At 42.0% G+C, this 72,089-nt stretch overlaps 3 non-coding genes across 3 annotated transcripts; all 3 read left to right on the top strand.

Moving 5' to 3' along the window:
* Positions 1–40,724: 40,724 nt before the first annotated feature.
* LOC139287192 (U4 spliceosomal RNA) lies at positions 40,725–40,865 on the top strand. Its single transcript, XR_011597398.1, has one exon. It is a non-coding gene; the product is annotated as a U4 spliceosomal RNA (small nuclear RNA).
* Positions 40,866–42,113: 1,248 nt separating this feature from the next.
* On the top strand, positions 42,114–42,254 carry LOC139287206 (U4 spliceosomal RNA). The gene has a single exon (XR_011597411.1). It is a non-coding gene; the product is annotated as a U4 spliceosomal RNA (small nuclear RNA).
* An 800-nt stretch (positions 42,255–43,054) lies between these two features.
* LOC139287204 (U4 spliceosomal RNA) lies at positions 43,055–43,195 on the top strand. Its single transcript, XR_011597409.1, has one exon. It is a non-coding gene; the product is annotated as a U4 spliceosomal RNA (small nuclear RNA).
* Positions 43,196–72,089: the final 28,894 nt, after the last annotated feature.

The following is a 72,089-nucleotide window of genomic DNA, read 5'->3' on the forward strand; positions in this document are numbered from 1 at the left end:
TGTACGGGGGTGTGTGTGTGGGTGAGTAGTGTATAGTATAGTGTGTGTGTGTGTGTGTGTGTGCGAAAAGATTTGATTCCATGTAAGACTGTGTGTACGAAGTGAGACTCCAGATAGGCACAAACTGGCAGCAGAGCAACTCTTGGTCTTGCAGCAAGTTCTGGCGAGCGTGTGCCAACCCTACCTCACACAGCAGTACGCCATGGGGGGCTGAACACTTCTACGCTGTGATCCAATTAATTTCATCTCCGCACGCCACACATTTCGACATGCTAGGAGCGTAAGGAGAGGAAGTGCAGGTTTGAAGGGGGTGGAGGTGAGCAGTGAGGCAAGTGGGAATAACTGGGAAAGAGGAAGTGGAAGGATGGGCCAGAGTTGGAGAATCTTAGAATTTCCCGTATCTTGCATTTGAGTTTCTGCACAGGGAGAAGAAAATGCAATTACACGTGCCCTCTCAGCCTTTTCAGGCAAGTGTGGTGTGTAGAAGTGAGGGGGTAGTGGTGGGGTTCGTGCCCTGTGGCGGCCAGCACTTCCATACTCTATGCTAATAGATGCTTGTTCTGCATTCTAACCAGGCATTTGGTGGCAAGGCTCTGAGTGGGGAGTAGCGGAGGGTGAGTGCAGAGCATCAGCAATGTAAGAAGGGGGGCGGGTATGTCGCCTTGTGTCTCCAGAGATAGTAGGAATAATGAAAAACTCTGCTGGGACTTCAAAGCAAACGGCTGGTCATTTCCTGTGGTGATGGCTGATACGGGCCTACATGTTCAGGCAACAAGCACGCACACACTTAGTCACACATTCCTGCCAGCAAAACCCTGGTCAATGAACACCACTTCCTTTGATAGTACAGTGGAGCCAAGAAGAAGGAGAAACAAGTATTTCGACGTGGAATAGATTTGAAAAGCCTTTGTGTGTTGCTGGCGGAACCATCTAAAGTGCTTTAGCCACGGCCTCAGGGTCAACACTTACGCAATGTGGGTGTAATGCCAGAAACCAGCTGGTGATGTTAACTGTTTAACACTTCAAAGTTTTCACATTTTAAACTGGCAACATGTCACCAAAATCAGACATGTAAATACATTCCAAGCAACAGACCTCTACTTGGCAGATACATTGACACAGCTGGAAAAGCACAGGTATAATTGATAACATCAGTAATGGATACATTTCAGTAAGGTGCTCCAGTTCCAGAAGTATGGTTTTGTGCACGGTGGCTCACTGGCATATGGCTTACTGGGACACTTGAATGGAGCAGAGCTATCATTAATATTGTTAGTTACAACTGTGCTTTTTCTGCTATGACCAGTCAAAAACGTCCATCTTGAAGATTAGGTCACTCGTTTGATATCGCAATTCATGTAAATGGTTGGCTTTAACTGATTTCTGTCAAAAACATTCAAAATGTAGGCCAATTTTTCTCATTCAGGGAATTTAAAATATCAAGTCACTGCTCTGTCTTTGGAGAATCAACTCTGCATCAATGTCTAATTATAACTTCTTCTATGACTATAAATAATATTTTAGTCAGGTTTCCACCCCTCACTTGTATAATCTCTTCAGTATTCCCATGATACATGATATACAACAATTGTGGGAAATGGCATATCCAGTATTGTCTTTTACAATGTACACTGTCCCCTGTTCAATATGAACAAATATTATAAATATAGCCTCCAACACGGTTGTTGAGTGACTTTATAGTGTTGCTCTTATGTTCCTCCTGCAGAACTGTTTTTATACTCGTTATCAAGTTAGTGGTATTACTTGTATGTTGCACATATTTTGGAAATCCCTCCTCTGAGGTTTCAGTTAAGTGTTTTTTTGAATTTTGTGTTAATTTTGACAGATAATCATCTTCAGAGCCCAGGTGAAAAAATGCAAGTATGCAAGAAAAAATTAAAAAGCCCCACATGTACAAGCATGTACAAGCAACACAATCTGATTGGTGATCCACGCGAGGGAGGGAGGGCTGCTCGGCCACCACGCTAACATAAACAAGCCTGCAGTGGCCATTTCTGGCCAATCCCATTTTTTATCATATCATCTAGGTCTGTTATGAAAGCCAGACTGCCCTGCAGCCTTTTTGTGATTTGATGTATGTGTGAGAGTATGCACCCAGAAGCACATTCATGTATGTGTCTGTGTCTTCTGTGTAAGTAAAAATCACCAAGAGCACGCATGAGACAGAGCGAACAAAAAACACACATCTGGTTCTATTCAGGATGCCTGGAATTCTTTGCCTGCTTGGTTCAGATTACTTCCCGAGCCCCCATGCTGGCTGCGCAGGAGAGCAGATAAACTATGCCGCTCAACACAATGTCTCGCCTATTCAACACGCAACTGGAAGGGTGTACGTTGACAAGGACTAGAGGTGAAGCTGAGTTTACAGACGGCTTCTTGGTGTAGACAAGCCTCAAGTGGGAGACTCCTGAGTAGCCAGGTATGCCAATTTATTGCTTCTCAACCATTGCAGTCCCCTCCTTACAGTATGCCGAGCAGGAGTGGGTCCTAAAAGAAGGGCATGTAACAGTTTGCGCCAGATGGAGCAGTACCTTAATAAGATCCTAACCCCTCCCATTGATATCCAGTGGGGAAAGCCCCAGCAGTGGAGGGTCAGCTCTGTAGAGATCCAGACCAGTAAGAGATACAAGGTCAGGAGTCTAAGAACCTTCAGAGCATTGGTTAAGGCTGCATTGCAGCATAAGCAGGCCTAAACCATGAGAGAGGAGAACTGGAGAATATATTTTCCTCTGTTCAAAGTCAGAAATCAAACTGAAGTAAACCATGTTTATTGTTGTTTTGTTGCAAGAGACTCAATGTGCAGCAATAAAGAAAAGACGATTTCTATTCCAAAATGAAACACCTATACACCTGGGGATCAGTTCGTTCCGCATACCAATCTAGCTATAATTCCTAAATGTCCCCTTTCCTTTACATTTCAGAACGCCCCCCTTCCAATTCCCCCATCCTGTTCTCTTATCTTCCAGGTTTGACAGAGTGATGTCTTCAGCCAAAATCACCTCGTCTACTCCGGTTCCCCAGGAGATGGAGTGCGAGTGATGTAGACGATTCAATCAGTGAGAAGTGAAAGAGCAGATCACAGACAATACGCCGCGGCCCCATTACCCCCGGTCCTCGGTTACCGCTAGCGACGCTTAGCTTGGGCCCCCACCTAATGGGCCATAATATCATTTTACGCCATGTTCCAGCTCTTTATACTAGCTCTAAACATAACTCTGTCACCAAGGCACAATAAAAACAGATATATTTCTTTATTACTCCTCACAAAGCATATCACCAGATCTGAGCACCCCTACAAAGGAAACTAATATCTACAGGAACCTGCTCTTTTCCTTGGCTCATTTAGAGCAGACGCACAGTTGTTATTACATTGAGCTGCACTCTGCCGGCCTCACCCCCCCATGCTGTTCACTCAGAGTGTAATGGATGTTTTATTATAATCAAATGAATACAATATCTTCACCATAAATAACCTAGTAAAAAAGCCATTTTCTCTGCCTTGCAGTATGTTTAAATGTCCATCACGCCTCAAGCAACGAGGTGCCACATGTTTAATTCAGAGCCGATGCAATTTGCGTGTTGTGTGCTACTGTATAGGTGAAAACAGCAACTACCCTTTACTCACCCTCATGTCCCCAAGCTGCCCCCTTCCACTCAGCTAATAATCACACTCCACACTTTCTACCATAAAGTCACGCGAGTCTCCAGCAGATTCATTACTTTGCATGATAACAGGAAGAGGAAATGTCACCTGGGTACTCTGCTTTTGAGGCCATCCACTTTCTTTATCTCACGGGGAAAATGCTGTGCTTGTAATTCTTGGACCAGATGAGCAGAATTTCCCTTCAGTGAGGGCATTATATCTGCAACTAGGAATCATACCCTACACACAGGGTATACGCCATTGACCTCTACCCTATATATTATCAGGTCTGACTAGCCCATTTACACGATGAGGATCTGACAAGAGATGAGCGAACACTAGGGCATGAACATGTGTGCTTGTGCTAGTGTGTCTGTGTGGCAAGACGGAGCAGAAGGGGACTTGGGAAATCCAATCTCTCACACAGAGGAGCAGAGACAGGCGGGCAGATACGCTCCAGGCCCAGAATAACCCCGGCGGTATCCATGAATGAAATGACAGGATTACAGGGGTATTAGAAAACCTGCTGAGATGGTTGATAATGCTGTTTATGGTTGGGCGTCACACCGCTTGCAGGGAAAAAGTCAAACTGTTTGACTAATGAAAATATGGACAAGTACTTCACATAGTCACCAAGCAGAAAATTCAAGTCCAGGGGTCTCCCTCTCTGTTTACAGTAATGGTTTGGTGTTGGCTACTTTACGGACATTAACACAAATACTTAAGGATTTATGTCTACGGCATTATTGTGGCTGAACCTCTTAAAAACGGAGACAGTAAACATGAGCCCCCTATCCTGGTTAAGAATGGGATTATTGTTGTGTCAACAACCCCCATAGATAATAGTAATTACTGCCCTTGTTGCAGCGCCATCAGACTGCAACTTTGCGAGCTGACAGCTTGGTCCTAATTACCAAGAACCACCAATTACTGGCTCCATTTCATTATTTATATTGCTTAGCACACCCAAATAAAAAGAGACTTCAGTGACTCTGAGCAGTCACATCTCTGGCAGCTGCAGAGGAGCATCCAGAGGACCTGCTGAATCATTGTCTCGTAGTTTTTTCCTGACAATATACTAGTCAGCATGGAAACACAACATTGTTAGCGAAAAGAAAACTGAGTAAAAATAGGAAATTAAGCCAATAGGGGGCTGCCTTTACGTCCTCTTTGCCAGCCACAGGAAGTAATTTAGCATTATCATCTCCTCTTTCCCCCACTTCCTGCTCGCTTATCTGCCAACAGGGCTGCAGAGTAATTTCTAAAACATCAGCCCTGGAGCTTTTAACTACTAAAAAACAGTTTGCATGTTGTATCTACATCCATATTTCATTCATTCCACTGTGAGATCTATGTTAGAATAATTGACTCGTCTGCTGCCATGTAAAAGATGCCGCTGAAAATAATAAAAAAAACATAAAAACACAATTCTTTATCTGGTGAGGGTATTCAACCATCCGCACACACACACACTGACTTTCGCAGATGTTTCCCATCACCCTCTGCTGCCAAGCGTCGTCCAGTGATGGCTGAGAGGAGGCGAGTGGGGGCTCGGGCGGGGGTGTGAAATTCTGCTATTCCTGCTCCAGTGAATTCTGCAGAAACTTGGCAGATCATTGTGGAGATTTGTATGTCTGTGGATTTGATATGAAACTATTTGAGAGGCTCGTCTGGAGTTTGTCTCTCAACGTGCCTCCCCTTAAAGTGGGCCTGGCTGTTTAGCTTATGTTCCCATAAAGCCTGACGGCCACATTTCTCAGCCCTCAAGGGTGCAGACGGGCGATTAACTCTGCAGACAGGTCTTATACCATCATCTGAAAGATAACCATTGCAACCCTTTGTTGCTTCAAAAAAAACCCATGCCTGAGTAAAAGCCCATAATCCTCAAATAGAGGAGTCAAACAAAAATCATCTGCATCATCTATACAGATTTGTGCAATCGTACACCTTGTTGATTAACAAAGACGACTATTTTCATGATTCAGAGCAAATTCAATGAATCACAAAACCTGCTCAAACTCATGCTCAGCAAGCTATAAAGCATGTAAAGCTATCATGTTCCAAAAGGACAAGCAGTCTCAAAAAAACGTATGTACAAAAGAAATCTACCGTCGCGATCCAAAGTGCTTAGCATTTAGATGACAGTTGCGCAGGGCAGGCCTTTTTTGCAGGGGCTGGAGTGGAGCAGTATATGTGGCCCGGAGGCCGGATCTGTTCCAACTGTGCCCTGGCAAGAAAACGTTCAGCCCAGTCAGCCTCGACAGCTTGGATATTCACAGGGGGCGATGAAAAACTGGAGGGTTGCAGTACCATGATGGAGTTGGGGGAGCTCGGAGGAGGAAGGGAAGGGGTGATGAGTCAGGAACAAGGTGTTTTATATTATTTTGGTACCGCAAGGACATGGCATTTGCCGTGTTCGATGAGCAAAGCCAAAGGTAGGCTGGTGATGAGGGCCTCATGTCTGTGTTGGCCTGCGGTGATTAAATTTATCATCTGGCAGGTATGTCTAGAGGGGGCTAGCAGCAATTCTAACCACTTTTACACATTCTGAAGGTGTTAGTTTATGCCAGCACTGCAATACCTTGCTTTGGTAAGGATGAATTTTTAAAGCCTGGAATTGAATTATGACACAGCGAAATCTAAACAAAAATGACTGTCAATGGTTCATGAGGAAAAAAATGCAAAAAAAAAAACCATGGAGGTTTTTTAACATTCATTTTTTCAACTATGACCATACCACAGCAATGGGTTTAAGATTACCTGACGCATCGTCATTTGACAAACCACTGTGACAATTTCAGAGCTTCCATAGATCACAGGAATTAAAGTTACGGTCATCACTTTGATTTAGTGTAACAAATGAATTATTCACTCTCATCTCTGGGGATGCATAGTTAAATTCTGACTCATTTTCAATATCATAGATAAGACTTTTGATGTTGGGACACCTCACTTGATTAACCTGAGCCAACTTCAGAAGTGCCACAGTTAGGGTATCGCCATCAGCAACATTCTAAACAAATGTGAAGCCTATTTCAAAAACAACATTTTGTATGGGCTTCCTCTTTATAATATTATGTGTCAAAAGGTATTGCTATCCATTAAATGGTCTTGTTTACCTACTTTTGCCATATCCTTCAAAGAAAACATTTAAAAAAGATAAACTAAACGAGTATCTCGCAGAAGAATAAGAGTGTGGAGCTGTATAGTTGACTGCATTGATTAACGTTCAAAGTATCTACAAGTAACGCAGCAGATAAAAAGGTCAGTGTTGCACAAGGGAAAAGAAAACTATAGGCTCCACTCTCACCGCCGCAAAAAAGGACAGCAAAAAACAAGAGATTTGTTTGCTCTTGTGCATCCTAATTCATTCATCCCAAAGTACCTCTTTGCTCCGGGGTTGTGCCAAGGCAAAGCCTCATGGGAGAAATGATTGACACCTACTAATCCTCATGGATACCAAAAAGCATGTCATTACCATGACATTTACACCATCTTCTGGGATATGAGATGAAACTTGGGAACAACAAAGGAATAAAAACAGTGAACAAAACTCCAAAAATAAGTAGTGTGAATTCTTAATGTGCTGTGTTTTGGGTCACAAGTGTAGCTTAAGTACTTTGAGGAAAAAGCATCTCTCCACCCAAGTTTTATTAATTCAGCACAGCCAGAACAACCACCTGGGATAGCCTACGTTTCAAATGAGCCATATTTTGTTTGTCTTTAACACCAGCGGGCAGCCTGGCAGGCATGCCGTACTGGCGGAAATGTGATGGAAAGTGGAGTACAAGAGTTATGACCTGAGCAAACAGCTGATTATGGAGAAGATGAGTGAGAAAAGGAGTTGTCTGTCAAGCTAAGCCCTCCACAGATGGACGAATGTAGCACACTAAGAAACCAGCAAGTCCTGAGGCTTTGTGGCAGCTTTGGGGTTTAAAGTACACCACAGAAACAGTTTAGGAGGAAGTGATGAACAGTGGGTAAACCCAAATACACTATATCATGTGCAATTACATGTTAATATTCCTCACCTTTTCATTCATCGGAACAGAAGAAGCTTTTACAGCGGTCTATATAAAACTATTATAGCAGCAGTTAATTGCCGGGGATCTTCATTTAATGAGCATCAGAGCAATTTTAATTACTTGCAGCCCTTAATAAACAAGTGAAGAAACCTGCTGGTGTGCGAATAAAGTTTTGACAGAATACAACTTATCCTAACTTGTAGGCCAAGACTTGACTTATAATTGGACCATTGTTTCCTGACACACAAAAACCCAGTGTTGACCATTTACTAGCCAGCAATGTTCCACTTCTATGAGCACAATAACAAAAAGTGTTTTCATTGGTGTACTGTTGCACTTGGGGGCTGACCCTTGCCAGGGTCTCTCCCAGGTGAGATGGTCAACTATCTGCTGGCTAGTAAAGCCATTGCCTCCCTCGCTCCCCCCTCCTCCGTACACCCTATCTGATTACTCCTTTCCCTAGAACTCACTATCGCCTTGCTACCTCTACTCTTTTACTGACAGCCAAACAATGGGAGCCAGGACTGCCTTAACGAGTAGAAAGTAGAGGCTTGACTAATTAGAGGCACCCTCACTCCCTCGCCTCCAACCCCTCCTGTTAACTCAGAACAGTGTGATGCAGCTTGGCGAGGGCTGGGACTGTTGGGCCCATCGTGAGAGAAATAGGGGCTGGAAGTTGATTTTTTTCCCTGGCTGCTGGCCAATGGGGGACCGTAGTAATTGCCTGAATCCCACTGTGGCAAGTGAGGAGAAAGAGTGTGAGGGTGGCACAAGCCAAGGAAAGTGAGAAAAATGCCGGGACCAAGTGTGGGAATGAAAGTCTAGCAATAAAAAAAAATAGAGACAGAGAAAGAGACTGATAGAAGACTAGGGGGAAAAAAGGCACAAAAGACAAATGTTTAGAAGAAGAAACATGGAATGACATGTGGGACAAGTGATTCAGAAAAAATTCAGAGCCTGCAGACTCTGAAAATAATACAGAAAACTGGATAAAGTATTGGGAGTGTAAGCGAAAACAGAATGACCTCGGGTACTACTCACTAGGGAGAGGCAGACAGGGGTGCAGTGAGCGTCTTGGCTGTTGGAGTGGAACAGAGCAGGGTGCAGTGGTGGCTGCACAGTTGGCCCTCACTGGACACTTCAATCACAGGCAGCCGGAGCCCCGGGCAAACTTGGCCAATTAGCCGCACACTGCCGCTGACCCCCGGCTTCATTAAGGGCCCGGGCTCTGGATAAGGGGAGAGAGGGGAGGCGCAGAGGAGAGGATTAGGGAGAGAGAGAGAGAGAGAGAGAGAGAGAGAGAGAGAGAGAGAGAGAGTGTAAACCATCTGCACTGGCCAGGTTTGAGAAGACACACATATTTGCACGAACACACATGCCAGAGGTGAAGCTCAAGGTTACAAATAAACACAATCAACTGTGAGAGCACCCTACACCACACATGTGCACACTGGCCGAATCACACGCCCACCTCCCTGTGGGTTTGCACCTGCAGCAAAGGTGGCGGTGGTGAGGGGGTTAGAGCCACCGAGGCCAGAGAGGATTACTCCCCCCTCTCTCCCACACCGCTGCACTGACGGCAACAGGTGTGGTGGTCAGTAGACATGCAATTACCAGGCTGAGAATCTGCTCTTTGTGACAGAGACAATGGCAGATCAGAGGGAAGATCAGAGCTAGAGGGGGAGAGGAGCGATGTGGGAGGAGAGGTGAGAGACGAGGAGGAAGAGAGAAAGATACAGACTACTGAAAGTCCCTGGAGAGGTGAAAGAGAGAGAGAGGAAGAGAGATTTCCAGTCTGCTCTTTTCATCGCAAATCCCTCGTCGGCAGAGCGCAGGCGTGCAGAGCAAAAAAAAAAACACATCAGAAACCAACACATACAGTAGCTATGACACACCTGTTGCTCTGCAGTGGAAATACAAATTTACACGCTTTGGTGGTCAGGAGAGACCTCACATACATGCACAACAATGAGAAGAAGTGAGTAAACTGACAACATCCCATTTCAATTCAGATTGGGTGGGGCTGTTTGAGGTGCTTTGGGACAGGTTGCGCTCAATGAGCCCTGACAGCAAGACTGTTTGGTGTATGCGTGTGTGTTTGTCTGCATTACAAGTGTGTATATCCACATGGGACCTCTGCTTGCATCAGCCTTGTGATGGAAACCTCAGCGGTGCTCCAGGGTGGGGGTAGCAGCTTCATACTCGCTCACTCTCATTTTCTCTCCTCTCCCTCTCAGATTACAGGCCTTCGATCAGGCTAAAGTAATGCTTGTGTGCTTTGCCGCCAGTGTAGCAATAACTGCTGTCAGAAGCCGTGCATGCTTGGGTGGAGAGGAGATACTGGCCCTTTATTTAAAACAAGCCAAGGATAAAAGATCAATGGCCCAATTCAGGCCATGAATTGGAGGGAAAAGTTCACAAACATAGTGGGAGATTATGAGAGGGAGATATATGTGTGGATGGGGGGAGCAGAGAGCGAGGGGGCATCTAGCTCATCTGGGTGCTAGTGGCTTATTGATCGGTGGAGACATACAGCTCCCAGCCATTCATCACAGGCCACTCAGGCCCTTAGATAACTCCTATGATAGTGCCCTGCTGCTGAGCAGCTGCAACTGGCCACATCCATTATCCTTCAAAGTAAGCCCCCTAGCCTGGGAACAGGCATGGTGGGGCTGCTGGGTGACTGGCTGGAGGGAGGGCTGGAATGGAAATGGAAAAGACCAGGCCTGTGGTTAGGATCTGGCTGAGACTGGTGCATACAAAGACAGAAACTGGGGTTGAAGAGCCTGGGTTTTATGAAAAATGGTGTTCTGACAGCCAGAACAGAGATGAGAAACTGTCTGTTTGCACCACTTTGAGGAGGGGAGGAATGTGACTACACTATTGTTTCCATTTCTCGGCCAAATACTATTAGCAAAGCTGTTTTATAGCAGATAGCACACAAACCATCCGAGCGACAGGCAGCTCTGAAAACTGCTGAGTGGCTCTGTATGGATGTGTGTGTCTGTGTAAAGAGAAACCCCAGATTGGGCAGGTGGGGATCAGCCATAATGAGCCATGCAGGGAGAGAAGGGAGGGAGGGGGGTCAAAGCGAGGGCAAAAAAAGAAGGGAGGAGGCAAGAAAGACAGAGTGAGAGTGATGGAGACGGGCTCGGAGCCAGAGACGAGGCCCCAACTGAGCAATTACAGGAGCTCCAGAGAAGGTGCGGGCCCAGCCCCCAGGCATAGTTTCACACAGCACAAAGCCCTGTCAGACATGTACTCACAAGCACACACGCGCGCACACACACACACACACACACACACAGACACAACTCTTAATCTAACGAAAACTTATGATGAGCACAAGACAGAGATGGACAAAATAGGAGAAGACCATGAGTGAAAGTCAAAACGGGAAGGAAGCAAGCATGAGGTGGGAGTATTTTTAAACTGGAGTCGTCTCAATCCAAAACATCACCGTGTTATACTCCCCCAAGTGTTTTCACTGTAACATTCTGTTCTGGTCGAAACTGTTCCCTTAACAGCGTGGCCCGAAACAAAAGCTAAGACTCCAGGGCTGAGGTCAGTGTGAGCAAAACTTTCAAGTCAATTGTCCTCCGTGTGGTGAGTGCTAAACAACACTGAAAAGTCTCGACAGCCTCGCACCATGGTGCCTGTCACGAATACGAGGCCGAAATGGTTTCTGAAGGCAACTGTTTCTGCCCCCCTCCAACACCCCACCTCACCCATCACCACCACCACCTCCACCACTTAAAGGAGAACGACAGGTTGGAAAGAACAAGGATGATAGGAGAAAAAGAAAAAGAGAGATGTGCAAACAGATAAGGGGGAGGGGAAATTAAATTAAGAGAAAAGTTCTTGCGCACCGGTATGCACCATTGATTTCCTATTCTCTTGGAAACATTTAATGAGCTTAAATAGGAGCCTCGTTTGACACTGCCACAGTGACTCGGAGGAGCCTCCCAGTGAGAGGAAATCGTTCAGCCGCTGTGACGGCTACCAGAGGGGGGTGGAAGATGGAGATAAGGTGGAGGTGGAGAAAGAAGAGGAGGGATGGGGGGGGGGGGTTTAATGCCAAAGCAAGAGACGTGTGCAAGACAGATGTTGGATTATGCTTAGGAAATGGTCCATAGGTAGCATTACTTGCCTAAATCTCACTGAGGAGGAAAAAAAGAATGAAGGATGAAGGAGATTACTTGAAGAGAGGCAGGCGGTGGAGGAGGCAAAAGGTGGTCTACATTCAGCCAAGCTGCCTAGTTATGTAGGTGCTTACCACTCACAACAGGTACTCATTATAACCCAACAATGTCCAAACTGATTGACAGCTACTGCTCTACTGCAGCGTTTCACCTCATTACTTCCTGGATGACCTCTCTATGAGGCATTCAACAGATGCCTATTGCTTGGCGGCCATCTTGTTCTTCTATGCTCCCTGCTCTCTTTTCTCCCTCTATCGGCGGGGAAACTATTGTCACTTCAGAGAGCAAAGTCCAGAGGCGCTTCACTACTCTCTGTCACTGATGAAGGCCCCACTGGGAACCATCGGCAGCCACTTTATGAAGCCGTCTGGCAGAGTGAATGGACTCAGCGTCCCGCCACCTTTTTGCAGGCAATCATGATAATAAAGAGTGTGGAGTCAGGCATGGCTATACACCGGCACTGCAGGGGGGGGCTTCTTCACCAACTGCTGGGTGTGGTGGTGGTGTGTGTGTGCAAGAGTGTGAGTCTGTTTAGGGCTGGAAAATAAACTGATTTCATTGAATTTACTCATATTGCAATTTTTTAACAATTCTTTAAATCTACACTACTTAAACTGAGAACAACTACAACAACTAATGACACCAAGACATAACTTAAACCAACCAAGAACCTGAGAGTCCAGTCCAGAAGTCCAGAGCCATACTGTAAATAATCATGACAAACATATCAGAAGTAAGGTGACACAGAAAAGGAAATATGAACTGATATATTAAAAAACACATATCAATAGCAAGATGGCAATTTATCATGATATAGATTAGAGATTTACAGCATTTCCCAGTTTCTTTAAAAAAACAAAAAAAAAACAATAGATAATTGTTTGTTGCAGTCCAAATATAGATTTTAGGAGATATAGTCCAGCCCTAGAGTTTACATCTGCGTAAATACAAAAAAGATACACTGTGCTTTACATATGTTTAGGAGGACTGTATATTAGTGCACTGCTGCTGAGTACAAAACATACTAAGCCATGATAGCTGGTAATGGCTGAGTGTAGACGTGTACGTAAACACGCTGATACATGCGTGCATGTGTAATTGCCGCTGGTAAGTGGTTAAGCATAAATATTTCAGGACCGTGTGTATGCTTTTAACTCAGTCGAACATGTTTTCTGGTTTTCTTTTAAAGCAGCTTTGACATTCCACCAGTGTCTGTTTCTTATATTAAGCAGGTCAGAAAGGCATTCTTTAGTTCCTGACCCTAGTCCCTCCCACCCCCCAACCTTGGCTCAGCTGCTGGGAGAACGGCTGGCTTGTGAGTATCTATCCAGACAGATGCATAGTAAGCAGTGCTGCAGCCAGTGTGGGTGTTTGGCACAACTGGCAGCAGTGCTGAGGCCGTGTTTCGCTGGGCTTTCATGTGTGACTTGCAATGAAAGTTGTGCTGAAGGAGATTTTTTTTTTTTTTTGAAAATGAATCTTGGACTGGAACCATCATGTGATCCTCTGGTGATTAATTACGGTAAAAGAAAAAACAGCCCACATGAGAGTGCCCTTTTTCCTTCTGTAGAGTTCCAGCCGATACACATAGGTGTGCACTCCCACACACACGTACCAAGTATAGAAACTGGAAATGACTAACAGCAGCATAAGGACAACAACTTTGGAAAGGCGTAGTGTTGAAGTGCCCTACACTGCTTTCTCCAGTGTCCCCACCTGTCATTTCTACCATTCTTCCTCAACATATTGCCAGTGAGAAACATTTTTTCACCGCAAACTGTCTTTGCTCTCCGTAGGAATCCATAGGCCATCATCTATACGACACTATAGACCATTCTCTAAATCATTTACACTGGCCTATATATAGCTTGTGGAGAAAAGGTCATTATTGAAACAGAAAGCTATATTTCATAATTGCACTACCACGCTTCTATCCCCTCAGTGAAATTGGCTCTCCAGAATATATTCTCTCTCACTCTTTTCCATCTCTCTTTATCTCCCTCTCTTGTCTGTTGGAGAGGGCGATTTTGACAGGCTGACTGTCTCTCCTGGTGCAATAACCACCCTCCATTTGTATCTGAGTAGGGTGCATTAACTAGACAGCGTAATCAGCCTGCACAGTAAAGGCAGCTAGCCTCACCAACCGGCTGCTTTTTACCACTCTTTGCTATAACAGCTCACCATTAGGCCACAATTAGCACAGCTCACTCAGGGAAAAATAACCCCTCTAAAGACCTTTAGCCAGCAGAGCAGATGTGAGGAACAAGGAGACTTTCACCAAAGTGCATTGTTGCACTTAACACTCAGCAGAAGTAATCTTATTTAAAGTTATTTGAAGTACAAGATAAAAAAAAAACACCTTACAGTGTCATGGGACAATGCCAGAATCCAACTCGATACCACCGACATGTCACAGTAGAAGGTTTCTGAGTAAGGACTCTGACGGAAAAGGCTTATCGCCCGACACTTCAGACAGAGCATAATTCATCTAAAAAGGCAGCCGGCAAAAAGGGGGGAAAAAAACATCTGAAAACGCAGCCTTATCATAAGTGTATGCACTTTCCAAAACCGGGAGGTGAGATTTGTTGAAGTACCCCTGTGGTGAAGGTGCACTTCAGGTGACTGTGTTCATCCAGCGGAGTATGCAGTCACACGAGCCTTCAAAAAGTTCAGCACCCACAAACACATTCCCACCCTCGGGGGTTTGGAACAATAAAGAGAAATGCGTGTCCCTGTGGTCATTTGTGGCATGCTGGCAGTGGGTAAACGCAAGAGTTTGGATCGGTGAAGGCTGACACGCTGTGATTATCTCCCGCTGCTGGAATTGACCGCCCATCAATCCAGGCGGCCAAGAGGGCCAGCAGACTCAATTGTTGCCTGAGACAAGATTTTTATGATTCAATGACCTCGAAAAAAAAATGAGAAAAATGTGTCAAGTGTTTCAAATGTGTTGTCGTATTAGCGCACTCGTGCATTGTGATTCAGATTCACAAATACTCATGAAGAGACGGAAAGTGCTGCAGTCTCAGAGGTACAATCACTAGCACATATGTTCTCACACACACACACACACACACACACACACACTCAGACTACCACCTGACTTTCCAGGGCTCCCTTTCAAGTCCCAGTCTGCCTTCCTGGCTCTCTCACCACCTCCCCCTCACCTCATGCTGCGTGTTCTGGACCTGAAACCCGGTCCATACACAGAGTGAACCACAGGAGAGATGGAGGAAAGAGACGGTGGAAGGGAAGGAGTGTGGAAAGAGAGTGTGTGTCAAGAAGCACATTCTTGCTGCTGAGCGCCATCTGGAAGTGGAAAGGTAGATAAACAATGACGTGAGCCGCATCCCATCTCCTTCCTAAAGCCTGAACAGACACACGCTCGCCACAATGCATGAGCGCCATCGCCACCGATCCTGTGCAGCGTGCCAAGCATTGTCAGGGATTGGGTCTTATCAATCGTTGGCCAGATACTGAGCAGAAGCGTGAGGCAAACAAAGGGAAGGGGAGAGAACAAAAATGGAGGGGAGCTGCATGCGACAATGAGAAACACAAATGAGATGATGGCTGGGAGCCACCCGTCCACGCAGCCCCGACCGACTCCATTTAATCTGGTCAAGTCTGCCCCAAAATCAAAGAAATCTCCTCTAGTGAGCTGACAGAGGAAGGAATTAGACAGCCAATCCCACCCAAAAAGGAAGTTGCTGTGGAATTGAATGAGGGGATATGGGGCTATGCAGCATTGTACTAGGCATGCAGACTATTACGGCTGGAGAACTCTGCTTTATTTAAAGTCCATTTGCATTCACTCAGCTTGCAAGAAGAGCTCGGGGGCAACGTTAGCTGCTGCTCCTGCTGCTTTTGAATTCCTCACCATCTTTTTTAGGCCCTTCTGGCGTGCAATATATCACAATAGTAGTAGAAATCTTTATTATCCCTTATGGGCAAGTTGTCCTTGTAGTAAGTCAGCGATAATAACAAAAACAATATCCATACGATACAAAAGCACAGAAGTTGAAGACTGATGAAGAGCAACAGCTGGAGCAACAGCCGGAGGGAAGCTCCCTGTGGGTACTATGCCTCTTGGGGCCACCCTGTCCTGAAAGAGTGCTTAGCTAAACCTGAGTAAGACTAGAGTGAGACATGCAAAGGCCACAGTGGGGATGACACCTAGGAAGACGGCCAAAATGAAGAGATTTTGACAGCTATCCCTCGGGCGGCAAGAGGAGCTGCACCTGTATGCACCGTGGCTCTGCTCAGTTTAGTTTCTGGCTCTTCAGTCTCCCCGCCCACTCAAACACACACACACACACACACACACACACACACACACACAGCAGACTCTTCAGCTCTGTTGGCACTGGCGGAACAACAGGAGGGAGGGATCAGGTGGCTGGGGCAAGCAGACGGAAAGAGAAGGGTTGGGGAGGGGGTTGACAAATGAGTCTCGTCAGGTAACATTCACAGATGTGAAGGGATGGAGGGGAAGAAGAGGGAGAAGATGGGTTAAGGGAGGGGAGGGTGTCTTGTCAGCTCATATTGGTCCATCAGCGAAAATCTCTTGCCCTGATTAGAAACCACTGCAGTCAGGAGAGGGGAGACACATACAGTTTGAAGGAGGAGGCATTTAGAGTGGGTCTGTTTCCCGAGGACCGCTTACTGATTCCGATTGAGGAGACAACGAAACATAGCCTTCGTCTCTCTGCTTGGGATACTTCTCACTACGATGGCTCTGATCAAACAGAGCAGGAGGGACAAGGCAGAGGAAGAACCCTGGAAGCATTCAAGGGCCTGGAAATTTGGGTCAGACACATGACATATTAATACAATGACTGACGAAAAAATAAAAAGTGAGAAGAGAGGAAAGGGAGGGAGGAAATGAAAGGAGAGGACTGAAAGGGAGCCAAAATATGCGCAACATAGAGGATTTGTGTTTCAACATGCCCCAGCATGCAGGGGAAACAGGAACTTCTTTGCAAGCAGGTTCAGAACATAAAAAGAACAATCACTTTAGTAATTTAAGTAATTTCTGGCCAAGTGAATGCACGATCCTTCAGCTGTATTCAGACCTTGATAAATGCCCACTGTCTAGGCTGTTATTAAACACCAGAGAGACTGGTTGGTCCCTGTGCCAGGCAAAACTAATTAAAGCCAGGCAGATGTGTCTGGACAGTGGTGTACCACACACACACACACACACACATACACAATGTTACACACTTGTTCACTTGTATGCACGCTTACACACATGCAAACACACATACACACACACACAGGACCTCTAAATGGGCTGTTAACCATGTCCAAAGTGCAATCAGTACCAGCTGATGAGCCGTCACTGTGTTAACTAGACCAGGTGAACACAAAACAACAGCATCTCAGCTTCAATTTCTAACTTTGGTGTGCTTGACTTCGGAAACTTTTTGTCAGCCAGCGGCCAGAAAGAGAAAAACGCCTTTCCCCCTGGTGCCTTATTATCCTCACCAACACCAGGCAACACGTTTCTTTTCTGTATTCCCTACCTTCTCTACTGCAGGTGATGATGAGAGTTAGAGCTAACAGCAACCAATTAATCTTTCATGGTGCACGTGTTCTTGCTTTTGTTAGGTCTGCTTCGTGAAATTGTATGAGACTGCAGCTGTACAACAGAGGGCTGGTGATACTTTCATCCTCCTCTTCTTCCTCCTCTTCCTCCTCCTCCTCTCCACTTTTCATTCTTATACTTTGTGAGCAAACAGCTGGCCTTTTTTTTGCAAAAGCTATCATTACAGCAGCCTACAGGCATGAGAGCTGCACTCCAAATCGCTGATGGAAGCCCAGCTAGCAGAGTCAGAGCTGAAGATGAGATTGCATTTGGGGTGTGAGTACAGGGGATTGGGGGGGTGATGGCTATTAGATGATAAACACACAGAACCACACATCCATGCACACATACAGAAGTGTATGACATGAAACAACACAAGCACCTGTGTTTTATCATTTAGATTGTCGGCCTCATCTTCTTGTAATCACACCGATCTTAGGTCACATACACACACCAGCAGCTCTCTCACAGTCTCTCAAAGACCCATGCACACAGTAGTGACTAATCACCCATCTGGAGCAACCATTCCCAGGTCTGGATGACAAAGTGCCCATGCCCACAAATATAGGCTAATGCCCTTCTCAACAAAAGGCTTAGGCTGCATTACAGTCAAACAGGCAGGTCTAAAGTGGGGGGGGTGGTGGCTTGTGACCTGGCGCAGACAAGCATGGACAGGGGAGGAAGCAAGTGACATCACAGATAAGGGTGATGTACTTAGGCTAGCTGCTAGTGGCTACGTGGAGCTGACAAGTCTGTACGTGCACTTGATTTCAATAGCAGCTCCCAGAGTCAAGGGCAGGGAGAGGGCAGAGCCAAAACTGTAGGAATTGCCATTTCAATGTGACTAGGCTAGTTTGTGAAGTGAAAAATCCGGTGTGGCTTACCCACAGGGCTTTGCTGAAACCCTCTCGTCACTAAATATTAGCGTGTTAGCAGTGGCAGGTGCTAGCCATCCCCTCTCGGAGCAGTCCATGGGGTAGGGCTTATCGTCCAAATGCCTCAACCACTGTGGAAACCTGTTTCCATAGCAGAAGCTGGCTGCTGGCTGGCATGATCCAGGTAAGTCTCCTAGTTGTGAGAGGGCCCTGATGCAACCAAAGCCAGCTTCAGAATGTGGGATAAGGTTGGATCAGAGCCAGGAGCCATTAGCGAGCAGTGTGTCTGACACAACGGGCAGAACACGACATTTTCAAAAGGCGTAGAAGGACTTGAACGGAGCCTTGGTGAAGAGTGCTAGGCAGCTGTTTCATTCAGGCCCTCTGATAACAACCCCTTGTCCAGATTGGCTACTGCAAACAGGGCAGGGGACCACAAGGCAGCACGAATACAAATCACTTCTTCGATAGTCTACACTGAGCTAAGCACAAACTAATGTACTGGCATTCTCTCATTCATTTCTTAGCTGATCAGACCTCTTGCGGTTCGATGTGAGCTGCTGTAAAGAATTTTAATGTACTGGTGTGCATTTAGATTAATGTGCATCCTTACAAAAGAGCATATGACAGTATGGTTAATAAGCAGAAAACACTTTAGCTATCAGGAAGAGCCAGCAGTTTGAACAGACAAAGATCTAGCTAATGGCCATAGCCATATCATTTACCGTACAGCCCCTAGCCAGACATAGGATCACACACTGGCTCCAAAGACAGGGAAGAAGGGACACTTTATTACTCAAGAGATAACATCCTAAGAATACTTTCTAGGGGATGAGTCTATGCTTTCAACCCCCACTGTGAATCAGCAAACAACTAGCGCATCAATTATGAGTGTGGGAAATGAAAACTCAGGGTTATTTAATTCTCTTTTTCCACTTAGTGTTTGGATTTAACTACCAAACAAAGCTTATGAGCAATGTGACTAACAAATGGAAGCACAGGCACTTAACCCCAACAGCACAGACCTTTTATTGTGTTTTGGGTTTTTGCAAAAAATCTTAGCAATGTGACTCTCATTTCAATTATAAATCCATGGAACAAAACAGCGATTTAAAATACTGGTGGGAAACCATCTGGTGTGAATGGTGCTTGATCTTAACAATCAGTCACAGATTCAAGTGGACTGTGCTCAGCTGGCCCACCTATCACATACTGACCATTGCAATCACACAAAAAACGACAAGCCTTTACATCTTTGACTGTGTCTCAGTCCCATTAAAAACCCATCACACCCACTACCGCCATGCTACGCTTACTGCACACAAAACTCATTGCTATAATTGGCTCCACTGCACCCTTTTCCCACTCTGGACGGGCCAACCGGCAAATGCAAACAACTTTGCAGTAACTGGAAGGGAACCAAACTCCTGTTCATGTCTCGGTGACAATCAAGCATGACAAATTATTTCCAAACATGGGGGAGAAGTGAAAACAAGAGGATTGTTTCAATCAGACACGAAAGAAATAAGGGATGAAATAGAAAAGAGAAGGTGGTGAGGTGAAACAAAACATTGTTCATTGGCGAGGCTAAGGGTGATGACAGTGTGACTGTGGGCTGATGGCACACCTCCAGATGACAACACACACTCCATCACCCCACACAAACAGACAGGAAGGTGCGGCTGTGAAGCGGGTTATGTTGCTTCACAGCGACCACGGCGAGGGCCATAACCATGTCATTACTCCAGCCAGCGAAGAGGAGGAACCCCAGAGCCTGGTATTTCTGAGACTTGTGGGAGAGTCGAGGGACTGTTTGTGTGACGGTGTTTGACAATGAAAGAAAGATAAACAGAAAGCAGGGAAAAGAGTTCGACTGTGAATGTGTATGAAAGTGTGACTGAATGAAGTGTGTGTGCGTGGAGGTGATTGTGTGCTATTAAGGCTCAGCTCTAGTTTGAGCGAGCTCTGCGGAGATGTTTGTCATACCAGAGCAAGAAGCGTGTCTGGACTAGGATGAGACTGAGAGAAAATGCTAGCGAGCCCCTAAGGCTCCCTCAATGAAAACACACTGCCCTCTCTCTTCAACAGAACACACTCAACAACTGACTCACAAACTCATGATTTAAGGGAATGGGGGGGGGGGGGGGGGGGGGGGGGGGGAGTTATTTATAGAGAAAAAGTGTGATTTATAAGCAAAACGTAAGTAATTATCACCAGCAAGAGACAATAGAAACTCACAATCACTCATAATTGTTTCTTGGTGTGACATGACTGCAGATAAAGGAAAACGATAATTGATATTCTGAACTGACTTTTGTTAATTAAAGCACTGATTATTCTGCTAAACAGACTCTGACAACCAGAGGCGCAGCACTGCCCTTTATAGAAAAGGCACTTGCACAGCGTTAAACTGAATTCCTTTGAGGCCTATGTTTTTGGCAGCGCACTGTTGTCCGGGGATCAGGACGTTCGATGATATGTAAACAAACACAAAAATGGAAGAGTGGTTTGCATACAAGACAATCCCCAAACCAAGCACTTTTATTTGTTTTCTCCAATAAATGTCAAGCTTTATTAATTGATTGAGCCTGAGAGGGACAGAGACTGGAAACAGAGGCAGTGGAAGCCATGAAGCAGTGTGTGGACTATTGTGATTTCATTCCTCTCTGCTCTCGGGGGAAATTGACGCCAAAACCTTACACCAACAGATATATAAAAAAAAAAAACCTCAACTCGGACAAACTCTGTATAGCAACAAAAATAAGCCTCAAAAATGATCAAAATCCTCATGTAGGAAAAGTTTACAGAAGAAAGTGCCCTGTAATTACTACAGCATATCTGTAGACTGAAGGGTTTGTGGATTAGAAAGGCTGGACACTGAACAAAAGGGGACCTTGGCTTACAGAGAGCCTGGTCTGGGCATATAGGGGAGGCGGTTGAGGACAGCACACTTAATGGAAGTGACAGTCAGCAGATACGCGCCAGTCCCCTCCACCAGCAATCGGTCCTGCCGCCTCCTCCTCTGGCTGGCCAGGAAAAGAAAAGAAAAAAACACACACCCTTACCCCCCCATCTACAGATTACATACAATGCACCCTAACATACCGGGAGAGAGGAGTGGGAGGTGAGGGGTAGAGTGGGGGGAGTGAATAGACAGGGAGTGCTGCCAGGGCATACTTTTAGATAATGTGGTTATCAGCGAGAAAAGGAGAGAGAGAAACAAAGAGGAAGTTTACTGGCGTTGTTTTATCTGGAAGGGCATTAAACTGAGAGGCACACAGGGGACGAGACAACGAGAGTAAAGAGAAAGACCATTCAGAGGAAAGGGAGAAACTGTCCAAAGTCAGGCAACCTTCAGAAGCGTACTGTCTCTCTAACTCATACACACACACACACAAACACACATTTTGCCCTTGGCTGAAAGTCATCCCTGGTTCATGGTCGCTGGCTTTGATAGGAGTCCGGGCCCTGGAACGAGTTACTAACGACCCAGAAAGCTGCTCGTCGGGCTATTGGTGCAGCTTGATATGCAGCGAGAGGGGCTGTCACTGGGATGGAAACTGAACGTGGCCTTTGATAAAACACTCAAAGAGGGATAAAAACAGAACTGGAAGTAGGCAGCCCATTAGGCCGTGATAGAAAGTAAGGGAAATAGAGAGGGCCTGAAACTGAGGGTAAATCCGTGCCCCTGTGTGTTGTCCTTGACCCTGTCAGATGGGGCTGAGGCCTGCGGTGAGAAAGAGTGTTGGGCACACTGCCCCCCAGGTGTGGGCTGAAGAGGGATGAGAGGCATGTCGATGAGAGGACCCCCCCCACCGCTGCTGCTGCCAAACACAGCTACCCAGGCAGCCTGCAGGAGCCCACTAATCAGAGAACTTAGCCGCTGACCTCTCCACAGGCTCTATACCTTTTAATGAGATCCATGCCTTTGATTCGTCTAGCTGCCTGGACGTAGAGACAGATCATGCATAAGCCCGGACACACACACACATCAAATTTGCCAACTGTGGATGGCACTTTCACATCCACACTCTGGTGTGGAAACAAAGACACGAGAGATGTACATAGCTGAAATAATGAAGGCTCTGTAATCCACAATAGCCAACGGCTCTCATGCGTGTACACTCGTGCGCAGGGGAAGTGGTTACACAATGATGGACTACAACAAGCACTGCCCGAGAACTAACTAAAGCAAACTAATCAGCACACACAGGGACACACAGAACCACACCGACATAAGCCGAGCCCAGCTCAAGGACACAACGCCCACCTTGTTAAGAAAAGGCCGAGGGAGGTGCAGGTGATATTGGATCCAGACATGCTTGCTCACAGATAGAATTGAATTATTGATTAGCCAACAGATTGTGTTATGAGGAATTCATGGATCCATGCCTGGGCTGTCCAGCTCCCTTAGGCTGAGAGACAGACTGTGTGGACTCACTGTACATGTATACATTTGTGTATCTGTGTGCATGCGCATGTGTGCTGAGGAAGCAGGTTGCACTGGTCAAAGTCCGAATTATTTTCTGTGGGCGGACTGGGCAGTGTGAGCTCGCACTTAGACAAGACAGAGCAAACAGTGAATCGATCAAGCTGGCTGGGGTGATGCATACTGAGGGAAGGCCTCACCCTCGCTGCGCTGAGAGAGCTTTAACTGCTCACACACTGAGTGGCTTTTTCATTGGCACTCAGGCAACAGCACAATCCACCAATGGAAATAGAGGAAATGGGATTTTTATTTGTCTGAGCTATACGGGTGGTCTGCTGCTGCCAATAATGCGCTGAAATACCGGAGCTAACGTCAACATCAGCCAACACGAAGTGCATGCCATTAGACACAGGTAGGACTATATTCTGTCACGAGGCTGTGGCACCTAAAAGCGCACTTTAACCCAGAAACCTTTCAAAACTTCCTTAATGGTGATCCACAAAATGAGGAACTGGACAGTGTGACCGAACGATTTTTATAATCCCTTTTTCCCCAGGATAAACTAGTTCTTCTTTTTCTTCAAAAAAAATAAAACAGTCTGTAGCCAGGTCACACGGCTCTATGCCTGAGCTTTATAGAGTACGGACATATCATCAACACTAGCTTCTCAAACACTACCTTACTCATATGATAAAAGCAGCCACAGCTTTATGGTCACCTGCTGTGGCGCCACAATACAAATATCAGTATTTCCTGGACACTGTGACCAAGACTAAAGGTGTGGTCAGGACTCACAAAGATCCCATGGATCACAACACTGCATACGTAGATGAAATACCAAGTCACACGGTCTAATCATATTTCCTATCCCGAAAAAAACTGAAAATTAATCACATGGACTTACACCATATTTAATAATCTTGCTGTTTTTTGGTAATTAGGACTTTTAGTTTAGTTTATGTTCAGAACAGATGTGTGGTTTTAGCACGCTGCTCAAGGGGGATAATGTTTTGTTTTCAAGTCGGAAGGTGGAGAGACAGACACCATAAGAGCCCAATTGGAACAACATGTGAGTTCATTTTTTCCATTACCCAAAGAGGAGACCAACTCCATATGACTAATTAAACGACAGACACAGAGGAATGCGTGATGACATCCTGACAGCAGACAAAAACAGGGACTGGAAGTGAAACAGAACAGAACCCGGTTAAAAATAAAAACACTAGCAAAGGGAGGAGGAGGAGGAGGAGGAGAGACATGTCAGTGGAAGTGTGCTGTTGATCTCAACAGGAAGGACTACAGAGAGATGTTCATGGAGGTCTGGAGTGGTGGATAAATGGCTACTCTCGCCTGGTCACGCCACCAGTCGGCACCGGTCCATCAGCAAACAAGCAACACCACACTGACATGGCCTCTACACCCCACTTTGCCTCAATCTGTTATTGGAATGCTGCACACTTTTCTTCCATATCCAATTGAAAGAGGATGAAAGTAGAAGGGGAAAATGTCTCCTGGTGAGACTTGTGTGATTTGGGGATCCAATTTGGCAGCGTGTTTTCTGTAAACATTGTAACTGCAGCTTATTTTCAGAGAACGCACTAGCGAGCAGCATTAGGCTGTTCGCTGTGTGGGGAGGAAAAAGACAAGGTCTTGGTAATAAGGTTCTCTAACCCCAGCAGCAGATCTACTCCGGCTAATGACTGTAATTAAAGAGCCCAGCTTCACGGAGGGATCAATGACGTGGGATCGGTCCAGACAGGACGTAGAATAGACGTAGCTACAGCAGAAGGAAGCGACCACAGAGCTGAGTTTAAAAACTTACAGGCTGAACAAATGGGAGTCTGAGTGGTAGGCTAGCATGTGTTATGAGGGCCTGTAAATATTTAGGCATTCTTACAGGGGCATGTGGCTGCGACTCTGATGTCATTTCTCCTAGGCCTATCATTTGGTTTAGTTAGAGGCTGAAACACCAGTGTGGAGCAACTGTAAACACAGATCTGTGAAAAGGGGAATACTGGGAAACAAGAGTGTCACAGGACAAAAATAAACTGTGCAAGCAGCACAAGTTATCTGCATGACCATCACATGTCTGACCAACTGTATACAAATTAGGGAAGCGAAGGGAAAGGCCAGAAAAATGCAGATACTATGTCTACGTGATTTGCAGACACCAGCATAAAATATCTAAAAACGTCCTTTTTTGCTGAAAAAGTTAAGCAGGGAAACCAAAACTGGGCAGCTTTGAGGCTGCCCAGATGAGTCAGTGAGGAATAATGCATGTCATCACGGCTGCGTGAATAGGAGAGTGAGGCTGGGGGGCAAGCGCAGACACCCAAGACATACAGCTATGATGACACCTCCACAGATCTGCCTTTCAGAAGACAGCTCAGAGCCCCAGGCAGGTTTGAAGCACCAGGATTAATATCCACGTAGACTACAGACAGACTGAGCGAGAAAGACAAAGAAAAAGTTGAAAAAAAAAAATATTCAACAGAAAAAAAAGGTATGGAGCACAAGAGAATGGATAAATAGAGACTCTGTTCTGCTGATAAAGGGAACTAGAAAGTATGTTCAGAGATGGACACATTAACATAAACAGGAAATTATAAAACACAAGGGCAATGGGTACTTTACACACTGCTCTAGCACAAGGGTTATGGTTGGGTGATCAGGCAGAGCTAACATTCCTGTAGATCGTGACCAAGCCAGAGAGGTCTACACTTCTACAGGTCTGCCTTCAGTCCACCACAATGCCCCAACTCAACAAGGTCAATGCCAAAGTAAAGACCTGACTCATACTAATGCCCTAACATGAGCCTGCTCTCCAAACAAATATGCAATGCAACAAAATGTGACAATGCTCACCACCGCACTGCATTATTTTCACTGTTTTATTACATATTTGCCGTTTATTTTTGCTCTTTTTATTGCAGATTTTATTTGTTTTTGTGCTTATATTCTTATCATCTTTTTCCCTGCTGAATCCTTCTGTTGCTGTACTGGGCGACTTATTTCCCCACAGGGATCAATAAAAAAAAAAAAACCTCAACCTACTGTATTTTAAAAAACATGACCTCAGACATTAGCAACCACAAATTTTAGTGACCAGTGGTCACTACAAAATGTCAGTCCCTAAGGTTAAGGCAGTATCTTCGGCAGTATGATTACTGCCACAGTAAAATGGTCTGTCAGTTCACAGATGAGAAGCAACAGAGCCAATGGCATTTAACTAGATTCCCAGTAACTTTAACAATTGCTGTATGAAGAGATTTTAATAGGTCCCTCTTGGATCATAGGCTACTGAAAGGCCACGATACCCACCTCATTTAACAGAGACAAGGACATGATACTGACAAAGAAATGATTTCATTTTCATAATACCATTTCATTATGAACTGTAATAAAGGCAGACAGTCTTGCCTACATACTGTATTATCCCATGTTGATAATAAAGACTATGAATTCAGATCTGGATACTATAGAGGAGATGTAGACGCATATAAACAGCCTGTGTTTGTGTAATGTACAACTGAATGAGAAACATTTTACATACAGTTGCGTGTGAACTCTCTGCTTCACCTTTAATTCGCTCAGCATTATATTTCATTTTAAAAGACATAACGACCAACAGCAGTTGAATTATACAAGAGGCCTGCAAGCTTCACACTGACAAGCACAGGTATACATGAAGGACATCTCATCTGTGCACCGCAAAAACTTGCCTGACTTCTAATTTTGATTGAAACAGACAACCAAGAGACAGACACCCAACCTCCAGCAGTGCTGCCATCCCCATGTCCACTTCCAGCTGCCAGCAGATTTCAGCAGATGTCAGAGATAATAAGGACAGCATATGTTTCCTCAAGATCTAATGTTGCTATTGCTATTTTAGAACACACTAAATAGTTACTGTTTTTAAAGGTTATTAAATGTAATTATGAGGGTTTTTTTATATTTACAAGAAAATTTCAAAGGTCAAATTCAAATGTAAACACAATGTAAACAAATTGACATTTTCCAGAAATCAAACTAAATGAGGTGTAAATGCAACACAGCTGTTTTGTTTTCATGGGATTCAAGATTTCGTAACCCTTAAAATTGTATCAGTATCAGGGACTCAACACACAAATTACCACCATACAACTGAACAGGTAGACAATGTGAAACCACACCCATGTGGTTATGGATGATATTGGAAATTGAAAAGAATTGACCGAAAAAACTAAAAAAAGGAGGTGATAGAGAATGGGCAAAAACATGAGTCAGCCTTGGTCAGTCATTCCTCTTCCTCCTAGGTAGGTATGTATATATATGTCTGTTTTATTTATGAAATACATTACGAGATGTGGTTTTACATCAATGTATGAATTGTGCCAGACGCTTTGGCTAACGTTAGTTGAATGTAGCTAATATTAGCTGTATTTGTCAACTGCAAAGCTTTCTGTGATTATAGACGGTGAAGCACTACGCTTTTCAACACAAAATGAAAGTTTGTTGTATTTGCTTTAAATGAGTAAAAATTTATAAATACTAATACACTAATAGATAGCAGTTGCTTGCAATATGGTTAATTCCAGTGGAAAATATTTAGATTTCAATATTTTTCCAATTAGTTAGATAGGGGGCATATCTGGTTGAGACACAGTGAAGCATAGGTGTATTTTTTTTTAAAGCACCATCTATTCATAATAAGGTTGTTTACAGGTTGAGTCATACTCTGCAAGTGAGTTACTTCCTAGGTCCATGAGGATCATTCATCTCTTCTATGAAGTTATACTTGCACAGACTATCCCTCTATGTCTTCCTCAGTTTGCTACATTATCTTCACGCTTTGCTCTCTCAGGTTGGTATGACCTTCATCTCCAGCTGCCGCCAGTGCACTGACCCTTCATGCATCTGTCACCCACCAGTCCTGGCTGAGGCTCACATTCAGTACTTCATAATTAATCGCCCAGTGTGCATGCAAAATATAAAAAAGAAGAGCCAATACTTGACAGCAACTACCATATTAACATAAACCAGCTGGATGTCATATTAGCTGTAAAGAAGAGGTGATAATTAAAAATGATCTTGGCAGGAGTAAATTGGTCAGTTTGAGGATTAACTGTGAAATGACTCGCGTGGATAAAAATGAATTGCACCCTCTGGTGCCTTATTTAGGATTAAATGGCACTCAACATGGAGCAACTCTCAGTCATGAACAAAAAGTGCAGTGAAAATGCATTACAGGTAGAATAAGTGGCTCTACACAGTTTCCATTATTCCTCAGCTACTGTAAGCGCAAGTCCATTTCAAACCCAAATCTCTCCGAGAAAGATATATCAGCAAGCTGCCAAATCCTGCACAGGCACCCTCAATTTGCACAGAAATGAAGTGTCGACTCATCTTCGATATGTTTAAGTCTGAGAGATCTGTGAGTAGTCTTTTCATCATAAAGCAAGGGAGCTGGACTAAACATCACCCATCTTATTACACTGATTGAAGCAGGCACGACAAAACTTCCCTCTGAAGTGTTTAAATGGATAGCATTTTGATAGCAATATGTGCCAGACTCAATTACCAAAGCAAAAAATAAATTAGCTTCCTGCTCTCTTTTCTCCTGCCAATACAAGCCTTGAGAAGAAAGCATTTGATTAAGATTTCCCAGGATAGGAATCAAGGTGACCCCTCACTCTCATCATTGCTGGTAAGTTCTCAGATACCTTCTTCTCTGGTGTCAGGCTGAGATGTCTGGCTGGGTGTGAACTTTTGCCAGTGGCCTGAGTAGGTGAGCTGGTTGACATGCCTCCAGTGAGCAGGTAGCATCAAAAACCTCTGCTATGTGTGTCTGTGTCAGCCTGTCAGCTCAGCTGCCATGGGGAAGTGGATGAGAGGAGGAAGAGTGAGGCAGATGTCTGTATTGTGTATCTATCACTGTTCAGTCCTCAGATATGCAACCTCAAGGCTGCTGACAGCCAACACCACCCAAAAATGCCTTTTGAACAGCAATGAAGATCATGTTTTCCTCTGGGCTATCTTTTTTCAAGTAGCCTCCTACCTCTCTAAACCTCATATCACATCAACTGGCTCCATCTCTTCTGTTTTTTAAATATTAGGATGTCTCAGTTCTCTTGCAGAGCATCCTGCCCACAACCTCTCAACCGAGCAATTAAGGCAGCTCCCTCCCCGACGTGAATCATTTATCCCTTTCAGGAGTGTGAGCATGTCTACAATATTCATCATGTTCCTCTTACTCATGCTCCAAGCACTGAGAGTCTAAGGAAGAGTCACAATGGTTAAAGGTAGAGGTGAGGGCAGAAGAAAAGCAGTGTGGGCAGCAGCGGGAAAAACCAGCATGAGTTGGCAGCGACGTGGAGAAGAAAGCAAACCACGATGGAACGAGTGCATAGCGGTCAGTCATGGACATGTGATGAAAGACAGTGTGGGTTGAGAAAGTGTGAAGGTTGTTTTAGAGGTAAAAGAACACCCTGCTGATCTGAACTTGACCATAATATCTGAGGCTGAAGTGCTTGGCTTAGAAGCCTGCAGACAGGCCAGGTTAAACTCTGGATTGCGGTGAACTTAAAGCTGCATGAGGTGGCAGGCTGCTATCTCTTGCCACAGAGCCCATCCTCGTATCCTGCTGCTGGGGGAGTAGGCATGAGAATTAGCATGATCACACCTCGTAGGTCTGTCATACATCAGCTTTGTTATCTCTGATCTCAAACACATAGAAAGGGGAGAAGTGTTGAGTGGTGAGGGTGGCGAGGATTTGGTGTGTGAAGCACAAACAATGCCACATCGGAGTAACGGGTAAAGAAAGGAAAGCTGTTGAGGAGATAGTTTAGGACAAGGCCATGAAGTCCAAGGGCAAAGGGGGGCAGCTGTAAAACCCTGCGGAGATAAGATCAGAAATCCATCTCAGCACGACGTCCCTTCATCATAGGATAATCCTCAGACATGAAAAGACAAGCCTATCTTCAATCTGAAGGAAATCTGTATTCCCCAGATTTTTCAGCCGTCTAACACCAAGCTGACACGCCCTTCACACATCTGCCCACACTCCCCTGAAGTCTATGTGTACTTTAGATAAGCTAGAGGAGCAAGGTAATGCATATGGGTCTTTCTCATGTGCACCACACCTATTTTATGACAAACAAGTTTACAAAGTCCTTTCTACAGAGTGGAAATGTTGGTCAAACAGTATCTAACAGTCTACGAAAGTAGGTCTAACAGATGTCGCAATATTGTATAATTTCCCCCCGGGGATCAATAAAGTATCTCTGATTCTGATTCTGAATATGATAATGATTTAGATTACATCCTATTTTTAGAAGGGACAAGAAAAAAGAAGATTAACTAGTCATTTAAAATGAGCCACTTGCGATGAACCAATGGCATATATACAGTATTCATGTATCAGGTTTTTTTGGTGCCATTTTTCTGTTTGTAAGCTGCAGACAGGAGACATGGGATTGCTTGTTGCTGACGAGGATTATGGTTTTATTTTCAAAATGAAAATGACAGAAGTCAGTAATCCAATGCAAAGGAAACAAAAGAGACTGGGGATGAGTTCAAATTCATTTGACCTCAAAAATATTGCAGCGCTCTCTGAAATGTGGCGTGTGGTTCCAGGAGACGACAGCGTTTAAACTATCTGAGAAAACTGTGTAACACTAAAAAAAAAGGGACAGGATGAACTTAAGCTCACCCAAAACATTGTAGGAGCTTAACAGCTGAGTGCTCACTACCTCCGTTTCTCAGTTGGTCAGAGGCTATTTTACTGGATCCAAAAATACTCAGAGTGGATCTCACCACTAAGTTTCATTTCCAGAGCCAGCAGCCTATTACCAAAAAAAAAGAGGGAGTCATGGAAATGCCTGCTTTGTTTGTTATTTTCTCTGTTTCCCTTGTATTACAGGCCATAAGCTTGTATCCGGCTTTTTGGATTGTTTTGCAGAATCCTTAAACACTAACATGCCCTGAATGAGAAATGTCTCCTATTCACTTGCCCTGAAAAGAGCATCTATGATGAAGAAACGTGGTATGCTTGTCTTTTTCACCCTTGCGGGGAGCAGGAGAAAACATTTATCACCACTCTCCTCTGCGCAGATAAGGTGTCTCTATTTATTCAGAATGGAAGAGATAAACCCTGAATGAAGCATTGTGGGACAGAGAGAGAGAGAAAGAGTGAGAGATGGTGGAAGAAGGGAAAAAGACAAGGAAGCTGCTTGGTTTTCAATTGCTTGTGTGTGTCCATGTGGGCAGATGGCATCTATTGGAAAACCACCCCTACTCAGTCAGGAGACTGCAGGCTGACCCCCTGCTCTAACCCCCTTCCAGCCACCACCACTACCACCAGCAGCCCCATTTCCTGCCTCCACGTGCCCCCTGCTCGCACTAATCCATCCCCTCTATGAGACTGCTTGTATAAATGTTATTAAATAGGTATAATCCCCAGGAGATGGAGCATCCTATGTACAGTAGGTTTGTGCACATGGGGCAGAAGACGGCAGGGGCTGCAAATAAAAGGACGATTTAGAAAGACAACAAGGAAGTACAGTGGCCTGTTGAGGGCCGCGCCAGGGACTGAGAGATACAGACTGACAGAACTGCACAGGAGATTCAACAGGGACATGAATAGTGCTTCTGTCTCCTTGTTCTCCACAGGAGAGAAAAAAGGAAAAAGAAATAAACAAGAGGCAAAGCTCACTACTACTTCTGTCCTCTCAGCTGTTGATGTACAGCCTACTGTCCAGAGGTGAGGAACACAGTTCACATGCTCATTCTTCACTGAAATTGCTTGTGTATGGGGACAGACGGCTCCTTGTGAGGTGACTGAGCAGATGCTGTGACCCTGAGATGAAATGCATGGTTTACAGAACAGCATGTCTACAAGGGCTTTTATTTTCTCTCTCTCTCTCTCTCTCTCTCTCCTCCAAGCGAACAGCTGTTGAGTTTAACAGTAAGACAACTTTGCACCCACACATGACTACAACTAATAAGCGTTTCAATGACACATTTCATCATTCCTGCACAATAACACTACTGTAGACATAATTTCACATTTTGTAAGAAAGCTGCAGTCTTTCTAAATAATGGCATAGTTATTATGATGCTTTGGCTGTCAATAAAACATGTTTGTTTGCAATATATGTTTTGCACATATCTAAAAAAAATACAATAGCACCATAAAAGATGAGGTTTTACGCTCCCATGCCATATCGATAGGGCGTATGATAGGCTATCAAAACTTGGTGCTCATATGTACCAGGGTTTGAAATTGGTACTACGGTTAAACGCTGACACAAATAGTCCCAACCCCACTTTGACGGGATACACCAGCTTCCCCGGAACTCACCTTGAAAGAAAAAGGATCGAAGAGAGTAGTTGCACAAACGCGAACAGTCCAGATATTGAAGAACACCCCCTCTCGGTGAAATAATAATAAAAAAAGAAAGAAGTCCGTAACCAAGTTCACATTTTTCTCTCCTCACACGTTCTGTGGAGGGTTTCAGGAAGGCACTATTCCGTAGAAAACACGGGCTACTTGGTTGACCGATTTGTCAATTCCTGCTGGAAGGCGACCCGGGCAACTCCTCAACAAAAGAGTCTCTGGTTACAATATCGGGGACTTTCTCCACGCCCAGGTGCCGAGTCACATGGTAATTTCCCAGGTGTGTGTGAGTGTGTGTGTGTGTGAGTCTCCAGGAGCCGCGGCTCAGTTGGTAGCAACACACCTGTGGGATCCGCTCACGCGTTCGCCTTGACTGTCATCGCGTTTGAAAACCGGGATGTTGTGCTGAGGGGAGGAGAGCAAAGGAGAGGGAGGGAGGGGGAGAGAGAAGCGCGCGCTGAAGGAGAACCGACGCGAGCGGGTACGGAAAGGAATGACTCCCCTCACACTCCACACTCCCCCCGGCAGAGACACTGTGTGTGTGTGTGTGTGTGTGTGGAGGCAGTAAGCAGCAAGTAGTAGAGGAGGGGGGAAAACGAAACAAGTTGTGTCGTTTGTTCGCCGACGCGCCGAAATATTTCCGCGGGCGGTGGGAGCGGTGAGGCAGCAGCCCCGCGCTGTGGTCCGGAACCAACAGGGCTCTGTCAGTGGGGGGGGCAGGCCAGGTCATTCCTGCCATAAAAAGGAAGATTCACAAGGAAATGTTCAAAAGTTATGGTTTTCTAACATCCCCGCCCCCATCAGACTAAACATAGTTACATAATTCTGTCAAGTCATGCCATAACAAAAAGTTGTTGTTTTTTATTTTGATTTTTATAAACATTCCTACGAAATATGGGAATACAGTTCCATGAAATAACATATCTGGTAACATGTTGATCCGTGATAAGTTAAACTTTGGGTCAGTTCACCCAATTCATGAAAACATCAATAATATGCTGCTGACGCCTTATGCCACCAAAATAACACAGTAACAACAGACATTTTGAGTTGACATCATATCAGGACCCTGAAACTGTAGCAGCTAAATGGAATTAAGCCATCATTCATTTTATTATTTTCCTTCTCCGTTTTGTGACGCCATAATACCTTTATGTAATTTTCATTTTTGCTTGAAAATAGGCACATTTAAAGACATAAATTCTAGAGAATATCAGAATTTGTGTTTAAAAAACCCCGCCATGTGCAATTGTGTGTGAACTCCTCCCCAGGTCTGTACTGCACCTTCCCACGAACAACACTGAAGACATGACCTCACTGGCCAATGGTAGCTACAGCTGTGGCATTTGTAAATACCCTACAGCATGTGTCTTTTCAGAAACAATCCCATGTTTACTCAGGATAATCGGTCACTATGGACAGCTTTACCAAGCTTTGCTTTTGGGAGGAAACAGTTCCCAGTGACTGCTGGCAGGGGGGTCTGTCGGTTCTAGCAGATCTTTCAACCAAATCCCTTTAAGGTTGATTAACTGTGATGTAAACTAATAGCAGTATCACTATGATCATTGCTACTTTACATTTATGTTCCATTGTTTGTGCCGTTATGATGATGTACAATATAATGTGAATTATGTTGCACTTTTCTTTTCCTGTGCTTTTAAAATCAGTTTTCATTTCAAATTGTGTAATTGATCTAAAAGCACACCTAGGGACAATGGTTGTAAATTAGCTGTCACTATAAATCCGACATATTTTAAGTGACTGAATGTAGTGATGTTAATTGCCCTTTCAAACAAAATAAAATATAAATAAACCATTGGTATTTCATGCAAATGAGCACAGATTAGTGTGGAAAGGGAATCTGGGGACATTGCTTGGTTTAAAAATATTTTCAAGAGCAACCACTCCTCATTTATTTATATTTCACTGAGCCCCATTTGACGATGTCCTTACAAGAGCCGTATCAGTAGTCATTATAACAGAAATTAGTGGTGTGCTCGCTGTACCTTGGCTGCTGAATCGTTAATCACAAGAAGTATAATTTTGAAGCTCTTTAGTGAAACTAAGTTTTGGAAAGTGCAATCTTTCATTGCCCTGTGAATACGTAACAACCTTTGAATCAGCCATATGTTTAGGTCTTTTTCTCATGAGAAACTCCCTGATTTTTTGACACATTCATGCAGCAAGAGGCTAAAAGTCGCTTTGATTTCAAATGTGGGCCATATGTGTGTAAGTACTACTCAAGCTTGATTGGCTCTATCACCACCAAGGAGGTTATATGAATAGCTTATTTTTGCCTTAGAGCCTAATATCACATAACACTGCAATTTGGCACACTGAGTTTTGGGGCTCCGTGTCATGCCTTGTTGTGTGTGGCTGGGTGTCAGTTTTGTGAGTGATTTATGGGCATGCAAATGAGGCTGTCTGTTTGGGGAGATGTGCTGCCTTTGCCCAGTGGGCCCTGGAGCGAAGACCGGAGACTGCGTGGGTGTGAGTCAGTCCCTAACTGCTGACACAGGCACAGAGCTGGCAGAGATTCACAGAGCAAGATGGGGAGATGGCCTTCACAGGTCCTCACATTGACTGATGAGATCAAGGAGAAACTAGGCCAAGCCAGACAAGTGTCAGGCAAACAGACACCCAGAGATAGAGTGAGAGAGACAAACACTCCCCAGTCACAAATAGAGCTGGGAGAGTGGAAGGTGGCGGGGTAGAGCCAGGTTGTTTTGGGTCTGAGTTCAATATGTCCAAACCTGTTTGTCTAAAGAGTAATGAGCTTGTGGAGTCCTGGAACATGCTAGCCCAGGGGATGTCGGTAGCCAGGAAAGGCCAAGTGAAAGCTCTCTAAATTCACTAAAGTGGAATAGAAGTTCACTTTGTTCTACTAGATAGCCTGACTGTGATGACATTTTGATCAATGCGCCTACCTTCCTGCAGCTTGCCTTTATGTTGCTTGAATAGTGATGGTCTGTTATCATTGCTGGCGTACCATTTGTCACACAGTGTCCCTTCGCTGGTCCGGACTGTAAAATGTTTGACTATCAACACATTATGAAAAAAAGGTAACGCCTGCATACTGACCCAGTGCCACATAAGTTTAGTAACGACAGGTAGGATCGAAATGTTGTCATTATTAAACTTGTGTGCCGTGGAGTTGATCATACTTGGATCTTTGTCAGGTTAGTTACCTTGTTTTTCATTGATGCTGTTTTCTGATAGCCTTGCACCTACATGATGTGTGTCTAATTGCTCTCCTATATCAACACATTATACAACCTAATTTATGACACAGCATTTCAGCTGTCCGTAATGATTGGTGATCATATCAGATTCAAGGTTCATAGTTCAGAGTGTGTTTGCCATGTGGATAGACTGCCCCCTGTTGGTGGCAACTTGTATGTTTCATCAACTAACAACCTCATTAACAAAGATGAGTTGTCTCTATTTAGCATTTATAAGCAGTATATAAACATTTAATAAATGATGTATAGTGTGCTATAATGCAGGCATTTTGAAGCGTTTATTAATGTACAGTATTTGTAACTTCTCCAAGATATATATTAACAATCAAACGCATTAATTAACACTTATATTTGCTTATAACTCCATTATAGTGTGTTATAAACCATTTATTCAATATTGATGTTATGCATTTCATATCCACCTTTACTGTGTGTAGAGCGTGTGTACAACAAATGTACAGATATACTTTAAAGTTAATACAATCCAATACAACAACACTACAATTAACAAACAAATTTACAGATATTAAGACTAGTATTTATTGCAGTGATACTGTGTTGTATTGCATTATGTTGTACTAATGCTTTGTCCACCCTGTGTAGCATTTACTTGATATCTTTTTTCATAGTGACAGATACTGTACAATACATACATTATATGTGTTGTACAGGAGGCATTGAGGCATGACTTGTTTCTGAATTGTTTTTGTGATTAAGATAAATAGTTTGCATTTCCACAGATGCGGTTTTGAATTAGTCCAATATAATAAGGAATTGTGTGTAAGATAAGTCAATAGTTATCAAGTGCACGCACCATTAGCAAGTTCATTAGGACACTGGAGCATATCTGAGCATCATCAACAAGCCATCCCCAATGCTATTACCAAAGATCATATATATGGATATTACATTTAAGAGTTAAAGAATAGGGTTATAGTTTGGGAAATATTTTGGTAATTTTTCCCTGATACAGCTGGCTTATGCAGTCCTTATGCATTAATTCCTCAAGAAGAAACATAAGACTCTCACAGATGAAGTTGTGTTAATCGTATGCCATTTGGTAAATAACATACACCAGTTGGTACAATACCATCACTGCATTCATTTTCAGTACAGGTGGTTAAAGTCAACACTGGGAATGTTAATGCCATGCTAGTCTCATGCTCTGTGCACCTGTTCAGAAAAAATAAACAGGAAATTGTTATCATTATTGTCATTATTCTGCATATTCTCACAATTGTACCCTTGGTTGTGCCCTTGCTATGCAACTGTATTATTAATTTTCACATCACCAGGTGAAGGTTGCCAGATATACTGTAGTGGCAAATGTATAGATGCGGAGATAACAGATGGAGCAGTTCACAGACACAGGAAACTGTCATGGTGGTGAATGATAAAGGTGTGAAGAAAGACTTAACAGGGAGGCAGAGGAAGGTTATTTAAAGCGTAAGGAACACTTTGATTTAAATGGCTTTCTGACCTAGCTAAGTGCGCTTCCAGCTGTCAATAATTACAGAGGGAGGGATATGTGAGTGACCGAGCTATGGCTACTGTATGCAGGACTTAGATCCTCTGCAAAGGCATGTGCGACAAGGAGACATCAGGTTTGGCATAAAACGGACAGACAGGCTTATGGTGGCATTCTGACTCAGTCTGGGAATAACCACAAGCTGGGAATAGCAGGGTGGCAGCAGTGTGTGGGTTGGTGTGAACAGTCTGCAAGCATGTGTGCGTGTCTGCATGTGTGTGCCAGAGAGAAAGAAAGACACAATATTTGAATTAGAAGATTGATGTTTAAAGATGCGTAAAATGTACTACAGATCTCTACAATATACATGTGGATATTTATTGTATATATACGTATTGCTGTGTGGCATTGAGGAGTGAAACTAAAATACTAATGCAACACTGTGACCTTGAAGTTTGGGAAAAAACTAAAAGGCACCATGAGCGACATTTGTCTTCTCTTATCAGATGTCCCCTTGCTCTGGCTCAGCTGTCACTTTACCCAAGAAAAATGTCATTGTTTTCCTCTCTCTGCTCATAACACAATCTAATCACAGTTTGCCCAGCTCATCCTGTATTGTCCAGGTGGCCCCACTCTAAGAGGGAACAGAGGGACTCTCAGCATCAATAAATGTCCTTAACCAGGCTGATGTGATGTAGCCCAGATTAAAATGGCCTATGTACGTCCATCTACACTCATGTGTGGGTAAACAAATACACACATATACCTGCTTGCATGCTTGCACTTTTACAGTAACATCAGTAATTCAAAGAGGTTGTGTGTCCTTGTCTGTAGAAGTGTGATTATGGGGAGAAAGCTGCACTGTGTGGTCTAAGCTGGATCAGCCGTTGGCACATACACTGTCTCCAGACTTTACTGACAAGCTTACTGCTTTCCCCAAACCAAAACAGTCTTACTTAACCTACCATGAGATGTTCCACATGGTGTAAGATAGGTTAGATCATAACCTGAGGATGATATTGATTTTTTTTTTTTTCTCGAGTACTGTGATTGATGATTCAGGGGGAAAATAGCTCTCAGCATGCTGAAGACTATGGGCTACCTACTGAGCCCCTTTTGGATGGCATGGTATTATGTGGGCTGCCCAGCAGCCTGTGCTGAATGGTGGAAACAGCTAAGCCATCTGTTACACTCTATTTTCATCTCTCTGTCTACCAGCGGGGAGAGCCACGGCCCAGAGGGACTTCAACTGCACTCACAGAGTCCTATTTGTTCAACAGGTCAAGTCTAAGCCTTGCAGTGAGGGACCACCAAGCCAGATCTCATTTATGGCATGGCCCAGGTGATTACAAACCACACACATTGCTTGACTGGGCAGGGCTGGTGATAAAGGAGACAATAGTAATACAAAAAAGTAATCAAGTGCCTCAGAGAATTAGAGGAGATTATTGCTGTCACAGTTGTTAAATGACCATAACGCAATGTGTCCTCAAATGCTTCTTAAGCCAGGTTAAAAGGATCATCTTGTGAATTGAACTCTGTTCATGTAATGTGTTTCTTGGGTTGAAAAAAGAGAAATTTGTGCTTTCCAGGTGAGGATGAAACAGAGGCTGGCAGGATTCATTTGAGATTACTTGGCGCAAACATGGTGTAATCCCCTTATCTGCGTACTTACCTGTCCCTGACAGTGATCCAAGCCTACCTCTATGAACCTCATTGGTCTGACATTCTGGCAGGAGCAAATCCCTGTCTAATGTGTCAGCCCAGGCAGCTTTAACACCTGGCACGCCAATGCTTATCTGCTTAGCACCCAAAAGCACCTGCATTATCCCACTGAAGCTTCACAACAAGTGAAAGGGCTTCTAATATCCGTACAGTGAAATTACAGTTTGTGTCATACCACAAACACATAGTGTGCAAAGTGCATACCATGACGTCCCCAGTTTTGGCATCCTTTCTCATAGTGTGTGGCTCTGAGAGGATTTCAGAAATCTGGCTCATTATTTTTAAATTAATGAATGGTCTAGCCCCTTGCTATTACTGAGTTATATCCCTCTTCAACCCATAATCTTAAAACCTCCATTAAATTAATCCCTACATCCAAACTGATGATCAAATATGACCAATTTATTGTCTTTGTCCCCAAAACGGCGCTCTTCAGGGTGAAACTCCTTTGCATTTCTACTGAAATCTGTGCTTGCTCATCTGGGAAGGATTCTAGGTGTTTATTTTGTCATATTTATTTGACTGATATTCTCTGAAATATATTGCTCTGTAGTAACCTTTGTAAAAGTGTTATATATTGAAATGAGAAGATGAAGGGGAAAAAGGAAGATATATAAACAATTCTAACAGCTGAAAGGTTAAATAAATTGCAAAAACCATGAGTCACTGCAACTAACAACAGTGCAGCTTACCTCTTTAAAGCTTTCTCAGGGATATTAAATATTCAAAGTCATATACTTCCACAGTTGACAGTCTAAAATCGTCTGTGGCCCAGTGCTGAAAATGAATGGGCTTCTGCAGACATGGAATTTGTTAAAGGCAATATTATGAAAGGTAATCCATAACATACAGTACAAGTAAAACTAAGAAGAAAAAAAAGCAGGTTAATCAATTTCCGGTCCGGCCATTTTTCATTCCTGTTACACAACTTCAGGCCAGCGTCTCCTCACAGCATCTTTGCAACAGGTAGTGACCAAGTTACTCATCACCCTAACCGCCCTGTGTGGATTGATTTCTCTATGCTTTGAACGTAACACTCTTCTTCTTCTCAAAAATTTCCTCCTTAAAGGTTATACTTTTTCAACCGACTTGTTAAGGAGGCTGCAGCAGCCAGCAGGTGAGAAAAGATCGTACTTGCAAAGGTCTGTTGGAGGGGGCAGCTTGCATGGCACGGTGTACTAGACGACTTTCAAATAAAACATCAGTTTTGCTGTATTAATATCTCTTAAGATAATTTTAAACTGGTCGGTGGTTAATCGTTTCCGTTAACGTTAATTATCCCAACTGCTGAAATTACGTAAGCATTCCACTGAACGTACCAAATACATAACTCTTAGATAACGTCAAAGTTGATAACCTACTTCATTAACACACCATGTTCATTTGTATAACGTTATACATTTTTGCCTGGTTTCGATTTTTAATACACATTTGGCTACTTAAAATCATCAGACCCTCACTAAAAAGTAGAGCAGGTTTATCCTTGTCTACACTGACATCTGGTGGTGTTTCAGTGGCATAGCCTTGTCGAGTTACGGTTAGGGCCATGATGAGCATGAATTCGTTTTCCAGGTCGTTTGAAATGCTGTTCCTTGAAAGAAATATCAAAATATATTTCAAATTTAACGTATATCTACAGATCAGTCGCTGTCTTCTGTTGAAACACTGAAACTCTTTTTACCCGAGTGTGTGTATGCCTGCCCTCCCAAACAGAAATTCGCGATTAGAAATTCGGTCGAGGGGGCCACCGTAGGATGACGCCGCTTTGCAGTCCGAATTTATAACATTATAAAATATACAAAATTTTGACTTATATGCCATATCTCTGTACAACTTGAAATATCTCTATGCATTTTAAATGAAAGGAAATTATACGCTTGTTCGGACTGACATTACAATCAGTATGGAGTATGTGATTTCCTATCCCATGGTGCATTGCGTCATGGTGACAGTTTGAAATATATTTCAACAATCAGCAATTGGCATACTACAACATTTAGCGGATTGGTACAGTATGTGGTTTTTATTGTGCTCGGAAGATGCTAAGCTTGTCTTGAATTTAATGCTTCAGTACCGTAACTGAACAACGTGTGCAGCGGAGTGACTACTCTGCCTGTACGGTCAGCACGTCAGCTTTGCGCAGTGGCAGTATCGTAGCCTATGAGGTTTATCCGAGGCGCGATTATTGCTAGTTGAAAACTTTACCCAATACCCCGCCTTGACGACTTGAAATATAGTCGGCAATGGCAATTTTTGACGGTCTCTAAGGAGACTGATCATTTGTTTAAAATAATGAAAATATTATCAGTGTTTATTGGCACATTTAGTTGCTGTAATGGTACTATAATAACGTTAGTCTTTGTATGCTGAACTCCATAATGTGTCTGTAGTTGTACCATTAGACACTGAAATGGATTGCTAGTCTTTGTTTAGATTTATTGTGCTAGATATTCACACTTTTGTGTAGTTATCCCATATATTCCTTGAACTGTGTGTATATATAGTTTTATATAGCGAGTCTATGAGGCGGTTCTGTACTTTTGAACGGTTTTATGAAACATACTCAGGCCACAGTGGGTGTAAAATGTGTTTCGGTACTTTTTGGTGGTAATAAAGAGGTGCTTCTCCAGCGACTTCAGCAGAGTCAGTCTGATGACTTTTCTGAACCTTCTTTGGAAAGTATCTTAAATCTCTTTCAGCCCAAGCCATTGTCAGTCTGTGGCCCAAACCCGAAAATACTTAGTCCCACCCACCCAATTTAACATACAAATTACACCCGTAATCTACAGCTGACCTGGCAGTTAAAATCAGAATCAGAATCAGAAACTGTTCATTGCCAAGTAACATACATTACAAGGAGTTTGCCGTGGTCTGATGGTGCTGACAACAAACATGTAAAAATATAAAGGTAAAAAAATAAGATAAGATAAATAACAAATAGTGCAGTGACCAGTAGGGGGTGCGTGCGGTAATGTAACGCAGGGGGGGCAGAACGTTAATATAACGTATAACTTGTGTTTGTGTTGGGGAGGGGGGTCAGTGCAAAACTTTGGCCGTGTTCGTCAGGTTTACTGCAGAGGGGAAGAAACTGTTTTTGTGGCGGGAGGTTTTGGTCCTGATGGACCGCAGCCTCCTGCCAGAGGGGAGGGGGTCAAACAGATAGTGTCCGGGGTGGGAGGGGTCGGCAGCGATCTTCTCTGCTCTCCTCAGGGTCCTGGAGGAGTACAGGTCCTGAAGAGATGGGAGGTTGCAGCCAATCACCCTCTCTGCAGAGCGGATGATACGCTGCAGTCTGCACCTGTCCGTGCACTTCTTAACCCACATAAACAATAGCCTGACCCTAACATGGTAACCGCTGAAACATAACTATATATAACTGACGTGTCTTAACCAAACAAGTACAATTAAAGTAACATCCGTTTATAGCGTAACCGGTTTCATTCTACAGTATGCATGTTAAAACCCTAACAGAGGGATGTGTGGATCTTAAGGACACCCCCCTCCGTCACGTCTTCTGGTTAGCTTTGCGCAGTGGCAGTATCGTAGCCTATGAGGTGTAACCGAGGCGCGATTATTGCTGGTTGAAAACTTAACCCAATACCCCGCCAAGACGACTTGAAATATAGTCGGCGAAGGCAATTTTTGACGGTCTTCAAGGAGACTGATATTGTGTTAAATATAAAATGTAAGTGGATTTTTGTGGTAGAGCACGAGGAATTACAAGAAAGTGCTGTTACCGTATTATGTTATATATATTTCTATTACATTCCAGTGTCATATACTATACCTTGTAGATCCCGAGCGTAATGCGGTACTTCGATTGTGTCCGTTTTATGTATTTTGGTATAATGACTTATCTTATTTTGGGCATTTCAGTCGTGTAAAAAGTGAGAATACGTTTATTTTCGGTGTATTCTGTTGTCGCTACACGTTTCTCCCACTGATATTTGGTTAAAGTTATAAATGGCTTGGTCAGTACGTATCTTCTTCCTTGTCTTTCTGTGTTCAGGGAGCCTTAAACGAAGACGTACAGCAGGTTACGTCATTTCCGGCTATAACTCCTTTCAATTGTTGAGTGTTTTTTTTTAACGTTACGGGCGAGTTTTTATGTTGGATTGTTTGTGCTTGACTTTATTCATGTTTATAACACGCTACTACACGGTTCGATCACAAAGTTGCATCCAAAGATGTTAAAACAACGGCAGTACGGTTACAGGATTACACTCCAGGACACTGTTTGCTGTTTTCTATCCTGTGCTCTCCATGTGTGCTGTTCCCATTTATGGAGAAGTAATGATAAAGTCAGCATGGCTCCTCTTTAGGGGTAACATGGTTTGTATCTCTACGTGTTTATAACAATGTATTATATACGAGTGTACTTGAAACCACGCCCCTGGTTAAAACCCTAATAGAGAGGTGTGCGGACCGGAGACACCACCTCGCCGGTTCTCTGTACTCGTCAGCCTTGCGCAGTGGCAGTATCGTAGCCGATGAGGTTTATCCGAGGCGCGATTATTGCTAGTTGAAAACTTTACCCAATACCCCGCCTTGACGACCTGAAATATGGTCGGCAATGGCAATTTTTGATAGTCTCTCAGGAGACTGACAAAATGTTGAAAGATAAATCTCGTTCATAGTTAATGGCTTCAGATGAAATGTAACTTAAAGTAAGTCGTTTTAGTTGATTGATTTTGTTTGAGGTTATTGAAATATAATACCTAGTTGTATGAGAAATGTTGCATCCTGCAGTCCCTTTTAACATTATTTCCCCCTTGTTACTGGTACGTCAATAGTAGTATGTGGGATTTTCATACCACTCACAATATCAGTACGCCTAATGCAACAATAATGCAACGTAGTGAAAGGAAACATTCCTCACACTATATAGGCTACTATATACTAGATAATATAACACATACACATGTACATGTACATGGAAACAACATATTAAAGAGACATGGTCAGGCTGCAATGTACTCTCCAGAACAGCAGAGGGCACTGTGAAACAGTATATGGGAAAATGAATGTGAGGAGAAAATAGACTGTAAAGTGTGTTTCTGTTTACAATCTCTAAACATAAGACAGTTTGTTTTCTAGCTTGGTGATAAACAATTTATAGATATATTTTAAAGATATTAAACAATTTGGTGTTGGAATTTGAAAGACTGTATTTTGCTGCTTGATGATGATTACTGCGTCCTGAAAGAGTTTGTGTTTAATAATCTCCTGTGATTGAGATTCTCTTTCTAAAGTGAAAGCAACATTTGTGCAGTCATGTTTTACCACCCTGTAGAGAACCGTAATTGCAGCGATCTCTGATTAGAAGAGGGGTGGGTTTTTAGGCAGTCATAGGGTTAGATGGGTAATCAAGCCAGTCTTCTCATTAGGCAGATGAGCTCAAAGCCTCTTGTCACCCTGTAAACACTCTCTTACACCTTTGCTGTCATATAAGCACACTTAATTTTCTCCCTTTCTTACACTGTCCATACTTGTAACTGTGATGTGGCTGGCATGTTTTTTTTGTAGCTCTCATTCATATAATAGGAGATATTTAGCTGTAGAAAACTGTATCTAAGGTCAGGAGCACTCATCAGGTTTTTAAAATAGTTATCAATTGTAGTTCATGGAGTACTTACTAAAATTGTATTGAAATGTAACCCATTTCATTATTCCAACTCAATAATGCATTTTGGTCACATTCGGTTGTACTGGGGTTACTGTTTTTAATAATTATCATAATTCATTATAATCTGAGACATTGTACTATAATGACCAATGTCAGTAGACCTCATGTAAAATTAGCTGTAAAATTAGTTTTAAGTTGTCCACATGTGTGTTTTCATTTACAGTCTTACTAGACATGTTCCTGAGCCATCTGAAATGTCATTACTCTGGGTTTAGTTCAGTGTCTCGCATTAATCAGAGGTTCAGATGTTTTGTAATGTGATTATTGTAATCCAGCCACTTGTAATGTATCTTTCTCCAATCCTGCTAATCAAATTGTGGAAAAAAATTGATAATGTTTTCAGGCAAATGGAGCATTTGGATGTCGTTATCAAAGGTGAAACTAAGGCTTTGAAGAGTGATTTATATTTACATAAATTACTTGAGACGGCTTTTGCATTTAATCTTCATTCAGTATGACCCATGATGCATTTGCTTTTACTATCTGCTAAACACATCCACTGAGCATTGATCAGGCCGCTCCAATCGGAGCTTTCGGGGTTGATGTTGTCTGTGTGTGGTCCACTTGACCTGCATATGACCTGGTGTTTTCAACATGTTTAGATGTAAGTATGGTACTCGCACAAATTATGTGAGATAAGCAGGAGTTTTTTCATCCTTCACGGCACATTTGACATCTCTCAAACTCTGACCTTTCAAATTTCACTGACAGTTCTTTATCTGTCAAAAATGAAATGGCAAGATATGGCTTTGTTCTATGTAAGCGACAGCTGGAGACTTGCCAAACATAAACAAATAGATTGCACAGCATCACAGGACTAGTTCCTAGGTAACCATGTGACAGTGCCGACAATTGCTATGGAAACCAGCGTATCCTCTCTCTCTCGCTCTCTCTCTCCCCCTGTCTCTCAGTTCTTTTAGGAAATGTGTGAGAATATTCCCTTTCCTGTGAATTGGTTTTACTCTCCAGGTTTGATAGTTGTGGAGGAAGACACCATGTCATAGAAAGTACAAGATGTAGAATAAATTCAGGCAGGCTTATATACCAAATGCTATACACCAGGGAAAAAAACATGGTTGGTAATAAAATGTCACTGGCAGAGCTGACAAACCTTTCTGAAATATTAACACTACTTTTGTACATTACCATGCAATTGACTGCCCTGCTTTCACACCTTTCCTCCAACTAGTATAATGTGAAAACCGTAATTAGCCTGAACTCCATAACAAATGAAGACGTTTTTCAAGATCAGAGTAAACAAAAACTAGGTTTAATAATTTTCCTTAGATCTTTTGTTCAGCAAGCTAATTTGCAATCTGCTTTGCAGCAGGTCTTTTGTTTTTATGCTGTTTGTCACAAATCCAGTTACAACTCGATGCTCCAAATGGAAAACCAGGCTTCTCTTCAAAGAGTGAGACATCACAGACTATTCTATTAAAAAAGCAGGTGCAAATCTAAAAGAGATGCTTTGATTTGAGACCAATTATGGACATCCTTGTTGCATCACCTTTATGCGAGTGCTCTTCCTCTTTCCTCAGAGCTGATCAGAAGAATTAGCCCATTATTCTTGGTAGATAACCAGAAATGTAGAGATCACACGAATGAACAGAAACCTCAAAAGTTATCAAGTTATTCAACGCACCCAATTAAACTTGTTCCAATCCTCTAATGCCATCTCCCTCTTAATCACTGCGTGGTGTACAAGGGGTTGCCCCCAATTAGCTGCCTCCTGTGACATCCTGACACCTTGCTGCATCGTGATTGTATTTCAGCTTCAATTGCTTTGAAAACCCTCCAGGCAGAGGTGATTGGTCTCCTCCACTCTTGTTTTTATCTTTCTGTGCTCTGTTTCCCATTCTTTTGATTGGTAGGGTGTCAAAGGATAGTCCATCATGTTTAGGAATAAAAGAGCCATAAACTGTAACGATTATTGTTATCTTTTACTGTGCTTTACAGTTTTGTGCAGATTAAACAGCTGAAAGCCTCAGCGTTATATATATTTTTTTATTCATGCTCAGAGTCATGCAGCATTACAGGCCATCGGGTATACCTGAGGTGTGATTATTGCAAGATGAAAACTTAACCTAATACTCTGCCATGATGACTTGAAACACTGTGAGAATTGGTAATATTTGAAGATCACCAAGAAGAAAAAATGTTGGTCTGAAGTAGAATTTGGGGCAGACAGTAACAATCAGTTATTCAACAGACAATTTCAGTTGCCAGCAAGTACATAACTATTCATTTTACTATAGTCAAAATGAAGAAACAGCGTCACAACTAAATCAGTTGATTCTTTTTGTCGTCATCGCTGGCCATAACTAATGAAGAGCCTTAAAAAGCAAGAGCGGTTTTCTTCTGTTTCTGTTGTCTCTGACGGTGGAGGCTGTGGTTGTATTGCCAACAGCTCTACAGCCAGATCTGGTACAGTCATTTCTTGTTGTTCCTGTTGCCTCTTGTCATAATCACTTGTGGTGACGTAACCTCTAGCCTAATGATTTTCCTGAAATTGTGCGACACTAGATTGTCTTACTTTGCCGTAATAAAGAGTAATGTTCTTGGTCCAATCCTCAGATGCTGTATTTTTCATTTTTTATTATGTGTAAAACTGGGCTAATCCTTCTAATTAGCTCAGCAGGCTGACAATGGGAATCTACACGGTATAATTGCGATGTAACTGGGATGTCCATAACAGATATTAATATTTAATAATATTTGATGTTGTTATGAGACCTCTACTGTTTGTTCAACAGTCAATATCAGTGGTATGAGTATGTCTGTAACAGGTGATTGACATTTACCAAAGATCATTTTTGAGGGTAAAAGAAGCATCACTCTGTAACACCACTGTACAACCGCGAGTGTTTTTGTAGTTCCAACAACTCCAACAGAGTGATTAATCTTCTCTTGAGCAGACTGTGGAAGTCGTATTCCCCAGTTAAACCTTTACTCATATCATTTCAGTAATTTAAGCTTATCAATTCTATAGTTTTGAATCAGGACCTTCAGTATTTGGATCAAATAAGATTTTTTAGAAGGCTACAGCTGTTATTTCAATGTGTCAGATACATATTTGATCAACATTTAGGTAAATATAAGCATCAGATCAGACTAGAAATATTAGAGGACTTGGATCGGAATCAGGGCCAAAAACTCTGATCTTAAGTCAATGTATATTAGTGTGCTTGCATGTTCGCTTATAAACGTGTCAGTGTATCGTTTGTCAGAAAAGGGAACCCTGATCCTTCAGACTATTAGAAGCAGAGCCCTGGTAGCCCCCAGTAGCCTGCGGCTCTCAGAAATAGCTTTTTAAAAGGGTGCCAGTCTCCCCTGTTTCCTCAGGATCCAGGTGCTTTTAATTGGATTTCTTTGACAAGATTATTGCCTGCTCTCAGGCCAAATGTTGATGGTGTGCAGTTTTAACAAGTGTGCCTACAGTATATAGTCACTTTAATCATGAGTAAACTTCCCAAAGAACTTTGATTTGATTGGAAATTACAATGTGACCTAATGTTGACCCCGCCAATGGTGCAATTGCTTATAGTCCTCCATAAAGCCTGGTGAGACTTCATCAATTTATATGCTGTGAATCATCAAGTCTGACACACATGTTGTATATCTTCATGTAATACCACAGCTTTGGAGAAATGAGAGACTTTTTAATATTTCCAGATCCATTTAGTACAACCACCTTCACTAGGGAATGAATTAAAATCCACAATGTGTAGACAGTATAAAATAATGTAGCCCCTCCAAGGTATTCTGACCTTCTTAAATGAAACTGACTTAAGGATGAGCATGTACTGAAGGCAGGGAGCTACACCATCCAGCCCTATAATCCCTTAGAAAATGGCTCTTTTAAAATCCTATTATAACGCCATAGCAGGTCCAAGCTTGGTCAAAGCAATTAGTCAGAGGAAACGAGCTCCATTTCTCTGTCTAAATGGGGCACATGAATTGATAAAGACAGAATAAGATCATATCATGCAGATTTGAATGTTTTATTGTTTAATATAATTGTGCTAGGCTTCTTGGTGCTCATCAAAGACAAGATGCCTCCACAAGGACAATTAATATGTAGGTTATTGTCTATACGGAGATAGTTACTGGTCCGATATTATTACGTGATTCCATTTTCAAATTGTGTGTATTATGGCTCATAAAAAGGGGTATTTATTGAATTTGAACCGGCAGATGAACCAGGCTGGTCTGCTGAGAGATGGTGTTCCAGTTTAAATGCTTCATAAAATGCTCAATTAGAAAGATTTATGCCATTTTTTATTTCAGAGAGTCAGTGTAATCCAAGTAAGCTGTAATGTTCTGACTTTAGCCAGTGTGAAACAGCCTGAAAAATTTAAATATTTAATTATATCTTCATTAAACACTTCTCATATAGTCTGTTTGTGTACAGGTTCATGTAACTTCGCTACAAAATGGTCACCCTGTGAAATATGAATTATATTCGAATTTTGAAAGCCTATTGTAATTGCTCGGTCCTAGGTGGTATTCTGTCATAGTACTGCTGAGAGGCTCTGCAATAATTGAGTGATGAAGTATGATTTGAGACATAGGCTACTTTTGTCGGGGCTCAGCCGGGAAATTTTAACAAGATACTGGTGGAGGTTGGGACATCAGGTGGGAGTTTATTACGGCACTACTTCTGACTCCACTGTGTCATGCCCCTCATGCTGTGTCTCATCTGCTCCTGCCCGCCAGTTGTTAAAGCCAGCTAAAAATGGGTTCTGGTGTTGTTGGCACTAATCTAACACCATACAATTTATTGAGGAACGTTGGGGTGTTGAACAAATTGGAGTGTGAGGTCCCTACCCAGCCAAACTCCAAAAGTATCGAGAGTGAAAAAGTTCTGAATTGAGACACATTTTTTGACTCAAGTTGGAGACTATGAGTCATCTTTGACCAGCCTCTCAAGCACTGCTAGATCTGTTTTTTTTTTAAACTGAAGAATATGTAATACACCGTTTGCACAACTAGCTTTAGCCAAAGTCCTACCTTAAACATACTTATCTAAATATAGCCTAGTCTGTTTACTGTAAACAGGTTTGACTGGTGATGTTAATGGTGTTTATGTTTAAGAAACTTCTATGAGTTCCTGAAAGATGACAGGAATGCTTGAGAGCCCCAATTGTAAAGCACTGCTGCCATTTATTAGGACTGTGCTACAGAAGCAGAGCTAAATATTACAGAAGGTTTACTTAAATAAGCCATTATTCCCAACCAAAATGAACTTCATTAGTGGCAAAGGACGGAAAGCTGTTTCAAGAGACTTGATGTTCTTGCCAAACAGTACGTTGCTATTCCTGCCACCGCGGTGCCTGCAGAGACTGGTTTACACTGCGGGTAAGTGGTTAACAGACTGTTGATGCCTTGGCCAAGGATGTGCTTGTTTTCACGAGAAATAAGCTTGAACATTGAAAGCAAGGGTTCGTCATTAGACCTACATGTTGTAAGTATTGTGTATTGACTCAAAAAATGTGTGTACTATGCAGTTACGAAAGACACGTTTAAATTCTTTTCTGTTTTGGTCTATTTTATGTTGAGATCTTTTGTAGCTTTTAGTTGCCTCCTTATTGAGATGGATGAATGAATAAAACTCACACAGGAAGGGTATGAAAATTTGTAATCTGAAAAGTAACTAGTAATTATAGTTGTCAGACAAATGTGAGTAAATCGTAAAATGTTCAATATTTGCCTCTAAGATGTAGTGGAATACAAGTGTAAAGTTTCATAAAATGGAAATACAAGTACCTCGAATTTGTACTTAAGTACAGTACTTGAGTAAAAGTACTGAGTTACATTCCGCCACTAGTTATTGTTAAATAATACTATCTACTGATCTGTTATAGTAGAAATTATTGGCTTATCATATCAGTAAAACTAGTAAGACGGCAAAGCACTGAATCATGTTCACTGCAAATGTCAGGTGTTTGTGTAAGTACTACCCCATTTAAAATAAACTCCACCTTACTCCAACAAAAGTATTTTTGTTCAGTAATACTACTGATATAATGGTAAAAGAAAAGCCTTCCAAAATGATTAAAAAACAATACTTGAACAAATTGACTTCAGCGCTACTGAAGTTGTTACTTCCTAGTTTTCACTTGTACAATCATTTATTTTTTTTAGTGAAATAAAATCTCCTCAAACTAAACCTGTTGTCTGTTAGACAAGTAAAGTAAGCTTTATTTTTGAATATTAAGATAGCATGGTGTTTTTTTTTGGTGTACTTTGAATTGAACAAAGCTTTCAGTATCTTCAGAGAGGAAAGTCCAGCAGGAGGCTCAAACGACAGAATACAATATTTAATATTGATACAGGCAATATTTGGTCAGTTTGCAAGTCGGAGATTAGGATGACAAGTGTTCCACTACACACAACATTTTTTTCGCTTAATTTCATTTGTGTTAATCTTGGCACTTTATCAGCTTCAACATTTATATGGTATACATTATTCATATTGAAGCAGAATGTTTAATACGGCAAGGCAAGTACATTCCAGCTGATGTGGTGGTGGTTGCCCCCATGAAACACAATTAGGGCCATTGGAAGTGCATGTCATCTCTCCTGTACAAATCAAATTTAGAGGACATATATGCTCCTCTATTGGCAGCTAAATGCTTCTTCTCAGGGTCCGGCAGGTTTTAAGGCTGCCATATTATTTATTCTGAAACCACATGGTCCATAGACAAAAACAGGAAAGAGGCCTTTTACTGAGGCTACATAGAAGAGTAGTTTTGTCACATTTTTCCTCCTTGCTGTTTCTCATTTGCTACATTTTTATCATGCACTTAAATGCATTTCCTTTCTTGTTTTAAGTGAAGTACTTTTTTTTGACTCAACAGACAGGACTTCTGTCATCCACTTAGGCTGGATTTATACTTGACTCAAGGGCATATCACATATCAATAGCGTAGATTTTAATGTATAGTTCAGATTTGATAGCACCACCACAACACCAGATGGATCTATTGTACATCACCGGGCCGTACCGTGCCTTAATCATATTCCCCACAGTAATTGTGTTTACACTCTTTCATTCACTGTGTGATATAGAGCAATGATGGGATGGTTTACCTTGTTTCATTACTGAACGGGAGACTACTGCTGTGCAATTGCCGAGTTTATGTCCTTTAATTCACTGTGGTAAAGAGCGGTGATCACGGCAAGCAGAGAGTTTGCAGTAGAAATATTCTTCACCTGGTATCTTATCGGAGAAACACATGCAGCTTCCGGTCTCCACGCTGTATCTTCATAGCCCCGACCAGGAGTTGAATTTTTGAGTAGCTACAGAGGCTACATGCATAAACTCAGAAACTATGCCATAAATATGCCATAATAGCAGCAAAGTAAACCCTCAGCAACACTAATAGGAGGTAGTTGGCATGCTCAAAGTACACAAGCTGTTGTCACACACTGCTTTCATTGGCCAGAGCGACACAATCGGCAAGACACCCCGCTGCAAACATCGAGCGTGTTTGACTGACAATTTGATTTGAACTCATCTTGAACATGTCGGGAGCCAGTTCTGTCTGTAAATGGGAGCTTGCTTTTACTTGCATAAAATTAGTTGAAAATAACACTCTGTAGAAATTCGAAAGTCTCCAACAGGTTTGCCATTTAACTCTGCTGACTGACTCAGCATGTCGGGATCTTTTGTTAAAGAAAGAGGCATTGTTATTGGCGTCAACTTGAACTGTGGGGGCCGAATGTCAGTCAATGAAACCAGCCGTTTTTGACATTTGCTGTACAAAGCTATTCAGTGTCAACACCACTAAGTCAGCGCTATCAGGAAGTGGATCTATTGGCATATGACGAATGTCAGTGTAGGAACCAGCATGCAGGAACAAGGACTTAACCAGGTTTATTATTGGATTTCTGTCCTAACCTTCAACCCGTTCCTGAGAGAGTGGTTATTATTTCCCAAAGAGCAGGCTGATCTGGGTCTGCGTCCAGGTCTGGTAGGTCACAAACACCCACACAGAGACCCGGGAGTGATGGAGCGTCAGTACATGGTCAACATCCATGACAAATCTCCTGTCAGACAAGTTCTCATTCCACCTACTAAACACGGAGGGCAAAACATTATCTTAGAGGCAAAACTCTGACATTTTAAGACACAAACAGCTATACAAAGAAAATGACAAAAAAGATTCTTTTGATAAATATAAGTATGTTTAGGAACTGAAATCTTGCACTACAAATGGAAAATGTAATTCTAAAATTGCCATAATCTTGTAAAGTACTGAAAAATCTAACCCCTTGATTAAAACTGTTCAAGTGAAATAAATATTGAAATGATTCTACCTTGTAGAAATGAGACTTAAATGCCAACCGGAATAACAAAGCATAACAAAGCCATCTGAAAGCTTATGTAACGAATGCTAGTGATGAGTAAAGCCTATGGATCAAATGCAGTTGGTAATAGTATGAACAGTAAGAGATGCAACCTGTGAAGCAACAACACCATCTGGCCATACTTCTGTTTGTACTGTATATGACTGATGATGTATTTTCTGAGAATCTGCTATAAAATGGGCCTTCAGTTCTGTTGAAATGCCATTTTTGTATGGAAACATAAAATTCTACATATCAAACATAACAGATATCGAAACAACCAACATGTGATCACTAATTGTTTAATAATATTACTAACATTTAGGAATGTGTTGAGTAAATGTTTGGGTCAGTCCGGAAGTATTTAATCATCTTGGAAACAAACTGTTAAATACATGTGTAATGTTGTTAAATAGTAAAGCTAATCTCACTGGTAGTTGTTTTCAGCTTATTTCTGTTATTGAGTTTGAAAAGTAATCACATGTTAATTGCACAGCTTTCAATTAAACACTGAAGAAGAAGCTTCTCAGGAGAATCCCATTTACTGAGAGAGACAGTCTGAGTTGTCCTAAATCATGTAGATCAATTACAAATTAGCATCCTAAAAAGTGGCAGCTTTCAAGTCAACATGATGAACAGACAAGAAGGCACCAGAGATAAAGTCAGTTCCCATTTTCTACACCTTTTTCTTTTGTTTGGACGCTGAGCAAATTTGGATTCGGGTTTAGTTACAAGTGTGTCGTATTCTGTGACAAAAGTTGGCGAAGGACAAATGTGTCCTCGGTTTTCATGTGGCCTGAAGCTTTTGTCATCTGTCACATTCCCCTCTCTGCTGTGAAGGACTGAATAAAAATCAAGCACTCAAAAAACCCAGCAGCAACCTAAATGTCAAAGAACTGGAGTTGTGACTCAGAAATGCGATAAAGTTTTTATCCTCAGATTTGTTGAAAAATGAGACAGCAAGACTCTTCCTTACCTCATCAACTATTGCTTGTGTGATCTTCAGCAATGCTTTTTAGCCCTAACTCCCTTAGAGCCAATCAGTAGTAGTAATGTCAGTCAAGATATTCATCTAAGAAATGACTGCTTAAATATACTAAAATTACTTCAGATCATGCTGGCCTTGGAATACACACTGAACGGTAAATCGTTTATTGCAGCGTTGTTGAATTCTTTTAGCAGTTAATGGTTAAAATAGTTTTAAAGATGTTAATAACATTTGTAAAAGTGCACAGAATGTAATAGTGATGGACTGTGGCACAGTTAAAATAGGCTTTTACAAGCTGTTAGCACAACTGGTCTCCCTGCACGCTGCCACCGCAATACTACTTGACGAATGCAACAAATATCCTACGTTATCTGTCTCGTTCACCTCCACTGGTCGGGTGGTGTGAGCATTTCGTTACCCCAAAGCTCAAATGAAACCTTCACCGTGGGCAGAGCTGACCTGTGGGGAAGAACATAATGTGTGTAGCGAGTTTCCGCTTTGTCAGTCGTGTAAAATGTTGGTTTAATAGCTAATGTTAGCATAGCAAGCTAAGGCCACAGTAACGTGAGCCAGACAGAGAAGGAGCCTCCTTCGCTGGTCCTGCTGTGGCTGTCGTGCCTCTGACTGATAGACAAGCACTAACTTCTGGCACGGTATAGCCTATAGTAAAACAGTTGGCACACCTCTACTCAGTAGTCAGCGTTACAGCAGTAAGTAAGTAGCAGTTTGTATTAGGCAGCTTTCAGGTGCATTTAAGTGAGCAACTGAGGCTCAGGAGGTAGAGCAGGTCTGCTGTTTGCAGGGTTGGCAGTTGGATCCCCAGATGTTGAAGTGTACTTCGAGCACCTTGCATGGTAGCTTGGGTGAATGAGAGGCCATTTACTGAAAGAGAATTAATTCTCACCTCATGTTCCTCAAATACATGAAAATAATCTAAAGACATTCTGCTGTCACAGCTGCTTTGACGTATACTCCTCTGTACTTTATCAACCCGTGCTGCAGACATTTCACCTTACTGTACTGTTACACAGTGTGCGAAATGTAGGGTTAATGATATATGATGCCATTTATTGTGAGAAATTTCAGTACTGCATTTGAATTCATGATATTTTACCTGCTTGACAGCAGCAATTATAGCAAACTCGGACCAAATTAAAATGTACATTTTCATGGATCAGATATATGCAGGTCGAACAATTAAGGGATTTCAGTTTGAACAGCATTTTAATGGCCTGCTGCACCAAGAATCTGTCATTCTTTTGTGTTCTTGGCAGTGAAGAGCTTAACAGGAAATCAGTCAGCATCCGATACAGCTTTGCATCAGATTGTGAAAAGCAATTTAACCAGAAGGAGAAGAATTGTTTATTGTGAATCTGAGTGAGGGGATTCTTTAAATGTCAATATGATTGCGAGCACAGAGAAAGCCATGTTCCCATGTTATACTGATAAGAAAACAGAGGACTGTGCAGACCTTCAGCTTTAATATCTGATGTGAAAGAGAAACAGGAGATTGGCTGTCGTGTCGATCGAGCAGTCAGCTCTTATTTGAAAGCTTCCTCCAAATAGCAACTAGACACTTGATTATAGATAGACTGGGAGGAAGTGAAGAAGGTTGCCTCCACACAATCTGGATTTCAGTCAAACACAGGTCCATGCTGCGACAACCATGTTAAAGTCATTGGGTGTGATAAATGGCCTCCTCCAGAGACAGATTGCTAACTGTTAAATTTAGAACACATCACCGCCTATTCACCGCCTCCCTGTAGAGCAGCCAAAACGATCACCCAAGTATGTTGTAATGTGTGATCCCCTTAACTCTCCAGGAACCATGGGAGCAATTTTCCTTTTTTAACTGCAGAAAGCTTTACAGGAAACTTTATGTAGTTTTACCTGTGTCTGCAGCTTCTTGCCCTCAAAAGGTTGGCACTCCATATGTAGTACTTTCTGATGGACCAAGGACTATAGGGCTTAAGATTGCAAAGCTGAACATTACTGACTGATACAACATAAAGCTTTTTGTTGTTGCACTCTTTGTCACCTAGTATCAGCACTTTGCCTTGGGATGGGAATTTTGCTTAATGTTAACGTTATTAATGTCCGGCAAAGGTTACATAGCTAACTAACTCTAAAAACAAGTGTGATATAGAGAGAGGGCAAGCAAGAGAATCTGAATTGATTATTTGCTAATTGTTTCTAGACCCTGACAGTTACTGGATTTTAGAGGCAGCTATTTATAAAGATATATGAGATTTACAAGAATCTGAAAATGATATTTCAGCCGATTATTTTTTACATAAACACAACACATACAAAGAGTTTTGATAAGGATCTCTTAAATTTGTTTTTGAAAGAATTATTCTGAGAATTTACAGTTGAAAAATAAACATACTGCCTGTATGTAACAGTGACACTGTTTCTAAGTGACTTCAGCCATAATTTTGGCATGTCTGTACTGCAATTTCTATTTATCAGCCGACAAATACATAGATATTGATTAATCTGCAATAAACTCATCAACTCAAATCATTTTATCAGCCTTACCTAAATGTTTTAATATGTTTACATAGGAAGCAGAAAGATAAACACAAATAACACAGATAGTCTTGCCTTTCTGGTATTTTGGATCTCACTTTTTAGTTATCCGTCTAATCTTCAAATTTCTTGAGATGTTGGTGATCCAAAGATGGAAAAGTAAGTTCTAGTTCCTATTTTAGGTCCTGGGTTTAATTCCTAGGACTATCTGGTCAAAAAGGCCCACAAGCTAACTTCTCCAAGTGGCAATTCAGTGATCTGAAACCTTCCCAAACAAAACCTCAACGATTTCCCTGCTCCGTTCTCTGAACCTCCCTCCTGTCTGATTTTGGCTGCCATCCACACAGCCATCTGAGCCACCAGCTCACTGACTAAGACCAAGGCTGACTCCCTCAGCCTGTGGCCTGTGGTGGTTGTCTGCCATCCATGCTGACATGTACAGCCCTGGCCAGCTCTAAAGGGTGGATTAATAATGGACAAGCGCAGTCCAGAGGTTTTTCATCTCCCTACCCAGTGTGCATGGAGCTGTTGTCTCTCTTTTTTTCCTGTCTATAGCTCCCACATCAAGAGACAACATTTCAAAGGATGAGTTCTCTTCAGCTCAACAGAGAGAGAGAGCAGAAATGTTTGTCATGACATTAGATTAGAAATTACTGTTAAAACAGTAAAATAGCGTTGCTTACGAGGTACAGCGTGTGCATTTATATAGAGGACAATCCCTATGGCATTATTTCATAAATTCCACAAGCATTGAGTCTGGTTTCAGCTAGATGGAAAATACTGCTGTTGTGGAAGCAGAAAATGTGCCGATAGCAGTTGCTAAGAAACTGCTGAGGTGTTTGTGTCGGACAGTGATAATTATACTACTGGAATGTGATCACTTGTGAATAATTTATCCAGCATGAGATGGAGAGACAAGAGCACGGGGAATGTTACGTCCCCCATATGTGTCAGAAACAAAGTAAACACAGTGATGAGGAGTCTGCTAATGGAGCCCCTTTGGAAAAATAGAAAAATGAGCGATAGCCTTGCCAACGAGTGTGATATAAATAAGTGTCATAAAGATTTCGGCTGAAGGAATCCTCATATGGAGAAAGTGACAGAGTGTACATCAGGATTCAGTGGGAGACGCAGCAGACACTGTAACAGCTTGTTACCACAATGAATATAACAGCTGTCACAACTTGCCAAGTGAGAAGTGAATGCTCCATTTTGTTAATGTCTCCCTCAATATTTTTACATTCGCTCCCCTTTGTTTGGCAGTATCTACAGATTTACATTACTTGGCATTGGTCCTAGAGAATTAATTGAGTTACTGTATTAATGCCCTGAAAGCTCCAGATTCACCGTGTGTTAATTGTACTAATTTGATTGTTTAATTTGTTTGGGAAAATGGACCACGAAAGCACAATGTTAATTTAGGTAATAAGGGCCTTAGTCTTCAGGCCTTGTCTTACACGGTAGAGAACCCCTGTGTATAAATCTAGTTTTAAAGGCCCTGAAAACTTGGCTTCAGTATTTCACTCTAACTATAAATATAAGCAACATCAAGGTTACAGCTGGAGTGCAGGACTTTCACTTATAAATGTACGTCTGTTACATTCAAGCACTTGCCAAACAAGTTCACACAATGCTGATTAAGCCCATCACTGCCAGGTAAATCTCTATTTTGCAGTATACCAGAGTTTTAAAATCTGGTGTCTGTAGCAACATTCCCACGCTGACGCTCTGGTAGAGATGCGTTTTACGTCAACCAGCAACGATTAGCTTGCCAGGATGGGGGAGCAACCATAGTGATGGAGTGGGCTGCAGCAACTAGGAGTATGACGGAAAAACCTATGAAGCGTTCAAGGAAAGTTTTTGATGCTCCAGATAAAAAAGAAACTCACAACACTTTTCTTCATTGAGAGGGACTTACGGCACATACAGATGTCGCGTTAATGCTCTTGGACAGATTGGTATTTGTAAAATATTTGGAGTGTGCTATGAAGTTGTTATATTTACTGCATTTACCTAAATAATGGATTATTGTCTTGTAACTGTGGAAATGTCCCAGTATTTTTGGGGGCGTGCTCACCTGTGGGCATACGTCATAACCACGCGTCAACAGTGTTTGTGTAATTACTATCACTGCCAGAAGGGGGAGACAAAAGTACAAACAAAAACCATCTTTAGTTATTATTGATTAGAGTTTAACACTCAAAAAATAAATTAATCTGGTCATCAGGACTGTGCATGTGGTTTGATCAACTTTCCTGATTGAGAAAGAAAGTTTTCATGGCCTTTAAGACCATAGTTATTTTGCACAGAGAGTGGGAGGAACAGGAGTGTTAGGAGGCCCAGCAATTCACTTGTGACCTGGAGCTTAAACTGGCCATGCGGTCAGTCACTACATTTGCCGCTTGTTAATGCAACATCACCGGTAGCTCATCCGGCAGCCCTTCAAAGGTGCACATTGTTGTTGCTGGAAGTGTAAAAGTGTTTTTTACTGCATATATTATCTACAGTCTACCATCCTGGGTGGCAAGTTAGCACATTTGTTTTTCTGGAGGGTGTAGTATTTGAGAAAGATATGATATGGCAGAGAATATCCTTTCAGACCGTTTTATATAGTGACTGCCAGGCTCTCAAATGTCAGTGTCAGATTCATAGCCGTTATTAATCTCTGTTAATGTGAGCAGCGTTTTAATATCTCAGTGTAGTGTACTCAGGCTTGGCTGCAGTATGCCACCAAGTAACTGGAAGTTACAATTTATGAAACCTCTGCACAAATGTCTGCACATGCCCATTATAACCTTGAATAAAACTAATAATGTGTAGCACATGGGAATTCTTTTTATGTTTGAAGAGACAAAATTCACACAGAAACATCTGTACTCTAGCTGTTTCAGCTGTGAACGCACTCTCAAGGCCCTTTCAGACACCACGCGACAACGGCACTACTGTGCTCTGAAACCCAGAGCTTGCGGCCAAAGTACAATGTGAACACGTGGCCAATAGAAAGTCAAAATGGAGGAAAAGCTGATATTGAGTGTGTCTGAATTCCCTTAATCATACAAAAGTTAACGCGCGTAAGTGTATCGAGACCTCCAGGGCAAAGCACTATCTTGGAAACACGTTTTAACAGGTAGCTTGTAGGTAGGCAATATTTGTAGCCTATATGATAAACATAACTTAGGTTTGTTATATGGTTCATAAAGTGCTCCCCCTCAATAGCTCTACAGACCCGCTAGAAGTTTTGAAAACTCCTATTTTGTTTGTCTTCTGTGACTTCCTCGCACACCCAGTCAAATGTGCACTGAACCCAGCGTTGTGTCTGGAAGGGCCTTAAATCAGAGCAGACAGGCCTCATAGGCTGCAGCTAGTTTACTGATGGGACACAACATGCACTTGCCTACTGGTGTCTCCCCTCCGCTGCCAATCATTTTATTTTTGCTCATCATCTCCCCCTAAATCTGCCCAGACCCCCAAGCCAATCAAAGCAGGGAAAATGGGATTTACTTGCAAAGTGATTACTTCAAGAGACAATCCCTTCAGAAATGCATGAAAAGCCAACCAACAATAATCCTCTAAAAAAAAGGTAGACAGTTTTCCACATCAATTCTCATCAGTGCCTCATTTTTCCTGCTTGGGTATTGATTTTAAAATGAGGACACCTGTGGCTGCTGCTTTATTTTGTTGGGCCACAAAAATCTTTTTTTTATTGGCTTTCTTTGTGATCAGATTGAGATGCTTGGCGACCCTGCTGATTTCACCTCCAGGAAGATGGTAAAATAACAGCATCTGACATTATGCTGTATATTTTCATGGCGCAAACCTTTCATTGTTTGTAAATGTCATGGATAACACATTGGGAAGAATTGCTGAGAGAAAAATAGGTTTTAGAAATAAGAATTTATTTACTCCAGGGGAACTTCTCCAGACATGGATTTGATATCTGATGTTTGTCACATTCAACATTTTGTTTTTCAATTTGATTTTTTTGTAGGAAACCTTGGGATTGATAGAAGGGATTTACAAATATTCTATATATTTCTTGTCTTGTTTGCTAATTACATAATTAGATAGATAGAATAGAACAAAATGAAGTTACTTTCCAACTGGTTATATTTCTTGAGCATACAATATTTTAGAAGCAGGATTATAATTGAACTGGGAGGAATGGTAACATGCATAAATTACATAATGTCTGTTTCATGTAAAGTCCTGTCTTTGTGCTGTAATGTACTCAGTCCATCTTGTCCAGGTCTTAGTAAATGTGTCTTGTAGCACTCTGACAGAGTATGTACATTTTTCAATTATACATATTAAATTAACTATCTTTATCCAGTCGCCAGTCCAGGGGGCCTCCGGCTGTAGTCATTTACAAGTTATGTTGTTTTTTTTGCAGTAAGTAGAATTGCCATAAGGGCTCTATCTTCAAAGTTTATCACTTGAGAGACATTGCTTATGCTTATTGTCAAATCTAAGATTGCAGGTATCAACAAGTAATCAAAACAGGGCAGGACTAAATTACTGTATATAGTTATGATTTGCATTATCTGCCTGCTATTGTCTCCAAAAATCTGAATTAGTAACAAACAGTTCTTTTATACATTTTTTTGTACTAATAGTTCTTTTATACATTTTTGTTATATTATAATATTATAAGTTGGTAGACCACTTTGGTCCACATCTTAACAATTATTGGATGGATTGCCATGACATCCTAATGACTTCCATCCACCAGCAGGTCAAAAGCAGCATGTGATGTGGTTGGTCTAAGCAGTTATCCAGTCAAAACAAGACAACAGTGTTACTTCAGAACACATTAACTCCACTGTCTCCTCTATGATGCTTTTGTCTGTGATAGATGGTGATAGAAAGAATGTGTCCTCTCTTCGTCAGACTTTTTTTCTACAAATGCATGCACACACACAATAACACACACATACTCGTCCATGTCCACGCCTGTGGGCAGGACTCTTCTGTCTGCAGTAATGATGTTGCGTATGCAGAGGCTAAAGGTCAGCCTCCGTCCTTTCGTCTCTCAGCTGGAGGAGCTGGAGGATATGTCCATGGTTACCACTGCACATTAGGCAGACAGTCGCCAGCTCAGCTCAGCTTTTCTGAGCTTGGTTTAACCCCACATCACTTTAGATTCATCTTGGAAAAATAAAGTGCATGTCTCTATTCATTGTTGTGTTCTATCTGTTTTGCTACAACAAACTATATTCACTTTATTCGGACTTTACAGACTGTGCTATTCTAAGACGAGTAACACAAATGCATGTTGACACACCTAAGATAAAAACTGAAAGCGGGATCAGTAAGGTTGACTCTCTCAAGGGGCTGTACATTTCCCCTCTGGCCATTTTCCTCTAAGGATGAAATCAGAACAACTTTCTAAACCTATCAGCAATACTCAGCTTATAGAAGTGTCTATTTTTATTTTCTAAAAAGTCCCAAAGCAGCTTAATAGGAACAGTCTCCTGGTGCCCTGTGGTAATAGGCTAGATGTTCTCTTAAATGCTTTTCATGGCCACATACTGCTCAGGTTTAAATTAAAACTTTTTAGCAGGTTTAACTGTGAAATTGAAGTCTATGTATATGATTGCAATCTCAGCTTTTGCTAGTATAATTGAACTGTATTTTAAATCATATAATTGTCAGATATTGAGTAGTAAGGTGTCCATTACAGCAAAGCGGTAAAAGAGCTTGGAGTTTTACTCTTTACCCTCCTGAATGGAAATTGTTATGATTTTTTTTTTCCTGATATTATAAACAGTGATGTATTTTAGACTAAAATGTCAGCTGGAACCTTCTAATTCAAAGGTCAGTATTTACAACCAAGCACAATGCAGTGACTCAGTGCAGTGACCTTGTAACGGTATGTTATCTGTGACAGCCAACGATAAGCATATAGAACAGAGCTGACTGCTTTCGCACAGGCTTTGTCATTGTCCTGGTAGCTCACTCAAGATAATTAGCTGCGGGAAAGTGGAGTGTCTTGTCCCTTTTAAGCCTGTTTGTTGATCAAAGGCATTTGACGGACTCACTAATCCCCTCTGACTGGCTAGAAAGGAACAGTGGCAGAGTGTGAAGTGGCAGCTGACACACACAAGGACTTTAAACAACACAATGCTGATTGCCATCACAATTTGTCATTGTAAATTAGAGAACTTATCAAATTGTGCTTATTTCTAAGGATAAGGCTGGTGGTTCTTATGGTCAAAACAGACCAAAACCAACAATGTGTTAGTCTCTAAATACTTTCTGACTTTCCCACCCTCTCTGCCCTAAGCCCATTGGTTCCTATTGAAGCCGTACATTTTTAAACATGGGTCAGAAATAGACATATACTTTCATTAAAAAGGCTCAATCATTTCATAAAACAGCTGGGCACTACAGTTACTCAAACATGAGTAAAAAAGTGCAGTTATTGGGGACTACTTTAAGATGCAGATTAATACACATCTTGTGCTCGTGAGTATTTACGATAGCAGGATGGTGTATGTGGGATTGACTCAAAATAAACAACAGTGTCCATGTTCATGGTAATGAAGGAACATGTCACCCAGTGCAATGATGTGGCTCATTGAAGTGTTTTTAATAGTTTTTGGACAACAATAGAGGTCTACGGTAAAGAGGAATAAGCTATACCAGGCTTTGGCTTCACAGACAATACTTAAGTGCTTTAATGGGATTTATTGACAATAAGAAAAATACAGAATCCCACCCACCTCATCATTTTTGGCCTTTGGGGAAGTGCAACAAGCTGTTAACACAGCAGTGACATATTATCACCTTTTATAGTTTATATGGTGAATGTGTTAGCAAAAGGTGGCCTATCTACACATCCTGCAGACACGGAGCAGCATTAGCATTCATTTGGAGTCGTGTTTCTGGCCACCTGACAAATGTAAGTCCAATGTCCCTTTAAGCTCTCACAGAAAACTAACCACAAGTGTTTGTGGTGAAGACCACAACATTCAATCCGGAAAAATATAATCAAACATCTTTTACGTCAAACACTGATGTGTTTTAGTCAGTGCTTCATCAGGTGCATGAAAATGTGCAATAGGCCAAAGGCTTACATACACACACACAGTTTGTGTTGTTATTAGCAATGGCATCCAGGTGAGCAAAACAGGCTTCACCATCTCAGACAATTAATATAGGTACAAACATCACACAAAACAACAGGCTGAAATACCACAGAGCAACAAAAATCAAAGAGTAAACATTTTTTCTGGTTATGTGTTCATTTTTGCAGTTGACCGAAATTCTAGCCTGGTAGTACATGCTGTTCGCAAAGCTATTTCTTTTTCGCAACTCCGTTTTAATCTCCACCAACTCCTGAGGGAAATATCTGGCTGCTAAATGTTCCACTATGCTCACCAGCTAGTCACAAACTGTTGATCTGCTGTTTGGTGCTGGGCAGGTAGCATGCTCGAAACTGAGGTGAACCGAACATCTGTGAACCAAAACAGTGCTGCAAACCCAAAACTAACAAAAACTGAAAGATGCTAAAAACGCTCTGTGGAGATGAGATGAACTATAGAGTTGGGTGATAAACAAGCAGTATTTTATGAGACAGCCATTAAATGTGTTTCATAATGATGGTTAGAAATGACCCTTTATCTAAGCAGAGAAGGTGGTGGCCACAGCTCCCACGTTTGTTCTTTCCTGCCATTCAATTTCAAATTCTGAGGACATAAATCCTCCTCGCAGTACAATTGCCATTATCTGTTCTGAAGTTCTTTTGCACTCCTCTGCCTTACTTCATCACCTTCCCCCTTTTGTGATTTCAACAGAGGCTCGAGCTTGAGCTGACAACTTAAATGGGTCTTGAGGAGGACAACAAATACCATTTAAAATGGCTGCCTCTGTCACCAGGGAGTTTCGCTCCACGTCTGCTGTTAAAGCCATTTGGGAAATTAACTGAACAGCTTTAGTTTTTTAAGAACATCCTGTGGACAACACCACTAGTGCTCTGAGAGTAAGTTAAAAGCTTAAGTGTTTTCAGTGACATCAGTTTCTGACAAACCTGCACTGAAATTAAAACTTTTCAAGGTTTTGGGTCAGTTTTAACAGGCAGGTCTTGGGCATGATTTTAAAGTGTCAGCATCCCTTAAGGCCAAAGCTTTGAGCAGTGAAGCAAAAGACTCATTTTTGTGACTGGATTTTAAAAATGTTAATTAATACCCTCACAATTAGCCTGACAAAGACCACATTAACACTTAATCACATTATGCGTCTTGGGTGTGAAGTTTAAATGCATCCAAGAAGCATTCAAGACTGCATGAAATCTGAGGTGGTTTGAGAAGCATTCTAGCCAGATGTTGAAAAGGTGCATCCATCTCTCCAAGACGCATACGTAATCTTTACTCCTCCCATAATGTAACTACGTCAATAAGCAGTCTGTGGAAATAGCCACTCACAGTCTGCCAGTCTGATTTTCTTAATACATCCATGGTCTGTCTCCTCTGTCCTTGTGATAACGACAGCTAAAGTTACACCAATATAACACTGAAATTAGCCGCTCCAGCGATGTCTACACGTTGATGGATTGTAATCAGATTTGTGATCTGGCTCTGTTGGCCACGCATAAATGTGGCTAAGTGTGAATTAAAGTGTGTAAATGAAAAGGTCTCTGCTGAGACACAGAGATGTGATGATTGACGAGCAATTGTTTGGCTGTGAAAATAATGGTGAAGTATTGCTGAACCTGACACTTACTGACATGCTGTGCGCCATTATAAGACCACCGTAGACCAGAGCAGGTAAGTATCTGAAGGGTCTTAATCATTATACTGAGACCAATATTCACTAGTTGATTGTTGAACATGTTTATTGTCTACCTTCATACTCAGGGTTTGTGTGTGAAAGCGGTTGAACTTTGAGCTTTGCAGGCAAGCACTGCAATATGTTGATTTATTATCAAAAATGTATGTTCATGATTTGTAGAATCACTGCTTTATGGCTTCATAAATCATAACTATTATTTACAGAAATCAGACAGATGAAGAAAAAATGGGGAGGAGGTAACTGTATTTGTATCTTTTTTCTTTAGCTCAGAATTTACTCATATATTGATTTATTTAGGGCTGAGATCCCATTCACTGCAACATTCATAACTTGCTGATAGCACAGCTCATGTGTTAATTTAGCCATTAGAAATGCTTTGTAATGGCTGCTTTTCAGTGTAAACACACAGTGTCAGCTAGCTAATGAGGCTGTGGAGTGGCAGTGCATCTTTCCATGCTCCATCAGTGTCATGTCAGGACGAGTGCCTGGCAGCAGGAAGGCTGCACATCTCTGTGGCACAGCTGCACTAATTGTTTTGTCAGCCAGGAATCCCAGCAAAGCAAATTGAATCTGGGTGTCAGAAATGTTCCTGTTGCGCTTCTAGCAAGGCAGTTAAACATGAGCATGCAAAATATCTGTTTAATACATAATACTAATACCCACCCCTGATTTTGTTATTGTTCTCAATAGCAACCCCAAATTGCCTCCCAGCTATTCATCAGTGCTGAACGATTCATAATTTGATTTTATATTAAAACAGCAATGCCAGTATTTACCTTTTTGTCCATCGAAAATTAGACAAGTTAGACAAGTTTTGACCTCAACAAGAGGCTGCATTATTTTATCTCATTCTATTCATGTAGAAACAAGATAAACGTGATTATATTATGTTGCTAACATATCTTGTTTAAAACTATGAAGACCATAAATACTGCCCTGGTTTGCAAGTTAAATCACAATTACAGTATTAGTCAGAAAAATTAGATTAGATATTATTATGATAGCAACGTTATCATATAGGCTATATACAATATATGTATATTCAATATTATTCTGAAATGATCCATGACGTATGCAGAAGCTGATAAAGATATTAATCAATACTGGCAGCTTAACGATACCCGGTGCTAAAACACATTTTTTGCATTACATTTACATTACTTTTCAACTATGAAGAGCTCAAAACAAAGAAATTTTGTTCTTTCATCACAATAAATCAGATCTAAATGTTTATGTTAGGAACTTAACAAGTCTGTGTTAAGAAAATCTGACTTATTTATGTTAATTATAGGCTACCTTTACAGAGGTGGGAGGGAGGCTTTGCTGGAGACTTGTGTGGGAGGAAATAAGTTATGATGGTGTCGATGCAGGTCCCATTAGTTGCCGGTAGAGGTCAATGAAAGTCATACATAACATAATGCCCCTCCAGGTCAAAGTATATGAAATGAAAAAAGGCTGAAAACTTGTTTCACCCCTGGGTATGTTTGGTTTTAACTTAACACCAGTGTGAACATTAAAAGTGTGGTGCAATGAAATTGCCTCAGACATTGGAACGGTGTTCATACTCCATATCTGCCAAAGCACACAAGGGAGATCATTAAAAGTGAGAAGAGATGGACTCCCATTTGCCAGCCACCTTACCAAACACTGAGACCATCTATTAGATTGGCACGACAGTCCTATCTCTGTTTATTGCTCTATCTAAACACGAATGTGTAACTATGTGCTTTGACACAAACAGAGAACTCTCACTACCATTCTTTTCATGCCATGACTAGTGTGAAAGGCGCCTCAGTCCAGTATTATTCAGACGCTCTAATGAATTTGCTTATAAACTAGTATTTCAATAACATTTCTGTTCCCAGAAATGTGATTACATTTAAGATCTACCGCTTCATAGCAGGTTCACAGAGGACTCTTAAAAAACAAAGACAGGGATAACGTGTGGATATGGCTTCATTAAAAGTTTCTCTGCCTATATCAAGTAATGGTAGCATTCAATTAAAATTTCCTCACTCCTCATTACTATAGCCACCTGAACTCCCTGAGCATGAGTCATGGCTCGCCTTCTGGACTGAATATTCTCAGTGTGGAAGTCGACCTTTGAGTCATTCAAATCATTTACAGACATTGACTCTTTGCAAGACAACTGGCCTTCTGTGCTGCTAATGTCTAAATCATGAAGCTCAAACTGGAGGTTCGGGGCTCAGTAATTTAACCAAGATTTCAGTCAGGTTATGGTGACCTGGGCAGTTAAGTTATACTTAACTTTTAACATCGCAGGGAGTTTATTTGCATAAAATGTCATTTTAACCCTTACCTAAATCGCTGCTCTCATCTCAGATTTGTTCAATGTTTGAAAGAGGTCTGGTGTTGCCCACTGAGGGCTGTTTCAGCCAGTTGGAGAAACAGTCCACAAATAAGAGCAGGATTAAGAGGGTAGGGATGTCGTTTGCCTACATAACAAGCTAAAATAGCGACAGAAAAAGTGTGGATGAGATCAATGTAGTTGACTCACAAAAATAACAATTAAAAGGACATTTCTCATTGTGAAAAGCAACCACTACCGCTGCGGTTGTGTCGACAGTAAATTACTTCAGCTGATGCGTCCCTCGCTACTGATCAGCTAGGACAAAAGTAAACATAAAGGCAAGGTGCAACTTTATATATTTTCTTGCAATTCAGCACGAAATTTCTACTTAACAATGCTCAGAATTCCCACATACCTTTGCATAAATCATGCAGATTGAGTTTAATAAGTTTCTATAATTTAAAACACTAAGCACTCTAAAGTCCCAGAGCATGAATGAAGCCTGGATATAAATCACCACGCTTTCAAGGGTCACTGTCCCTGTTCCCTGTGGTTCACACTGGAGATGATTGATGGGCATCATGAACTTGAAGACACAGGAACAAATCAAATGTAAGTCTTGCCTGTGGATCAATAAAGTCTATTTGGTGTCCCGTGAGCACTGTTATTGTTTACCAAATTGTGCTCTTCTATATTCAAAGAGTTTACACGATAATGGCTCTGGCAATGATAATGACATTCTCAAACGGTCTAAAGACAGCCGTACTACATTCTGTTGATAGGATTTCTCCCCTGTTGACTTCATATTGATCTAGCTGTTAACATGAGGACTACACAAGGCCATTGTTTTTAAGTGTGAGCATGATAAACATCCCCCATAAAGCATATGCTGTACTGCTTAATGGCTGTCAACATGTTTGGGTCTACAGAGATTTTCACTTGCATGTATGAATTTAATTTGTTGTTCTACCTAAGTGCTAACTAAGCCAGTAGGGTTCCATCATTCCATTTTGGATCTAGTTTTCTGCTTCACAAAATACCTGGATTCACTAAACTCTGACCCTAACAAATGTTTTATCTAATGTTTTATCTCTCCTTGTTGATGTTTATTAGCAAAAAGCAATGAATAAATCCTCAAGGCAGCTGACTCTTTTAGCAGGTGCTGATCGTGACTTTGGCCATTTCAAATAAACATCATTGTTGTTAGCTTATATCAGCTGAAGCTAATTGACATACAATTCTGCAACAGCTAAAATTAAGCTTTTTGTTGTTGTTTGGTGTGTTTTTGTAGTTTATCATGACCAACAGAGTTACTTGCAAATGTTGATAGCTCAGCCTAATCAATCAATCCCTAATGGGATATTAAATTGTACTAAACAAATTATTATTCATTGCAATACTGTCAGTTTGATAGTATACAATAATACAGCTATGGATTATATGAATAACAAATTGACTTTTTTGCATACGTCCACATCATAGTTGTATCATTGGTCACTCCCAGTTGTTTTTCACACCACAGGTTCACACATCAGTGGATTCCCCCGAGCTTCTGTTGCCCCCCTGGATCACAAGGTAATTGACATTAAACAACTTTCTTAAATTAGGCCAGCTTGACTTTGTTGGCTGGTTGTCACCAAAGGTCAAGCTATTTCTTTCTTAAATGTGAAGCAGGGAAGAATTGGCAGGTATTAACATATTAATGAGGTGCTGTTCTCCATATAAATGGGCCTGGTGGATAGCTCAATTCTCTAACCAGTTAAAGGTCAGTCACAGTGCAACTTCTGGGTAACATGAAGCAGAAAGAATACCAAATACTGAAGGAATGCAATGCTTTGACAACCTGTGAAGTGTTTTTCACTCCTATATTTAGTAGATGTTTGAAGTGCATCAAGAGTACTTGGTTAAGTAGTACTCTTAATACTTATTATTATGCTTAATGATACTGCCCCATAACATTCAAGCTATCCAAGTGCCATTTATTTACACGCCTGTGGCACATTTACTTGTCTGAGTGGTTTTTCATGCCCTGCTTCAATGGAAGCTGAAGCATAAAATACATTTTACATGAGCTGAAGCTAATCCGCAGCAGGCTGATTAGGTGCTGAAAAGGGAGTAATTCACCATATAATGAATACAGCTTGATAAAAAATGTTCTGCAAATGTCAATGATGATGCATAATCCCTCAATAACTGTCACATTTTTTTCTCCCCCAAGCCCCCCCCCCACAGCTTTCAAGTCTCCTCCCTGTAATTCATAAAAAAAATAAATGTGATGCCGGTTACGTAGATACAAATGTGTATGAAAAACACATCTCCCATCAATCTACCTCAAAGTAAAAGGAATCTGTACAATCCGTGTAGTCGCAGGTTTCAGCTCACACAAACATGTTGACATCTGTTCTCAGAGTAAGGTAGCAGTTTGTATGTTTCTCACTTTTTCATGCTGGTTTATAATAGCTCTCCTTGCTGTCCTAGAAATAATGATAATCAAGTAAAAGAGACAGGGCGTCCTTGCGTGTAACTCTCTGAACGTCTTGCATTTTAAGAGAGAGGGACAAAGAGGAGAAAAGCTCAGCGGGGAGCAGGGAGAAGGAGGCTCTGGGTTGGTTGAGAAAAGGTCCAGGTTACACGTTATCTTTCCAAACACACTTGGACACACGCTCCCATTCAAACAGCGGTGGTGGCGCCCATTGTCTGCTGGAGGCGAGGCACTCTGGTGACATTATGACAGTAGCTATTGTGTGCCAGTACTGAGATGGATGCTTCATAATGGACTGGCAGAGCAGTGGCGGCCTGTGGCTTCACAGGGCTGTCGACTCACTCCTTCGGCATGCATTGGCAGGGCAGATGTGACATTTAGCTGGCCGTTGCCCTGCTGGTCCCTCCTTTGAGCTGGAATAGGAGATAATAACATGGCTCACTCTCCTAGTTGGAGAGGTGCACTGTGTGCCCAATGTCACACATGACCTTTAACATTTATGACACAACATTTGTCACTCTCATTTATCACAAGCTCACCTTGATGAGTTTCCCTGCTCTCCTGTGGCTACAATCCTTCATCTCCTTGCTGAAGCTAGGAATCGATATTGAAATGTCAGCTTTTGCATTGTTGTCTCTCTCTCTCTCTCTCTCTCTCTCTCTCTCTCTCTCTGTGTGTGTGTGTGTGCTTTTGTATGCTTCAGGCTGCACACGATGAGTGGAATTTTAATCAGCTGTTCATAATTAAACAAAGAATACCATAACAAAGCAGATAGGTTGGTCTTGGGATTCACTGAGAATGAGAGAGAAAATGAAAACACCCCTCAGCCTCCTTAGTTATCCTTGAATGTGTAACATGTGTAAGAACAAGAAAATTAGACTCTCTGAACCTCATGTACTGAATGAAATGTGATTGTCGGTCTGGTTGTTATGTCAGTTAACTGACGGTCATTTAATGAGAAAATTAGTCACATTATTCGTATAAATAGTTTCATGACAAAGCAATATGGCTGTTTAACTGCCGTGTTGGTCCTCAGGTTAACTCCGTGATGTTTGGTTCATATGATGAATGCAAATGAGGAAGCAGAGCTGGGAAAGCCTCAGATGTCATTTAGATATATTCTTTGGAAGCCACATGCTTTCCCAATAAGTTACAGCGACACTGGACAAAAGAGGGCTGAGATGAAAACCGTGTGCTGACACTGTTAAACTAAAGTAGGAAATGTCTCAGGCAACACAATCAATCAAACATGCTGTACTGTTTTTTGAGGCTTGAGCACCGCTACAGTACAATGCCCCTTTATGTTTGCATCAGTCAGTCAATCCGATGTACCTGCACGGAGCACAAGTTGCGGCTGTTCGGGAAAAATTGACTCTCACCACCATTGGATGAACTTCCAGAGCTACAGAGAGCTACTTAACGGTGTAAAACTTGAAAATATGTCAAAGATACTGACATAATGAAAATTGTGTTGATGTCTTTTCTTGTTGACCATATGCAAACGTTTGAATGAAATTATTTTTGCAGTAAGAATTATGGCCAATGAGCCACCAGCCACCATTTACATGTCCTTCTGTTCCTCTGATTGTTAAAGTTACAATGATCCCATATCTTCTCCCAACTTAACATTTGTCCACCAAGTAAACGTTAAATCCCATTAAAGCTTCCTGTCATTTGTACCACTAGTGATTTGGAAACAAACAGGAAGACATTTTGGCCCACTTCATTTGTTTTTCGCTGTAGAGCATGCGTGTGGTAAATTATGCCCTGTGCCCCCTCAGTCATCAGTTGGAGCCTACTCAGATCAGAGCGCCAGAGGATGAGTAGCTGATTCTCCGTGTGAGATGTGTGCTCCCTTGGCAGGCAGTGAAAGACGGAGAGGAGGTGGAGGGGTGGTGGTGGTGGTGGGGAGGAGGGTGATATACAAAATAGCGGAACAAAGTTTAGTTGCTGAGGCAGAAAAGGAGCTCCACAAGCCATGGGGTGGCTTTGAATCAGATTCAAGCCGTGCTATCAGAGAAGTCAAGCAGCTCATTATTACATGAAGTGCATATTAAAGGAGGATTATAGACGTGAAAGTGGGCTCAAATGCTAATCCTCTTCAACAGGTGCAGGAGCGTTGATTACGGGAATGCTATGAGTGGTTCAATGAGTGTTTCCTCACTGCTGCTGCAGATAGTGATGAAGAATCTTTATGTTCTTTTTATTTAGATGTTCAGTTTTTAATCGTGCCGTGACTGTGATGTGTTTTCACATTAGGTTTGCTACAAAACCCAAAAATCCCCCCAAAACCACAATCTCTAAAAACAGCGTTTGAAGAAGAAATGCAGAAATAAAAGGGATGACTGTCGTATT

This window comes from Enoplosus armatus, chromosome 6 (assembly GCF_043641665.1).
Source record: "Enoplosus armatus isolate fEnoArm2 chromosome 6, fEnoArm2.hap1, whole genome shotgun sequence".
NCBI lineage: Eukaryota > Metazoa > Chordata > Actinopteri > Centrarchiformes > Enoplosidae > Enoplosus > Enoplosus armatus.